Here is a 66,979-nt window from a genome sequence, read left to right on the forward strand (position 1 = left end):
CAAAATATTCCAATGTTTGGTAATGATATTTTGGATCAAGTATTGTACTTTTTCTTTTTTTTTTTTTTTTGCATGTAGAATTTCAGAGTGGGATGTGTGTTGTTAATATACTGCCTGAACTCAACCAGTTCGCCTTCTGAACCAACAAATACCATATGTCGTCAATGTATCGTTTCCAAAAAATCACCTTATTTAGGAGGGAGGAGGCAGTCCTGTTCTGAATGAACTTGGATTCCCAGTGACCCATGCATAAGTTTGCATAATTGGGTGCAAAGGTTGAACCCATGGCCATGCCTTGGGTCTGGATGTAAAACTTGTTATCAAACTTGAAATAATTTGATTTCAAAATGAAATTTGTTATACAATAGAAAGAAAGAAATACTTTTACTGTAGTAAATGTACGGTATGTACCTTGTAACGTTTGCCCCCAGCCAGGGTCCAGCAGCATTGCCTGGCCTTCTCTCCCATCCTCCCCAGCGAGCTGTCTGAGCTGTGCATCCACGGCGTCAGTTAACGTGGCAACAAGATGGACTGTCTACGACGGAGAGACAAGGTCTGTGTCATCCTGAGGGAACCCACGGCAAAACACTGCCCCCTGGAGGTGGTCCTGGAAACTACAGGCACCAGAATCCCTCTCATAGCAGGTAACCAAACTACAGAATCCCTCTCATAGCAGGTAACTAAACTACAGATATAGCTATTTAACACTGAACAAACACTATATAGCAATGATTACTATCACAATATAGAGCTATTTAACACTGTTACTGAACAAACACTCTATAGCAATGATTACTGTCACAATATAGAGCTATTTAACACTGTTACTGAACACTATGATTACTGTCACAATATAGAGATATTTAACACTGTTACTGAACAAACACTATAGCAATGATTTCTGTCACAATATAGAGATGTTTAACACTGTTACTGCACAAATACCAGTAAGACTCCCTAATTGGGAGATAAGCGACCGCCAGGTTGCATACACAAACTTTAGAAGGCAATGGTAGCCAATCAGGAGGGAATATGGGAAATGGGACAGATCCATGTTGATGACATGACTTTAGATATACTGTGTACCACTTTGTGTGATTTTAGGGCAAACTCTGTAGGAGCAGTGTCCAAGAATGTGTTTTGCAGGAATCGAGGGGTGGAGGTTGTGGTTTGGCAGCCAAGGAGTGTGTCTGCGAAGGTTGGCATGAATAAGGGCAACGGTGGCGGAGATATGAGTAGGGGAAAAGTGTGACGTGACGTGTGACGGACAGACAGCTGGTGGAGGTTTTAGATTCTACCTTTTCCTGTTGGCCCTTCTGACACCAGGGAACAGCAAACTGATCATCCATCCATTCGATTAATTAACCACTTATTAATTAAACTCATCTATTATTCATTGCATTCCTCATTTTATTCAGTTCATACTTTCTACACTCAGAATATGGTGCGTCGCTTCAGTACTCTACTCCACCTGAGGGTCTTCTAAACCGGTTTTCAGAAGTCAATGTTCGGAATGGCGGTGTTTCGGAATGGCGGGGTGTAACCCTGAAAAATGTATTTTTCTAGGATGAGTGCTTCTCAAACCATTTCATGTCAAGGACCCCTAAAATTACATGTATTTGACCACACCCATCTCTAAATATTTTGTTCCAGGGACCCCGAGATAGAAAGATTTGAGTTACAAATGTTAAATAAAGAAATATATATTCAAAGATTCGCACTCCCTGCGCTCCCTTTTCCTGCGCTCCCTTTCCAATGCACAAGGCTGAAGTCTGTCCCTCGGTTGCACCAGTAGAGCATAGAAATACAGAAACTAGATCCAGGCATAGAAAACGGCCAAAAAAGTGATCCCACCTCCATTATTGTTTATGTGTGCTCAAGATTTGAGACTAGCGTTACGGGAGCTTCTGCTACGGTACACACCCGCGCCACCCCTCATCTGTCCAGACCAAGCCCCCAGAACCCTGGGGGCGCCCTGAAACCAAAAGGACATGTTGGCCGTTTTGAGGTACTGCAGTTGGGTCTAATCTCATGAACGCGCATTTTGGCTCCACCCCCTCCACTCCAGACAGCTGAATCCTCTGTTCCTCTCCGGAGCGGAGAGCACCGCACCGCAGACCGCATTAAACCAGGAAATAACCATAGCGACTTCTTCTTATTACTTCTTATTCTGTGTTTATTAAATATAGATACCTTCCCGAATCTCTTAGTTACAACAATATTGTTCTTATAAAACTGTTGGTTTACTCATTAGTATTAGTTATTACGATTTTCGCGTTTTGTCATCTTGACAGAGGCTGTCTGCCATTGACTTTGCATTGGGTTCTGAAAAGTCCGATCTTTTTTTTAAATAGAAGCTTTACGTGAAATGTTAATGAAGATTTACTATCAAAATGGGTATTTAAATGCGATACATACATGGTTTGATAACCCACAAGTAGGCGAAAGCCATTTCTGAGTAGGCCTGTCTGTCTCATAGAGTTATAAGTGGGTCTGTCTCATGGCCTGTCTCCATCACTCTGTCTGTGACACTTACAAATGCGTAATTAAATGTATTCATTTTGGACAAAGTGCATCTAATGCATAGAGTATATATATATAATATCTAATGTGGATTTCAAAGAATGTCTCTATATGTCAACACACTGTCATCTAATAAAAATACTCTATTTCAATTCAGACTGTAGCTACTATATGAATTATATTTAAACTTGTTTCTGGAACAGAACACAACTCTAGGCTTGTCTAGAACAGACCAGTAACTTTAACTATGACTCGTTTCACCCAAGGAATCCATGCAAAATGCTAAGATTACCACACTGAATGACAACACAGTTTGATATTGTAAATCAGGGGTCTTCAACGTTTTCAGGCAACGGACCCAGATGAGATAGAGATGAAGCAGGGACCCCCACAACCTTTTCATAGATTCCATATAGTTTAATCGCCTGACCGCACAATCATCAGTGTATTTTGGATTCATGTCAATTTGTGTTTTCAGATATTTAACCACTTGAACCGTCAATACTTAATAAGCTTCACTTTCACTCTGTAATTAGTCTGCTCTTTTTCCCCTCTACACCAAAGCCCTTTGCCAAAAATAGCAGATCTACAAGCTCACAGTGAGCTTGTAGATCGGCTATTTTTGTGAGTGAGATGGGGACATTTGTTAGAGGTTTGGGAGGGAGCATTGTTGCTCATCCTGACATAAAGTTTGACCACCCTGACCACTTTCTGGATGATGGAGTTCATTTTGCCCCTTTGGCAAATGATATATTTTTAAACAGTATTGTTCAGTCCCTTAAAGCTACAATCTAGAGTGGGCGAAGCTGCCTCTTAAGCTTGTGATGCTAGTTGATTTTGACTTCTTTCTCAGGACTCCAAGCATAATTGGCAGCTTTACCTACACTACATTGTAGAATTGGAGACTAGAGCCCATAAAGTGGTCAGGGCACATTTCTTTATGTAAGGATTAAAATGTTAATGTAAACAATCCTATTTGTACCCATCTCACTGTTCACTCATTTTGTGTTGTTCTTCCTCCCTCCCTCCACCTCACCATTTATCCCTACTCCCCCTTCTGGTTCCTTCTCTTCTGCCCCAGCCAAACCAACCCATTGTCTTTGTCCTCTCCAAGCCCACGTCGGATGTGACTGCTTCTAATAAGCATATACACATATGGGGGATTTGCTGGTTTTATCTCCTACCAGGACCTCTAGTACTGATAGGTCTATCTCCCACTAGGACCTCTCTAGTACTGCTGGTTTTCTATCCCACCCATTTCCCTTTTGCGTCTGTTGTATTTTCTTTACTTTTATTTTTTTGTTAATGAAAAAAAGAAAAAAAGTTTGAGTAGTAGGCAGCTTCAGGTTAGAAATATGAGAATCTGATACTGTTGATTCAATTTGAATCTGAAGAAGACTGGTGTGTCTTGCCTCTTTGGTGCTTTTTACAGGGTTCCCACGGTCATGAAATTCCTGGAAATATTTTGAAATTAGAAAAATATTTTTCCAGTACTGTAAAAGTTTTGGAATTTATCAAGGGTCCTGGAAGGTCCTTGAAAAAATAGCTATGTATTGTCTTTGGTTATTGATTTTGCTAATATCTCTGAAATTACAAATTAAACATGGGCCAAATTGTCAAATATTAGAGGCAGAAATTGTAAGGCGAGGCGTTGTGAGCATGTAGATCTGCTATTTTTTACAATAGAACAGTGTTATACAAAATTCCTCAACTAGTGCTCGTCAGGGTGCCGGGTCCCCAGTTAAAATATGATTATTTTTGGGGTCATGGTCTGAAAAGGTTGAGAACCACTGGCTGCAAGAGCGTCTCTCAAATACACTACCTGTCTTTGGGCATTGCGCATAGGAGTAAGCGACTTGTTATTGAGCTGAATTATTGTTATATAGGCCTGGAAATTGGGTTAAATATTCTGGAAAGGTTTTGGAAATTAATTGGTAAAAATGTGTGGGAACCCCGTTTTAAAAAACATGCTGTCATCAAGCAAATGTGATGTCATTTTTGTTTGTCCTTTCACTTTGTACAGTTCTAAAGCCTAGTTTTAGTTCATTTCTGTAACCAATGCCTTGTAAATGGGCCTGATGTACAAGATAAACTACACCACTAAGATACCCATGTACCTGACAAAATACTTTGAAAGCGTTAAGGATGTCCACAATTACAACACCAGAGGCAGCACCACAGATCACGTCCACCCAGAGTCAACTCAAACAAAGGGTCAAACTCGTTCTTCTGCTATACCACCAAAATGTGTAACACCTTACCGAAGGCCTTAAAGGAGTGTAAATCCCAACATCCTTTAAAATCGCCCCGAAAGGCAGCAGGAAGCACTCGTAACTGTTAAAAACAAACCTTGCCCAGCCCCTGACCCTTCTATTGTAAATATCTACTGTATATAATTTTCCTGCACTGTTTTCTTTTTTTTCTGACTATCTACTGCATAGTACTGTGTTCTATCCTTCTGTCATTCAATGTTGTATGAGATTCTTAAGTGGTTTCCTGTGTAAATAAGCCAAGTGCTTTCTAGGATCTCATGTATCAATAAATCATTAACACTTTGAACATCGACCAGAATGAGTTTTTTTTAATGTGTGACCTCTAGTAGGCCTACTTCTGGTTTATACAAAATAAATCCTTTGTGATACATTTGTTGGTTGTCTGATAAATATTGGATCATAATCATTATAATATCTACATTTATAAAGTATTCATAAACTTATCTGTGGTCTCTGAACCAGGTTTGAATGAATTTCACATGTAAAAACGTTAGACCATTGTCAATGGTGTGTATAAACCATAACAGTTAATTTCATAGAGGTATACATTAACTAATTTACCTCAGAAACTTCAAGCAATGGACTTGGTTATTAATATGGATTCCACTTTGGTAATCTATTCCAGTGTTTCTCAAACTTTCACATTTTCTAGGTCTCCCCTTAACTCTTTACAGCATACAAATGGAACCAAATTAACCAAATGTTGGTTCCATTTGTACACTGTCAGTATACACTTGTATAGACCCCACAGAGTCCCTGGAATCCACTTTGAGAACCACTGATCTATTTGAAATGCATTCTGTTTGTTTGTTTACAGTGGTCTTCAACGTTTTCAGGCCAGGGACCCCCAAACTGATGGGGAGATGGAGCAGGGACCCCCTACCTTGGGGGTCCCTGCTCCATCCAACATGCATGTACAAGTGCATGGCTGTACCACTTCCATTTATAAACATACCTTAATAACTGAGAACCAATGTCAATACTATCAATCTATCACTAACAATCTGTCAATTGCACAATAATCATGTATACAAGCTATTCAAAAGAGACAGAATCATGTCTTTTTGTTATATTTAAAGACAAATTATTATTTTTCTTTCTTTTTTTAAATAAAAATAAAAAATATATAACGTTTTTTTTTTTTCCAACAATTTCGCGGACCCCCTGCAGTGTCCCCGCGGACCCCCTAGGTTAAACCATGAAATACACAATGGTTAATTAATTCAACGTGGAGTTACACTTCCAGGCGATGCCTCAGTCCAGCGGGACGTATCGTAAAATCTAATCCGAGCAGAGTGCTTCTCAACCGGGGAGAGGAGCTGTACTGGGCGGCGTTTCCCTTTCTTCCCCACTAGAGAGCGTTTCTCAACCGTCTAAACCAACAGAGCTCGTACTCGCGGCGCTCGTTCATGACTTGAGCTCCAGCGTGTTCACAGTGGCAGTGCTCGTTCATGACTTTGCGCCCAAGCGCGTCCATGAACAAATTCGATGACGCAAAATGCGTCACAGTAGACCCACTACGTCACGTTTTACTACCCGGATGGAGGGGTGAAAACGCCTCATGCGCTGGGTGAGCAACTCAATGCAAGTGGACGGGCGGGGATATTTGTGTCCTCTCTATATTTATTATAACTCTATGGTCCAGACAGACTCTGCCGCAGAAAGAACAAACCGGCGGGAAAAGAGTTAAAATGTAAAGTGACACAGATGTTTTCCAGGTCTTAATTAACAACTTATTATTCATTGCATTCCTCATTGTATTCAGTTCATACTTTACTACACTATGGTACATCACTGTTGGGGTGAAACTGCATTGTATTTCCATTCATGTTTGTGTTGTATCAATGCCCTCATTCAGTGGTACTCAAACCTTTTCTATATCAAGGACCCCCAAATTGACATGTGGACCCCCCTCGGAGGATATTTCCTCCAACAACCAGCTAACTGTGGATGGATGCCCACTTATAATCTCCACTCATGTGGTGCATTTATTTGATTTGTTCTGCCAACTTTTAAAGATGGGTAGTGATGGGGCTCAAATCCCGAGCCATTACAAACTGGATAACACATTTGTTGCAACCTGGTATCAATAAGCATTTGGGCTTGTCGTCGAGCCTGTTATCGAGCATAGCAGCCCTTTATTTCATGTTTAAATCATCCAGACGAGGCAGTGAAGAACTAATCACCCAGGCTGGCACAAACATGTCGGCCTAAAAGTGTATTGATACCTGCCAACAAGGTCTGTTAGAAAAGTACTGTATTTAGAAGGCCCTAAAATGTGATACAAGTGATACTATTTGGTTAAATAAAATATACATTTTCTATTTATAAAGAGCTGAAAATACATGGAGATTCTCTAGTAATTATTACCGTTCACATGCGACCAAACGATATCATTTGCCAGGTGGCAGTACGTGACATTTCTCACCTACCGCTGTGTCATGTGGCTGTTAAGTGACATTCCTCATTTGGCTGTGCATCAATCAGATTAGTTTTTTAATTTAAAAGAACCCCAGCTGTCATGGTAGATTTATGAGGACTAGAGTTAGAGACAGACTTCCTGAATGTAAGAAGTGTGTGTGTTTGTGTGCAGTGGCGAAAACTCAGGTCCCCAGGTACGGGGGTCCTATTTGGACCGGCCCAGCCCACAACGGCCCACTTCGGTCTCATTCGCGGCCGCCATAGGCGGCCGCCGAAAAATCGGATCGGGTCGGGTTGGATCGGCCGAAAATTCGGTTCGGTTTGGGTTTCTGTGTGCATTTCCAGGTCGGTTCTGGTGTGTAATAATGAGTTAGCACACAGCGCAGCATGTACATACGTGCACACTACACACAGACAGTCACACACCCACACACACACACACACACACACACACACACACACACACACACACACACACACACACACACACACACACACACACACTACCAGGACAGTGTTAAACTTAATATCACCACCAGGACAGTGTTAAATTTAATATCACCAACAGTGTGTGTTGGTCAGCCTCACACACCACAGACACATGACACATGTTCAAAACCAGACGGAAATAACTGACCACTGCATGACTCACATCAAGTTCAAATTCACACGCAAAGACCATGCAGCCAAAACTAAAGCACTATCATTGTAACACAACGCACACACCAACACAGTGCTGGCACTGTGCGTAAAGACGCACAGTGGAGAGCTGCTTAGACATGCCCAAGTGGTGCCCAACAAATTGACCAAAGGCACAATGCAATTAGAATAGAATAATAAACTACTTGTTTATATATCCTACCTTATTGAATGAGCATCCGTCGCAGTGCGCGGTGCACAAAACGTGATAAGCGGCCATCGTATGGAATGATATAATCCGAAACGGGTGGCAGCAGTGCGCTATTCTCCGCGAGACCGCGACCAGGTCGATGCAGTCCTTATTCAACAAACACACAAGAGTCTCTTTTTCCATTGCCATAAAGCTCCGTGTTCATCATCATCATCATCACCTATTCCTTCTTGGGCCGCGGCCGTTCCAACGTTGTTTCGGGCGGCCGAGCTTCTAGTAATAATAATGCACTGTCTGATAGCTCCACTTCCCCGACAATAGGTGCTTGGCTGTGGGTAGACCATCCGATGTAGACAGCACTACTGGCCGGTAGCGACGCCTCCTCGTCCTCGCTGACAAAATAATTATTTTCAGTACAGTAGGCTGCTGCTGGGCTGCATCTGCCTCCAGATATTTTCGTTTTTTATCTCTTACTTTCTCCGCAATTTGCACGCACGGTTGAACCATAGAGTATATGGGGTTCAACACTGACTGGTCCCATCTTCTATTAACGTAAATCCTGCCACCATTTTTTGAACGGGTTACGTTGATGTACGGAGCAAACCACTTGAGCAGGGGGAATGGAGTCTCTACCTAACCTCCCTCTACCAGTCACAATCACTTCACCACCCCCCCTTAATAACAATGTATAATGGACCGGGCCGGCCCAGTTGTCTCTATTGCTCTATTAGGGCCGATGGTTGGTGAGACTGGTCACTGGTGACTGCGTGTCGGCCAGACCGGTTGTGCGCACATATCGTCCGCGTGGTCCTAGTGCCGGCCCCATTTGAGGCTTTTTTCCTCTCCTTTTTGGATTTCAGCGTCGCGGCAGCCCAACTGGTGGTCCGCGGCCCACGGGGGACAAAACGTACGTGTCCCCGGCCGTTTTTACGCCGCTGTGTGTGTGTGTGTGTGTGTGATGGCACGGTGAAAGAGGGTGATGGGAAGGTCATTTCATCTTCGGGCGCTTCGCTGGGGGATTCCCTTCCTGCAGGAGCCGTTTCCCTACCCCATCCATGAAATTGTCCACCTCACTGATAAGAGTGAGAAGGAAAATAAGAAATAGGTGAAATGACAATAGAAACTGGTTGTGCAGGCATGACAGTTCCAATAATTGGTAATACTATTTCAATTCAAATACAGATCTTTATAAATACATATACATCCTATGCAAAACAATTAAAAGAAACCTTGCTATACATAGCTAAGCTTTCCTGAAGTATATACCTTTTATGGATTATGCATTTAAGATAAACATGAAGCGTCTCATTGAAAGTCATATGTAGTATTTCTTGTACCTTTGATCCAAGCGTGGGCCTTCCATGAACAGACACTCTGCATCCACCCTATTTATGTGCAATTGCACATATCGTGGCCTGTCAGGTAGAACAAAACAAAGAAAAAAGACATGACCTTAGTGAGGTTGGAGATTTTGACCAGAAGGACATTAATTGTTATCATTCTTGGATGAGAAACTCTTGAACAATGTGGGGTATATCCATTATTGTGTTTGGACAGTGCTGTTGCTGAGAAGGTATTTTTACAGACATTACGGTAAAATGCGCTTTCTGTGATCGACTGCAATCAGATTGTGCTTGGCCTGGCACTAAAATGAGTTTTGGGTGATCAGATTGTAATCCGAATGCTCTCCATGCGTTTGGGTGTGTACAGATGGATGTTGAAGTGGCCAAGCACAATCCGATTGCTTCAGCATAACTTACATAAAATAAAATAAAACTAAGCTACTCACCTCTGGATATAACACATTGAGGAAGAACTCAATGTTGTTTGGGACACAGAGCTTTTTTGGGGTGTTGTCAAAAAGACAAGACATGTATGTCCACGATGTGGCAGACTGCTCATCATCCTGGAAATAAAAAGAAGCATGGAATTTGGGGTCTGCAATAAACCTCTCCAACCACTTGGATGGCTCTTCACCAGTGAGGACAGCCTGTGCACAGACAATGGGTTAGTGTACATAAATGTATTTCAAAGCACTTTGTCCTTGAAACCGTCAACTGGTGGGTAGTAGAAATATATGGATAGTGCATTTTCAAACCTACTTTAAGGCGTTTATCGGTCTTCCCCGTCTTAATGACTTCAACAAGATCATGTGCTGCCCTTTTCCACTTGGGGGATTTTTTGCTCACCCTACTGCTTCTTGGCACACGGAAAATTGGTTCCCGGCTTCCAGCAAGAAGCTCCACTGCCTGGCTTGTCCACAATGTCCAGGGGGCAAACCTTTTGCCTTCCCTTTTCAATTAAGGAGAGGTTAGAAGTTAGTTAAGACACAACATCAAATAATATAGTATTATTTTGCACGTGCCAAAAGTATCCCTTATTAATGTCAAAACACCACTCATACCCCTCGGTATCAAAGCGATCCATGAGCCGGACATACCACCACCTTCGTATCAAAGGCATGTCCCCCTAAAATGAGACAGGTGGAAGCGGTGGGATATTTCACTACAGCGAAAACCATGCTGCATTTGCTACGCATTCGGTTTATGAAAATAAGGTTACCTCACCTCCTTAAATAGAAAGGGTGCAATTATTGCAAGGCAATGTGTGTACTGAAACAAGAGGATTAAAGAAAATGGCATTAATTCAAAGCTGGGCAGAAGCACTCTGTAGATAGTCTGGGATCACTTCACTTTTCGAGGTTTGATCCGGTCGGGAGAGGAAACCACTTTACGTCATGTTGTAGTACTCAAAGGACTACAATTTGCCCGAACTATCAAACCGGATTCAGTTTTAACCCAAAATAATTCCCCTGCGCTCAAGGACATACTTTTAGGGGCTACCTAATAAACTCCTTGATGCGGAGTAGTTTTGCTTTTGAAAAATTTGTTTGGTATATTATGCATCTTTTAGTCCAACTGTTAGCGACTGGCAAGACTACACTAGGCTACTCCAGCATTTTAATAGGGATTGGGGAAACAAACGGAGGGAACCAAATCAGAGCGACGCCGCTTCTTCTAGTGGTTTCCGCGCTTTAGGCGGAAACCAAACGGCCTGTAGTGAACGAACTCTGTAGATATCGCAACACGGTTGACAGCTCAAAGTAGTTAAACAATTAATGTCACATTAAAAAAACCTTTACAGCCACTGGTTCATTGTCAGGTCTAGGTATGCAAACCTAGACTTGCATGCCAAAAACTAACTTTTCTGAACTAAGCATATACAAGCACACCCAAAGACATCTTACCATGAACATGAAAATCCCACAGTCGTTGCCGATGAACTGCTTGGGCAAATCCTAAAAAAACAAGAACCCCACCTGCCCTGTTTAATCTGTCAGATCTAAATCAGATTATAAGATTATAATCAGGGAGGGCTATACAAATTAGTCTTTAATAGTCTTTTTGAGACAAGTTTCACTCAGCACCAAGATATCAGGATGGGTCTGTTGCACCAAAAGTTTAATATAGTTCAACTTGAGACTTCTGATATTAAAATGAATTATTCCAAGAACTTTTCTAGTCTTAAAACCGACTTTAGTGAGTGGAGAGTCAGAGTTTGGGATAGGAAAACTGCTAGAAGACTGAGGAGATATAATGTGATTAGTGACAACAGCAGTGCGATCATTATTATGTAAGTGATGTGAAGGAATTCTATTTGATAACCTGACAGGTATTTGATGTGAGACAGAGACAGAAGGATCAGCAATAAATGTATCTGTCCACAAGGGGGCAGAGATGAGACACCAAGCGGCAGGATCCACAAAATTATAGGATTAGCAGTGGAAGGTGTCTCTCTGTGTCTGATTTGGAACATGCCGCGATACATATCATGGTTTATAACACATGGGTGTTATTACAGTTGATAAAGCTTTTAATTTTGTATTCCTGTCCTGTGTGTGGGTGTTAAAAAAAATAAAAAAAACTTTAGTGGTTGAGGTGTTTGAGCAGTGAGTGAGTGCATCTACCACATGGGTGGATGCCACACAACTCTTCCCTCAGCCAGTTGGAGCTGGTACCTGGTGATCTATAAAGTGATGTAACCACAGAGTCTCTAATGTTCCTTCCCAGGGATGTAGTGGGGGGGGCACACGGGGGTACGCCGTGCCCACACTTCTCACTCACCCCGAAAACAAATTTGGGGGGTAAAAATGTTTTTTTTTTTTTTTTTTTTTTTTTACAATTTTTTTTTTTTTTTTATTTTTTTTAATTATTATTTTGTATTATTATATATATAACTTTAAAAAATCTTGGTCGTGATTACCCGTGAACTCGTGATGTCAACACTGACAACAACCAACCACCTCCAAATAGAACCACAGCATGCATGGGCACGACAAGTACCTACTGTACCGCAGACAGAGTGCAGAAGCCAGGCAAGTACAGAGCAGATCGTCCACCGATTGGTTGTAATATCGCCATGACAACCAACAACCAACCAAGCACCAAGCTGACTGCCCCTTCGGGCTATGGGATAAGACTCATTGTCACTGACCAACCAACCAACCAACTACACTGTCTGTGTTTACTTCTTCAAACTTTAAGCGGTTCGTAGCCTGCAGCAGTTAATTTGTTTGTTGTGAATTTTTGTTACCTTGGATTATCTACCCGAGTATTATTCCAGTCAAACATGCAGACACCTGCTTATTTCTCATCAGCTGCTACACATGAGTAAATAAACATGTGTTATTCTTACTGGAGGGCTGGTTAGGTAAGACATAATGCCTACCGGTATATTAAAACTATTATATTAAGCCTAAAACGGTTCTGTTATGCCGCTGTGCATTAACCGTGTGAATTGTGAAATATCTCTTGTGAAAAGTCTATAGGAAATATTGATATTATATTACAGGTCGTTCTGACCCAGCAATTGGTTGAAATAGGCTCGCCTGCCGTGCTGAAATGAGCATGATTGACACAGCAGATGGTAATAGAATATTTGAGAATGGATTAATGAATTGGAAATATCAGTTGTGCAGCTATTTTGCATGGTTTAGCTGGTGATCTGGTCATCAAATTATTGGTTGAGAATGAGAACCACTGGTCTATATCAAGGCTATTTCTTTTATTTTGTTGCACTAACTAGCTGCACTAACTAGCATTGACTGCTATGGTCACTTTTGTTCTGTACTATGTACTGTACTATTTTGATAGTTGTGCTTAACTCTTTTACTGCCACAGAATTGAACAAAAAGCTCAATCCACTGCCAGCTAAATTGAGAATTGTCGCTCATCTTTGAAGGCCTACTGGAGAAATTTGGTTTCGACTATAAAGACAACAATTATATGGCAACGAATAATAGAATGTCTACTTTGCAACAGAAAAAGATTTCGAGTTTTTATCTTGTTCTGTTCATTAGCTAGAAGCTGCAGAATGTGGCCTAAAAACAGCTCTTTGAGAACATAAAGCTGAGAAAAATGCATTTTTGTGAAGAATACATTTTCAGGCAGAAATCTCTCTTTAGCCTTTTATTGTTGGCTTCAGTAACATCACACCTATGATCAGTGGTTGTTTACAAACAAATTCAAAAAAATAAAAACAAGAAAAAGTGTCTTTTTACACACTTTTAGTGTGTAAGAGAAGTAAGAGCAGTAGTAAGAGCAGTGCAGAACATTGACACAGTGACATGAGCTTCAGCCTGAATCCTGCTTCAGCTTTCAGGGTTCTCTTTATCTCACTGTGACACTACTGTGACACTACATGTCTACAGTACAGAGTGTATATGTGTGTGTGCGTGCGTGCGTGCGTGCGTGTGTGTCATTCAGCCTGCACAGGGCCTGGGGCTCCATTCTGTTTCACTCCAGCCAGGCTCCTCCGGAAGGGCTCCACCGGGTCTGCTGAACTCGTACACGAGCCCATGGTCGATCTGTAAATTATACAAATACATAATTACTATAAAATACATGAAAAATAGTACACCTTCAAGCTCACAACGCGTCACAGCAGAATGCGTGGAGGTTGGGGGCCTACTATTTTCATCAAAAGGCCGTTTTAGAAATGTCAACCCCTGCCTCTCTAACATTCTATGCACTTCCTGCTTACCACACAAATATATATATATATATATATATATATATATATATATATATATATATATATATATATATAGTAATTATGTAAAAACAGCATTCATGGTCTGGAGAGGGCACTTTTTACAGATGGATAAAAGGGCAGGGGCTCAAGCCCCCTTTGATGTCTATGTGAGCATGTGCATGGTGCTAAGTCTGATTTACAGAAAAAAGTTTGTTTTTCCACGATGTGGAAATGAAGAAGTAGGCTCATCATCATCGTCGACTCATCATCTAAAATCATAGCCAGGAAAATATCAAATAGTTTATATCTAAACAAATCAATTTACAATTTTGACATTTAGCAAATGACTTACAATAAGTTCATATATAACATAAAATGCAGTTATAGTAAATAGTTACCATGCATTTACTGTCACAGTGAAATTCCCTTTATACCCTGTATACCTATATAAAATGTCACAATGCAACATAGCTCTGTTTACACAAAGCTGTACTCCCTCCAACTGTATATATGTTCCCCATTTTCAACAGTTTTTGCCAGACCCATGAAATGGGTAGGCCTACATAAGCAAATGTCTGTCCGGGTTTTCTATATAAAGGGTATATATGATGATGACATGATGATGACATGCCTACAAAAGGCATGATGTCATAAATGATGATGACAGACAGGGGGTCTGGCACAACCAGGTTGACCTGGTCTAGTTATTTGTAACACTTGCTTTGGCAATGTAAACGTATGTTTTCTCATGCCAATAAAGCTCCTTTGAATTGAACTGAAAAGCTACATCATCAGCTACTGATGATGATGATGATGATGATGATGACGATAAAAAGAAACCTCTCCCTCTCTCTCACACACACACGCATCGTACGCACGCACACACAAACTAAGCCAATAAATCCTAAATTCCCATCAAACTAGACCAGGTCAACCTGGTTGTGCCAGACCCCCTGTCTGTCATCATCATTTATGACATCATGCCTTTTGTAGGCATGTCATCATCATGTCATCATCATATATACCCTTTATATAGAAAACCCGGACAGACAGACAGACAGACCGACATTTGCTTATGTAGGCCTACCCATTTCATGGGTCTGGCAATAATCCTAGTAGGCTGTGCAGTGCACGTACACTACACGCGGTACGTGCACGCGCGTGATAGGAACTCCACGTGTGTCCTGAGTAGCGACAAAAACAAACCAAGCACGTGGATCCTAACTGCTTGGATCAAGTTACTGATCCGGTCCGGATACGGAAACATTTCTTGCATGTATGTGTACGTGTAAATAGCCGGATGCAGTAGGCGGGCTCTAGACCGGATCCCAATGTCGGAGTGGCAACACGTCGCAATGGAAAACCGTTACCCTATCTCACTGATCACTGACCATCCCCCCATCCCAGGCTTCCAGTTCCACACGGATGCTCTGTTATCACACAGTATACAACTATATACAGTATACAACTATACAATACATACATGCACTGGATTGGAAGTCTTACTTTGGACAGTAGGATCGTGGCCTCTGTTCTCCGAGGGGTCTCTACGCGGAAGCCATTCTTCATTGGCCAAATCGCCCAGTTCGTCTGTCTCTTCGCGGCGGTGGCGGCGGTACATGGGTCTCTGCTGCTGCGGCGATGTGAGCCCCCGGGCGGGGGGATCCATCCTACACGGGGGTCGAGCTCCGTCGGGATCGGTTTCCACAATATCACGAGGCTCTTGATCCACTTCTGGACCCCGGTTCTTCGCGACTGGCACCATCTTCAATCTTTTTATCTTCAATACCAACGGCTACAGTGATCTTTTTCTCTTCTTCATCATCATGATCATCATCACGACCACCACCACCATTCGTGGGCGCTGCTTGGTCCTGAGTCACCAACGCGGGTAGGTTTGTAATCCTAATTCTAACAAAGTTTGTTTCTATCCGTGGATCTGCTCTGCTGCTGGCTGCTGCTCCGGCCAGGGGGGGAGGGTCGCACTTCGGCGGAATGATACCAGCAAGTTGAGGCTGAGTTGGCCTAATACATCTCAATATTCTAGTACTGCTAAATACTACTACCTACTACAATTACTATACTACTAATACTATAAAACAACTGATTTCCGACAAAATGATCGCTTTTACCAACGTTTCTCTCTCTCTTTCTCTACTAACAGCCCGATGCATAAAACAATATAGTCCCTCAAGTCTGCTAGCAGCTAGCAGTGGCGTCAGTTCAGAACAAGCTAAGGTATGGCAACATGACTGGTGTCTGGTGAAGACACCAGTCATGTTGCCATACCTTAGCAACAGGCACGATGAAAAGTACATTTTTATTATTTCCCCCTGTCAAGGTATGGCAGCTGCATACCCCTGCCATACCCAATTGACGCCCCTGGCAGGCGCAGAGTCGCTCTGGGCAGGCGGAGCCAGGACAGTCTGTTTACTTTTTTTTTTTATGAACGGTTTCCGGCTGTCCTCAAAACGACACCACGACCAATTATGCATTCAAAAGTTGCGCAAGGGCGTCTTTTATCATGCCTCCTGCATAATGTGACATTTAGAACCAGGTGGTCACAGGACCGTTGAGCGATTTTCCATGAGCGCTTCCAAACTCCAGGACTTCGAAAAAATTATCACCTGAACCAAATTTTCTTGGATAGAAAGTAGCTCCTAACATGTCTACTGTGGATTTTTCTGAAACAAACACTTTGCAGATAGAAAGAGTAAATTCCAAGCTTTCCATAGAGCCACAATATTGGTGAGTTTGAATTCGTTTAATACAATCAGATAGCAAAAAACTGTTTTGATGCATTGGCTGCCTATGGGAGGTATTGCAACCCTAGATTCATCCGATTATAAAAAATCTAGTGTTGCAATTTGCGTCTAGGCCTATATATTTATATATTATTTGTTCACTTTCTTGATGTAGCCTACCTTGCTCTTTACTGTACTCTGTTCTTGTTTTTCTTTTATCTTTTTCTTACTTCTCTGTAACTTTGTAAATAACCTTATACTGCTTTGCTGCCTCTGGGCAACTGATTTCCCCCCTTGGGATAATTAAGGCATCTATCTGTCTATTTCTGCCGGCGCGCGCAGACCCGTTTTAAAACGTCACGCAATGCGCGTGCACATTGGCGCGCGTCGTCGCGTGCGCGCATGCACGCGCATTGGCGCACGTGCACGTGCGTGCGTCGGTGCGTGCCCACACTTCCAAATTTAGCACAGCAAAACCTTGGTGGTGACATATATTGCTGGCTATATTTTTCAAATGAGGATCACATTTCAAAATATTCCAATGTTTGGTAATGATATTTTTAATAGCTTGGGATCAAGTATTGTACTTGTTTTTTTTTTGTTTTGTTTTTTGCATTGAGAGTTTCAGAGTGGGATGTGTGTTGTTAATATACTGCCTGAACTCAACCAGTTCGCCTTCTGAACCAACAAATACCATATGTCGTCAATGTATCGTTTCCAAAAAATCACCTTATTTAGGAGGGAGGAGGCAGTTCTGTTCTGAATGAACTTGGATTCCCAGTGACCCATGAACAAGTTTGCATAATTGGTGCAAAGGTTGAACCCATGGCCATGCCTTGGGTCTGGATGTAAAACTTGTTATCAAACTTGAAATAATTTGATTTAAAAATGAAATCTGTCATACAATAGAAAGAAAGAAATACTTTACTATACTGTATAGTAAATGTACGGTATGTACCATGTAACGTTTGCCCCCAGCCAGGGTCCAGCAGCATTGCCTGGCCTTCTCTCCCATCCTCCCCAGCGAGCTGTCTGAGCTGTGCATCCACGGCGTCAGTTACCGTGGCAACAAGATGGACTGTCTACGACGGAGAGACGAGGTCTGTGTCATCCTGAGGGAACCCACGGCAAAACACTGCCCCCTGGAGGTGGTCCTGGAAACTACAGGCACCAGAATCCCTCTCATAGCAGGTAACCAAACTACAGAATCCCTCTCATAGCAGGTAACTAAACTACAGATATAGCTATTTAACACTGAACAAACACTATATAGCAATGATTACTATCACAATATAGAGCTATTTAACACTGTTACTGAACAAACACTCTATAGCAATGATTACTGTCACAATATAGAGCTGTTTAACCCTGTTACTGAACAAACACTCTATAGCAATTATTACTATCACAATATAGAGCTATTTAACACTGTTACTGAACACTATGACCAGTAAGACTCCCTAATCGGGAGGTAAGCGACCGTCAGGTCACATGTAAAAGAGGGCTGTAAGTGGCATTGGTTCCTGAGTGTAGGGGGATGTGTGTGGCAAATGTATTGCATTGTTTGGGCCAGAGAATGTGTGGTTTAGCAGTGACATGGTTGTGTTTCTGTCGGCAGAGATATGTCATTATGTAGGTGGTGCAAATGTGTAACATAGGTGTTGTGTTGAAATATGACAAGCACAGATTATGTTGTGGGGAGCACAGTGGCTGAGTGATGAAAAAGCAGACAGGCGTATTCATTTAGATGGCCTTTATTGTAGAAGAGTCAGCTTGACAGTGCAGTGACATGTAGCAAAGAAGACAGCAAAGACATAAGTTAAACACTTGCAAGGTGTGACAGAGTGTCTCACATTAATATGGCTCGCAGTTGTGCAAGTTTGTGAAACCAAAATGAGAGTTAAAGAGAGAGAGAGACAGAGGAGAGCAGGATGTGTCTAATTTGTGGGAGAGTGAAGAGGAGAATTTGTACAGGCGCAGAGTCAGAGCAACAGAATGGCGTAGACTAAGTAATGAAGCAGTGAGATTTAGGGCCTCCACCTCTCACGTCATACGGGCAGCCATAGTTACACCTGGAATTTTGAATCTCCATATATGGAGATAATTACGCATCACACAAAGTCTGACCTCACCAGCCCATACTTGGGCATGGACGACTTATATCTCCATATACGGAGATGGCCATATATGGAGATACGATGACATCACAGAGTCCACAGCTGATGATGTGGCGTGATGTCATACAATACACAAACAAGCCGGTGGCGGAGATATGAGTTGGGGAAAAGTGTGACATGACGGAAAGACTGACTGACTGACAGACAGACAGCCGGTGGAGGTTTTGGTAGTAAATGCGACCTGACGGTCGCAATTACTGTCACAATATAGAGATATTTAACACTGTTCCTGAACAAACACTCTATAGCAATGATTACTGTCACAATATAGAGATGTTTAACACTGTTACTGCACAAACACCAGTAAGACTCCCTAATTGGGAGATAAGCGACCGCCAGGTCGCATACACAAACTTTAGAAGGCAATGGTAGCCTATCAGGAGGGAATATGGGAAATGGGACAGATCCATGTTGATGACATGACTTTAGATATACTGTGTACCACTTTGCGTGATTTTAGGGCAAACTCTGTAGGAGCAGTGTCCAAAAATGTGTTTTGCAGGAATCGAGGGGTGGAGGTTGTGGTTTGGCAGCCAAGGAGTGTGTCTGCGAAGGTTGGCATGAATAAGGGCAACGGTGGCGGAGATATGAGTAGGGGAAAAGTGTGACGTGACGTGTGACGGACAGACAGCCGGTGGAGGTTTTAGATTCTACCTTTTCCTGTTGGCCCTTCTGACACCAGGGAACAGCAAACTGATCATCCATCCATTCGATTAATTAACCACTTATTAATTAAACTCATATATTATTCATTGCATTCCTCATTTTATTCAGTTCATACTTTACTACACTCAGAATATGGTGCGTCGCTTCAGTACTCTACTCCACCTGAGGACGATTCTACGAGTGTCTTCTAAACCGGTTTTTTGAAAAATGTATGTTTCTAGGATGAGTGCTTCTCAAACCATTTCATGTCAAGGACCCCTAAAATTACATGTATTTGACCACAAACACCCATCTCTAAATATTTTGTTCCAGGGACCCCGAGATAGAAAGATTTGAGTTACAATTGTTAAATAAAGAAATATATATTCAAAGATTCACACTCCCTGCGCTCCCTTTTCCTGCGCTCCCTTTCCAATGCACAAGGCTGAAGTTTGTCCCTCGGTTGCACCAGTAGTAGAGCATAGAAATACAGAAACTAGATCCAGGCATAGAAAACGGCCAAAAAAGTGATCCCACCTCCATTATTGTTTATGTGTGCTCAAGATTTGAGACTAGCGTTACGGGAGCTTCTGCTACGGTACACACCCGCGCCACCCCTCATCTGTTCCAGACAGACTCTGCCGCAGAAAGAACAAACCGGCGGGAAAAGAGTTAAAATGTAAAGTGACACAGATGTTTTCCAGGTCTTAATTAACAACTTATTATTCATTGCATTCCTCATTTTATTCAGTTCATACTTTACTACACTATGGTACATCACTGTTGGGGTGAAACTGCATTGTATTTCCATTCATGTTTGTGTTGTATCAATGCCCTCATTCAGTGGTACTCAAACCTTTTCTATATCAAGGACCCCCAAATTGACATGTGGACCCCCTCGGAGGATATTTCCTCCAACAACCAGCTAACTGTGGATGGATGCCCACTTATAATCTCCACTCATGTGGTGCATTGATTTGATTTGTTCTGCCAACTTTTAAAGATGGGTAGTGATGGGGCTCAAATCCCGAGCCATTACAAACTGGATAACACATTTGTTGCAACCTGGTATCAATAAGCATTTGGGCTTGTCGTCGAGCCTGTTATCGAGCATAGCAGCCCTTTATTTCATGTTTAAATCATCAAGACGAGGCGGTGAAGAACTAATCACCCACGCTGGCACAAACATGTCGGCCTAAAAGTGTATTGATACCTGCCAACAAGGTCTGTTAGAAAAGTACTGTATTTAGAAGGCCCTAAAATGTGATACAAGTGATACTATTTGGTTAAATAAAATATGCATTTTCTATTTATAAAGAGCTGAAAATACATGGAGATTCTCTAGTAATTATTACCGTTCACATGCGACCAAACGATATCATTTGCCAGGTGGCAGTACATGACATTTCTCACCTACCGCTTTGTCACGTGACTAAGTGACATTCCTCATTTGGCTGTGCATCAATCAGATTAGTTATTTAATTTAAAAGAACCCCAGCTGTCATGGTAGATTTATGACGACTAGAGTTAGAGACAGACTTCCTGAATGTAAGAAGTGTGTGTGTGTGTGTGTGTGTGTGTGTGTGTGTGTGTGTGTGTGTGTGTGTGTGTGTGTGTGTGTGTGTGTGTGTGTGTGTGTGTGTCCAAGCCAACAGGAGCAAGCAGGATACAACAACAACATTAATTCATCAACCCACGATGACAGCTTGACTTCATAATTATCTGTGGTTTCTTCCTCTTCACATGCCACCAAAGAACACATGGTGTGACTTATTTATCTGTGCCAGCTTCCTTCTATACTATCCCACCAGTTAACAGCATTTATAATCTATTATTTTAAACAGGTAAGAGTTCTAATGTATTATCTTTGTACAGTTAACCGTTATAATGTATTATTTTATACAGGTAAAGGACAACAGCTAAGGCAAAACTGGTCTGTCATTGTGGATTCTTGAAAATCTCTATCTCTCTCTCTCTCTCTCGCTCTCTCTCTCTCTCTCTCTCTCTCTCTCTCTCTCTATCTCTCTCTCTCTCTCACACACACACACACACACACACACACACACACACACACACACACACACACACACACACACACACACACACACACACACACACACACACAGTGATTGCTATTGGTCAGTTGGTTTTGACCAGTGATCCTAAAGGCCACTTTTAACCGCACAGATTCGTCGACGATTCGGCGGCGGAAGGCTGCGGATAGCGTCGGTTGCCGAACGGGAGCTCATCGTCAGGTTTTCGGCAGCGGGTCGGGAGCGTTATCGACCGAGAACTGGGAAACTGGACTTGCCCGGTTTTGTTGAGTCGGTCCCTTTCCCGTCGGCAGTGAAATGAGCCAACGAGAGCGGATAAAAGACAACACACAATCCGCTGGTAGCTATCTGTTTGGCATACATACTGTTTCCACACAGTCACAGAGGACACCGAGACAACACACTACACACAACTGAACTGAATAAAGTGGGCGCGAGTGAACTGCGAGAAAGGTGCTTGATTGTATAATATCCACGTCCACGTTTCAGCTGGGTCCAGTTTGGTTACAGTTGGCATACATACTGTTTCCACACAGTCACAGAGGACACCGAGACAACACACTAAACACAACAGAATAAAGTGGGCTAGTAATAGTGCAGCAGCTGCCCGTGTTGTTGTTTTTTTCTTCTCCTCTGCACGGAGAACAGTCACGTACAGAGTGCCTCCGTGCCTACTAGTGGTTAGATTACCTCCTCTTTCAGCTGTGAAAAGCTGGATGTGTGCTTCAGCGTATGACGGTGCGTGTCGAGCATAGCAGACATACAAGCTCACAACGCTTCAAGTTCCGACATGTTGTGAGCTTGTAGCTCTGATATTTTCAATGCGCGACGTCACACCATCGTATCGTATGACAAAATAATACAACTGCACACAGCACCGGAGGCAGAACGCTGAAGCAGCAACAAGCTGTTGTGAAAGTGTCAGATCATGATACAATTTTAAAGGATTATGATTGGTTTTAAAGGTTGTTCTACTTTATCCAAATAATAATATAAATAATAGGCTTAATAACAGCATTTTCCGACAGCGACGGCATGCAGGGACGATCAACTATGGAGTGAAAATAGCCTTTCAGACTACTGCCACCTCCTGGTTTGGAATGGTATTTCATGCGATCTCCCCGCGCATGCGCACAATTGCGTACAGTAAGTACAGTCGGCAGACGAAGTTCTGTGCAGTTCTTTGCAGTCCTTTGCAAGTTCTTTGCAGTTCTTTGCAGTCCTTTGCAAGTTCTTTGCAGTCCTTTGCAGACTTTTTGGTGTGGAGAGGCCTTAACCCTAACCTCTATGGAAGTGTTGCCACTCAGACAATTAGAAGTCAATGTCTGAATGGAGAGCGGACCCCCGGCCATCCTACCTTGACCCAGAAAAAGCTTGTTGTCTGATGTGTTTCTATTATCTGTGAAGCAAATTTTGGTTGTTGTTTGTGTTGTTATTACGTACTGTAATGGGCTGGGTATGTATGAAGGCGACTGGGTTTTTTGAAGAATAGCCCTGAAACAGCTGGGATTCTGGGAATGTACAGTATGTATGTGGGTGACTTCATTAACGGGTGAAGACATTAGGGACATGAGGCCAGCAGCACACAGCACCTCGTGGCGCGCTCTGCTTGCCTGAGGCGTGAGGAGCTAGTTGGCACCTCGACAGAGTGCAGTTCTAGTTGCGACCGTCAAGTTGCAGTTACTATCAAAACCTCCACCGGCTGTCTGTCTGTCTGTAAGTCTGTCACGTCACACGTCACACTTTTGCCCTACTCATATCTCCACCACCGTTGCCCTGATCCAAGTCAAATTTTGCACACACACTCCTTGGCTGCCAAACCACAACCTCCGCCCACCTCATTTCTCATGTGCCCCCTTCTAGCGCCACCATGAGGCCGATTCTTGCAAAACACATTTTTGGACACTGCTCCCACAGATTTTGGCCTTTAGAAGGCAATCGTAGCCAGGAGGGAATATGGGAAATGGGACAGATCCATGTTGATGACCTGACTGTAGCGATACTGTGTACCACTTTGTGAGATTTTGGGCCAAAATCTGTAGGAGCAGTGTCAAATAATGTGTTTTGCAAAGATCGGCCTCATGGTGGCGCTAAAAGAGGGCCATGTGAGAAGTGGAGGTTGTGATTTGCCATAAAAGGAGTATGGGTTTAAAGTTTGGCATGGATAGGGCCAACGGGCCAACGGTGGCAGAGATATGACTAGGGCAAAAGTGTGACGTGACGTGACGTGACGTGACGTGACGTGACGTTACATTACGTTACGTGACAGACTGACAGCCGGTGGAGCTTTTCATAGTAACTGCGACCTGACGGTCACAATCACGCAATGATTGGCAAATCACAACATCTGCCCCTGATTTCTCACATGACTCTCTTCTAGCGCCACCATCAGGCAGATTTTTGCAAAAAACATTTTTGGACACTGCTCCTACAGATTTTGCCATAAAATCACGCAAAGCGGTACACAGTATCTCTAAAGTCATGTCATCAACATGGATCTGTCCCATTTCCCATATTCCCTCCTGATTGGCTATGATTGCCTTCTAAAGTTTGTGTATGCGACCTGATGGTCGCTTATCTCCCAATTAGGGAGTCTTACTGATTATTATTATTACTAGAGGTTTGCGCCCGCTTCACCTGTTTTATATCACAAGTGAAACCTGACCAATCATGGAAATTGGCCCACTTATAGTCTGGTCAAAGTGTCATGTGAAGCTCATCAATCCACCAATCCTCAAGCTTATCGGACATGTGCCCGTTTATGCCCATCTATGCCCATCTGGCATATGCTCTGCTACGGGCATAGACGGCCCTCTCAATTCCACATATTGTGTCAGTCTAACCAGTGTGGTTGCGCAACATGAGTCACACTTGCAAATTAATTCTGTCCTTGGAACCTTCTCCCCAGAATAGGGATGCAGGGGTTCAAGTGGTTAAATGTCAAATATTACGTTATTTTCAGTCCGTTCTGACGGAAACCGGTATTTCTCTGTGACATTGCCTACTGTAAGATTCAAAAAATGAACAGTGTAATTCAGGGATGCCGTGGATGAAAACCTTTCTTTACAGCTGTGCACTGAGTCAAAATAACGTTTAGAAAGCCCTGGTGTAGACTTTGAGAAATGTTAGAGCATATGCCAGGGTCTTCAACAGGGGGTCCGGGACCCCTAGGGGGTCCTCGGAGTTACTACAGGGGGTCCTCCAAATCTTTGTGTGATTTGGATGATCTTTTTTTCCTCCTTTTTAATATTAACCACTTGAACCCTAGTGTCCATATTGGGAGAACTTTAGCCAAAAATAGCAGATCTGCAAGCTCACAACGCCTCGCGCTGCGAGGCGTTGTGAGCTTGTAGATCGCCTATTTTCGGCTTTGAGCTTTGGTGTAGAGGGGGAAAAGATCAGACTAAGTACAGAGTGAAAGGTCAAGTTTTAGAAGTATTGACAGTGGTTAAATATCTGAAAACACAAATTGACATGAATCCAAAATACACTGATGATTGTGCTGTCAAACGATGAAACTATATGGCATCTATTAACAGGTTGTGGGGGTCCCTGCTTCATCTCTCTCTGAACTAAGGGGTCCTTGGCCTGAAAACGTTGAAGACCCCTGGCATATGCCATTCATGCAGAAGGTTGGGGTCGCGGTCAGCAAGGGCTTGCGGTCGCAGCGGGTTCCTAACGCCAAATCAAATGGATTCAGGTCTCTGAGCCAAGTCTCCTGAGGAGGCGTGTCCCAGACCTCTCCTGGACAGGTGTCACCGGATGTAAAAAACAACAACAGACAGAGCCATATGAATGTTTTTGGAGCATTAAAAATCAAGAAATCCGTTAAGACAAATACATATGACGGCAGACTGCTTATTTTAATTGACAACAATGCAGTGGAGATTGTGCATACTGTATTACAGTTCTGTAGTCAGCATATAATTAACAACTCACCTACAGTGTCGAGGTCAAAAGAGAGCACACTTTCAAAGTGTGTATATTGTGTCGGTCACAAGAGCATGGTTTTCATATTGTATATTACGTTTTGCCTAAATCTTGCCTTTAATCCTTGTCTGTTGTTTTGTTTACTTTCGACCAGTGTCAAGATGGCTTCAATAGAAATCGGATATCCTCTAAAAACTGGCCAGTTTTCAAAGTAAGAGACACTTTTTTTATTTACCTCAGTCTCATAGTGCTGCTCAACACTACTGGACAATTTCCTGTGTGTGTGTGTGTGTGTGTGTGTGTGTGTGTGTGTGTGTGTGTGTGTGTGTGTGTGTGTATGTGTGTGTGTGTGTGTGTGTGTGTGTGTGTGTGTGTGTGTGTGTGTGTGTGTGTGTGTGTGTGTGTGTGTGCGTGCGTGCGTGCGCGTGTGCAGTGGTTTTCTGCACGGTGGAGTGAAGTCTTAAGGTGCACGCACATGCACATGCGTATACCCGCGTGCATCAAACTCACAGTCTATCAATAACAACCCATTCACAGTTCTGGTAAGCGGTTGGCGCCAAGCGTCAGAATGAACAGGAATGAGCGACCTGGCTGGATGGGGGACTGCTCCATGGTTCCAACTCCCGTTGGTCCCAACAGGTTAAAATTCACCAAGCCCAAGCATTTGGGCTTGTCATTGAGCCTGTTATCGAGCATAGCAGCCCTTTATTTCATGTTTAAATCATCAAGACGAGGCGGTGAAGAACTAATCACCCATGCTGGCACAAACATGTCGGCCTAAAAGTGTATTATACCTGACAACCATGTCTTTAGAAAAGTACTATATTTAGAAGGCCCTGAAATGTGATGCAAGTGATATTAATTTTTAGTTAAATAAATATGCATTTTCTATTTATAAAGAACTGAAAATGCATGGAGATTCTCTAGTAATTATTACATTACTATTCATCACTGCCTTAGGGTACCTCGGTCAATGAAGTCTCTCTCTCTCTCTCTCTCTCTCTCTCTCTCTCTCTCTCTCAGTCTTCATGTTCGCTGAGCACGTCTCCTGTGGTAAACAACTTTTATCATTTAAACATTACGTCAAAATGCGATGACAGATTGACAGCTACTGCTAAATGTGTTTTCTTTAGTAGTCTGATTTTGAGTTTACTTCCTCGTGTCTTCACCGTTCACATGCGACCAAACGATATCATTTGCCAGGTGGCAGTACGTGACATTTCTCACCTACCGCTGTGTCACGTGGCTGTAAGTGACATTCCTCATTTGGCTGTGCATCAATCAGATTAGTTTTTTAATTTAAAAAAACCCCAGCTGTCATGGTAGATTTATGACGACTAGAGTTAGAGACAGACTTCCTGAATGTAAGAAGTGTGTGTGTGTGTGTGTGTGTGTGTGTGTGTGTGTGTGTGTGTGTGTGTGTGTGTGTGTGTGTGTGTGTGTGTGTGTGTGTGTGTGTGTGTGTGTGTGTGTGTCCAAGCCAACAGGAGCAAGCAGGATACAACAACAACATTAATTCATCAACCCACGATGACAGCTTGACTTCATAATTATCTGTGGTTTCTTCCTCTTCACATGCCACCAAAGAACACATGGTGTGACTTATTTATCTGTGCCAGCTTCCTTCTATACTATCCCACCAGTTAACAGCATTTATAATCTATTATTTTAAACAGGTAAGAGTTCTAATGTATTATCTTTGTACAGTTAACCGTTATAATGTATTATTTTATACAGGTAAAGGACAACAGCTAAGGCAAAACTGGTCTGTCATTGTGGATTCTTGAAAATCTCTATCTCTCTCTCTCTCTCTCTCTCTCTCGCTCTCTCTCTCTCTCTCTCTCTCTCTCTCTCTATCTCTCTCTCTCACACACACACACACACACACACACACACACACACACACACACACACACACACACACACACACACACACACACACACACACACACACACACACACAGTGATTGCTATTGGTCAGTTGGTTTTGACCAGTGATCCTAACCCTAACCTCTATGGAAGTGTTGCCACTCAGACAATTAGAAGTCAATGTCTGAATGGAGAGCGGACCCCCGGCCATCCTACCTTGACCCAGAAAAAGCTTGTTGTCTGATGTGTTTCTATTATCTGTGAAGCAAATTTTGGTTGTTGTTTGTGTTGTTATTACGTACTGTAATGGGCTGGGTATGTATGAAGGCGACTGGGTTTTTTGAAGAATAGCCCTGAAACAGCTGGGATTCTGGGAATGTACAGTATGTATGTGGGTGACTTCATTAACGGGTGAAGACATTAGGGACATGAGGCCAGCAGCACACAGCACCTCGTGGCGCGCTCTGCTTGCCTGAGGCGTGAGGAGCTAGTTGGCACCTCGACAGAGTGCAGTTCTAGTTGCGACCGTCAAGTTGCAGTTACTATCAAAACCTCCACCGGCTGTCTGTCTGTCTGTAAGTCTGTCACGTCACACGTCACACTTTTGCCCTACTCATATCTCCACCACCGTTGCCCTGATCCAAGTCAAATTTTGCACACACACTCCTTGGCTGCCAAACCACAACCTCCGCCCACCTCATTTCTCATGTGCCCCCTTCTAGCGCCACCATGAGGCCGATTCTAGCAAAACACATTTTTGGACACTGCTCCCACATATTTTGGCCTTTAGAAGGCAATCGTAGCCAGGAGGGAATATGGGAAATGGGACAGATCCATGTTGATGACCTGACTGTAGCGATACTGTGTACCACTTTGTGAGATTTTGGTCCAAAATCTGTAGGAGCAGTGTCAAATAATGTGTTTTGCAAAGATCGGCCTCATGGTGGCGCTAAAAGAGGGCCATGTGAGAAGTGGAGGTTGTGATTTGCCATAAAAGGAGTATGGGTTTAAAGTTTGGCATGGATAGGGCCAACGGGCCAACGGTGGCAGAGATATGACTAGGGCAAAAGTGTGACGTGACGTGACGTGACGTGACGTGACGTTACATTACGTTACGTGACAGACTGACAGCCGGTGGAGCTTTTCATAGTAACTGCGACCTGACGGACACAATCACGCAATGATTGGCAAATCACAACCTCTGCCCCTGATTTCTCACATGACCCTTTTCTAGCGCCACCATCAGGCAGATTTTTGCAAAAAACATTTTTGGACACTGCTCCTACAGATTGTGCCCTAAAATCACGCAAAGCGGTACACAGTATCTCTAAAGTCATGTCATCAACATGGATCTGTCCCATTTCCCATATTCCCTCCTGATTGGCTATGATTGCCTTCTAAAGTTTGTGTATGCGACCTGATGGTCGCTTATCTCCCAATTAGGGAGTCTTACTGGTTATTATTATTACTAGAGGTTTGCGCCCGCTTCGCCCGTTTTATATCACAAGTGAAACCTGACCAATCAAGGAAATTGGCCCACTTATAGTCTGGTCAAAATGTCATGTGAAGCTCATCAATCCACCAATCCTCAAGCTTATCGGACATGTGCCCGTTTATGCCCATCTATGCCCATCTGGCATATGCTCTGCCACGGGCATAGACGGCCCTCTCAATTCCACATATTGTGTCAGTCTAACCAGTGTGGTTGCGCAACATGAGTCACACTTGCAAATTAATTCTGTCCTTGGAACCTTCCCCCCAGAATAGGGATGCAGGGGTTCAAGTGGTTAAATGTCAAATATTACGTTATTTTCAGTCCGTTCTGACGGAAACCGGTATTTCTCTGTGACATTGCCTACTGTAAGATTCAAAAAATGAACAGTGTAATTCAGGGATGCCGTGGATGAAAACCTTTCTTTACAGCTGTGCACTGAGTCAAAATAACGTTTAGAAAGCCCTGGTGTAGACTTTGAGAAATGTTAGAGCATATGCCAGGGGTCTTCAACAGGGGGTCCGGGACCCCTAGGGGGTCCTCAGAGTTACTACAGGGGGTCCTCCAAATCTTTGTGTGATTTGGATGATCTTTTTTTCCTCCTTTTTAATATTAACCACTTGAACCCTAGTGTCCATATTGGGAGAATATGCGCTGCGAGGTGTTGTGAGCTTGTAGATCGCCTATTTTCGGCTTTGAGCTTTGGTGTAGAGGGGGAAAAGATCAGACTAAGTACAGAGTGAAAGGTCAAGTTTTAGAAGTATTGACAGTGGTTAAATATCTGAAAACACAAATTGACATGAATCCAAAATACACTGATGATTGTGCTGTCAAACGATGAAACTATATGGCATCTATTAACAGGTTGTGGGGGCCCCTGCTTCATCTCTTTCTGAACTAAGGGGTCCTTGGCCTAAAACGTTGAAGACCCCTGGCATATGCCATTCATGCAGAAGGTTGGGGTCGTGGTCAGCAAGGGCTTGCGGTCACAGCGGGTTCCTAACGCCAAATCAAATGGATTCAGATCTCTGAGCCAAGTCTCCTGAGGAGGCGTGTCCCAGACCTCTCCTGGACAGGTGTCACCGGACGTAAAAAACAACAACAGACAGAGCCATATGAATGTTTTTGGAGCATTAAAAATCAAGAAATCCGTTAAGACAAATACATATGACGGCAGACTGCTTATTTTAATTGACAACAATGCAGTGGAGATTGTGCATACTGTATTACAGTTCTGTAGTCAGCATATAATTAACAACTCACCTACAGTGTCGAGGTCAAAAGAGAGCACACTTTCAAAGTGTGTATATTGTGTCGGTCACAAGAGCATGGTTTTCATATTGTATATTACGTTTTGCCTAAATCTTGCCTTTAATCCTTGTCTGTTGTTTTGTTTACTTTCGACCAGTGTCAAGATGGCTTCAATAGAAATCGGATATCCTCTACAAACTGGCCAGTTTTCAAAGTAAGAGACACTTGTGCATGTGTGTGTGTGTGTGTGTGTGTGTGTGTGTGTGTGTGTGTGTGTGTGTGTGTGTGTGTGTGTGTGTGTGTGTGTGTGTGTGTGTGTGTGTGTGTGTGTGTGTGTGTGTGTGTGTGTGTGTGCACGCACGCACGTGCAGTGGTTTTCTGCACGGTGGAGTGAAGTCTTAAGGTGCACGCACATGCACATGCGTATACCCGCGTGCATCAAACTCACAGTCTATCAATAACAACCCATTCACAGTTCTGGTAAGCGGTTGGCGCCAAGCGTCAGAATGAACAGGAATGAGCGACCTGGCTGGATGGGGGACTGCCCCATGGTTCCAACTCCCGTTGGTCCCAACAGGTTAAAATTCACCAAGCCCAAGCATTTGGGCTTGTCGTTGAGCCTGTTATCGAGCATAGCAGCCCTTTATTTCATGTTTAAATCATCAAGACGAGGCGGTGAAGAACTAATCACCCACGCTGGCACGAACATGTCGGCCTAAAAGTGTATTGATACCTGACAACAAGGTCTGTTAGAAAAGTACTATATTTAGAAGGCCCTGAAATGTGATGCAAGTGATATAAATTTTTGGTTAAATAAATATGCATTTTCTATTTATAAAGAGCTGAAAATACATGGAGATTCTCTAGTAATTATTACAGTACTATTCATTACTGCCTTAGGGTACCTCGGTCAATGAAGTCTCTCTCTCTCTCTCTCTCTCTTTCTCAGTCTTCATGTTCGCTGAGCACGTCTCCTGTGGTAAACAACTTTTATCATTTAAACATTACGTCAAAATGCGATGACAGATTGACAGCTACTGCTAAATGTGTTTTCTTTAGTAGTCTGATTTTGAGTTTACTTCCTCGTGTCTTCACCGTTCACATGCGACCAAACGATATCATTTGCCAGGTGGCAGTACGTGACATTTATCACCTACCGCTGTGTCACGTGGCTGTAAGTGACATTCCTCATTTGGCTGTGCATCAATCAGATTAGTTCTTTAATTTAAAAGAACCCCAGCTGTCATGGTAGATTTATGACGACTAGAGACAGACTTCCTGAATGTAAGAAGTGTGTGTGTGTGTGTGTGTGTGTGTGTGTGTGTGTGTGTGTGCGCGTGTGTGTGTGCGTGCAGTGGTTTACTGCATGGTGGAGTCTTAAGGTGCACACATATGCACATGCGTACCCGCGTGCATCAAACTCACAGTCAATCAATAACAACCCATTCTGGCGCCAAGCGTCAGAATGAACAGGAATGAGCGACCTGGCTGGATGGGGGACTGCCCCATGGTTCCAACTCCCGTTGGTCCCAACAGCTTAAAATTACCAAGCCCAAGCATTTGGGCTTGTCATTGAGCCTGTTATCGAGCATAGCCGCCCTTTATTTCATGTTTAAATCATCAAGACGAGGCGGTGAAGAACTAATCACCCACGCTGGCGGCCTAAAATACCTGCCAACAAGGTCTGTTAGAACAGTATTGTATTTAGAAGGCCCTAAAATGTGATACAATTGATATTATTTGGTTAAATAAATATGCATTTTCTATTTATAAAGAGCTGAAAATACATGGAGATTCTCTAGTAATTATTACAGTACTATTCATCACTGCCTTAGGGTACCTTGGTCAATGAAGTGACTCTCTCTCTCTCTCTCTCTCTCTCTCTCTCTCTCTCTCTCCTCTCTCTCTCTCTCACACACACACGCACACACACTCTCTCTCTCTCTCTCTCTCCTCTCTCTCTCTCTCTCTCTCTCTCTCTCTCTCTCTCTCTCACACACACACGCACACACACACATTTCATCAAAATGCGATGACAGATTGACAGCTACTGCTAAATGTGTTTTCTTTAGTAGTGTGATTGTGAGTTTACTTCCTCGTGTCTTCACCGTTCACATGCGACCAAAAGATATCATTTGCCAGGTGGCTGTTAATTAGAGACAGACTTCCTGAATGTAAGAAGTGTGTGTGTGTGTGTGTGTGTGTGTGTGTGTGTGTGTGTGTGTGTGTGTGTGTGTGTGTGTGTGTGTGTGTGTGTGTGTGTGTGTGTGTCCAAGACAACAGGGTTAGCAGGGATACAACAAAAACATTAATTCATCAACCCACGATGACAGCTTGACGTCATAAGTATCTGTGGTTTCTTCCTCTGTTTTCAAAGTTCACATGCCACCAAAGAACACATGGTGTGACTTATTTATCTCTGCCAGCTTCCTTCTATACTATCCCACCAGTTAACAGCATTTATAATCTATTATTTTAAACAGGTATTGTATTTTTTTTATACAGTTAACAGTTATAATGTATTATTTTATACAGGTAAAGGACAACAGCTACAGCTAAACTGGTCTGTCATTGTGAAACCTTGAACATCTCTCTCTCTCTCTCTCTCTCTCTCTCTCTCTCTCTCTCTCTCTCTCTCTCTCTCTCTCTCTCACACACACACACACACACACACACACATGCACATGCACACACTCACACTCACGCACACGCACACGCACACACACGCACGCGCACACGCACACACAAACAGTGATTGCTATTGGTCAGTTGGTTTTGACCAGTGCTCCTTACCATGGTTCAACGGGAGACACATTATTTTTGGCATACTTCCAAGTCGGCCATCCGGTTACATGCTGCCATTCAGACATCCCCCCATTCAGACTCAGACACTAACCCTAACCTCTATGGAAGTGTTGCCACTCAGACAATTAGAAGTCAATGTCTGAATGGAGAGCGGCCTCCCGGCCGTCCTACCATGACCCAGAAAAAGCTTGTTGTCTGATGTGTTTCTATACTCTGTGAAGCAAATGTTTGTTGTTGTTTGTGTTTTATTAAGTACTGTAATGGGCTGGGTATGTATGAAGGTGTATGAAGGGATTCTGGGAATGTACAGTATGTATGAGGGGTGACTTCATTAACGGGTGAAGACATTAGGGACATGAGGCCAGCAGCACACAGCACCTCGTGGCGCGCTCTGCTTGTGCACAAGTAGGCCATGTGTGGCCTGCTTGAGCGTGAGGCCCTAGTTGGCACCTCGACAGAGTACAGTTCTAGTTGTGACCGTCAGGTCGCAGTTACTATCAAAATCTCACCGGCTGTCTGTCTGTCACTCTGTCAAGTCACGTCACGTCACGTCACGTCACACTTTTGCCCTACTCATATATCCGCCACCGTTGCCCCGATCCATGCCAATTTTGCTCTCTCACTCCTTGGCTGCCAAACCACAACCTCCACCCCCACCTCATTTCTCATAGCCAATCAGGAGAGAATATGGGAAATGGGACAGATCCATGTTGATGACATGACTGTACTGTGTACCGCTTTGTGAGATTTTGGGCCAAAATCTGTAGGAGCAGTGTCCAAAAATGTGTTTTGCAAAGATCTGCCTCATGGTGGCGCTTAAAGAGGGCTGTGTAAGAAATGAGGGGTGGAGGTTGTGATTTGCCATCCAAGGAGTGTGGTTTAAAGTTTTGCATGGATAGGGCCAACAGTGGCAGAGATATGAATAGGGCAAAAGTGTGACGTGATGTGACGTGACGTGTCACAACCTCCGCCCCTGATTTCTCACATGACCCTCTTCTAGCGCCACCATCAGGTTGATTTTTTTTAAAACACATTTTTGAACACTGCTCCTACAGATTTTGCCCTAAAATCACGCAAAGAGGTACACAGTATCTCTAAAGTCATGTCATCAACATGGATCTGTCCCATTTCCCATATTCCCTCCTGATTGGCTACGATTGCCTTCTAAAGTTTGTGTATGCGACCTGATGGTCGCTTATCTCCCGATTAGGGAGTCTTACTGGTCGTTATTATACTAGAGGTTTGCGCCTGCTTCGCCCGTTTTATATTAAGTGAAACCTGACCAATCATTGGAAATTGGCCCACTTATAGTCTGGTCAACGTGTCATGTGAAGGCTATGTATTCCCAATTTCCCAAGTTCTTTTGCTAATATTGTTTTTTGTTACAACAGAGAAAGGAAGTGTGGAGATAAGAGAACATTTCTTGGAATTCACAGAGGTAAATACCTGTACATGTACATTGGGTCCCTTTCTGTGAAAGATTACAATACTGTTGCTTAAGCAACCTGTGGTTTCAGCACGACGGACAGCACTGTTGCTGTGTGTGTGTGTGTGTGTGTGTGTGTGTGTGTGTGTGTGTGTGTGTGTGTGCGTGTGTGCGTGCGTGCGTGCGTGCGTGCGTGCGTGCGTGCGTGCGTGTGTGGATAACAGACAGACAGTTTGGGTTCTTAGCCTGCTTGTTTTAGTGGTTATATTACAGTATAGTTCTGCTTGCAATGATAGTAGGAATTACAATCTTCTGCAAGTCTTTTTTAATAAATGCCTAACAGTATGCCCTATGTTGTTATTTAACATTTCTGATGCATCTCTCTCTCCCCCCTCCCCCCCCCCCCACCCCCCCCCAACGATGCCTGCGGGGATGTTTCCACATACCAAAATATCTGGCAACTAATAACTTTTGATCATTATTCCTGAAACTAGAGTCACTGATAGAGATGAGGAAGGAGGAGGTCAAATGACCCAGATAGTTTGTCAGGCCTGCCGTAACCATGCAGCTCCAGGAAGAAGACATGAATTAAACATATTAAATATCAAACATAATAATTAATGTAACGATATTAAATAATCATGGATCCAGTCACACACAATTTGAGAGGACCTGTGTTTTCATGCTATACTTTTTGGGTCATTAAATGAGAATTTCAGACTAGATCTTTCTTCTTTCTTTCTTTCTTTCTTTTTCTTCTTTCTTTCTTTCTTTCTTTGTTTGTTTTATTTTTATTTTTATTACCTTTAGTTGGTGTTCTTCTAGGCTTTTCCCAAAAAGTTGTATGTACATTCATTCACAGAACACACATAGCAAACAACAGCTGAATAAGTGAAACAAAGTACCATGCCTGAAAGAGATGAGGTTATATAAAATGCCATGCTTACGGGTAATCTTTGATCTTTACACAGGCAGGCACAGTTTGACAGTTTGACAGACAGACAGACATATTGATTACACGAGAAAGAGATCTCTGTCTTCCTCATACCAGGTAAACATTTTATCTTATCTCCCTTGAGCACCGGTTGTTCTCTGCTTTCCAATTAAATGTCTTGTTCCACTGCCAAATTCAAATATTCAAGATGTTTGCTGTGCGTGTGTGTGAGTGTATAAAACACCATAGTGGATCGTATTCTCTCTCAGTAAACCATGAGTGTCTCTTCAGTAGCAGTGGTGTTGCTGTTGCTCTGCGGAGCCCAGCATGCAGGAGCCTCACAGTTTCAAGGAACTGTCATCACCTATGACCCAAAGGACACGCACGCAGATGGAACTATGACGGTAGGTACAGGTCAAGATTATTATAGTTAATTCTAACTAAATAATGAAAACGAAAAAAAAAAGGTAACAATGTGACTTACAAAGTACAAAGAATGTAACTATATTGATAAAAAAACTAAAATCATTGAGAACACGTCCTTACTTTAAGACTAATTATTTCAAACATAATTTCTTTGCCAATGTTAGGTTTTAGTTTTAGTAGCTTTACCAAACAGAGACATGATGAAAGTCATGTAATGTATAACCTTTATATCCTTATCTTCTAATTCCAGGTGGTTTTGCGCTATAAGACAGCCTTCGCATCATGCTCAAGTTCAGACATATGGGAGTGTTATTCTGGGACCTGTGGCAGTGATACCCTGCGGGGACCCTACACGGTGCAGGCAACCGCAGACTGGTGTCAACGAGAAGGAATCATGACTCGACGGGTTCCCATCAACGCTTTCTTCCATTTGAGGTGAAGAGAGATTCACTATTACACAACAAACAAAAACAATGAGACTTTAAATAGTATTTTCATGTTTCCCCCCCTTTTTTTTCCCTATATATTCTTTTTATAATCACATGTCCAAAATAGGGATAGTAAATTGATTACTTTAATTAAATAACATTATATACTGTATGTATATATATATATATATATATATATATATATATATATATATATATATATGTATATGTATATATATATATATATATATATATATATATATATATATATATATATATATATATATATATATTTATATATATATATTCATAATCAATATAGTTTGATTAATTGTTGCACCCTATGTGTTTTTCCTTTACAATTTATTTATTTATTTTTGTTTCTCAATTGCTTCATCTGACATAATGTGCGAACAATTATGACAGAAATACCAAACCACTTAATAATAATAATAATAATCTCATCTCACACAGGTCACGAGGTAGTGCCTGGGAGAGTAACAGAAATAGCATTGGGAACTGGCATGCTTATAATTTGGTGAACCTCAGGACCAGATCAGACACTGGGAAAGCCAACAGGCCTCCTCAGACCACCATCATACCTTCACTACGGTAACATAACACACTTCTATTTTGTTCTTATACTCATTACTAACATCATCATCAACATCATAGTTCTATAAGTCAGCAAATCTGTCTGTTCTTGGTCAGACTACTGTAGGCTTGACTCAGGCATGCAGAGTAGGGGTGTGTGCACGCACACGCAACACACATGCCAATTTAAATATTTTGTTTATACATAAAGTATAGTTATGTATTTATAATACATTGTACTAGATACTTCTACAAAAAACAAGTGAAAAATAAACTAATTATATAATCTCACTCTGTCTCTTATTTTCGTTCTGTTTCTATCTCTCAGAGTTCCTTCTAACTGTGGGAGAAGCTTCAACCTGTTAGCATTTGACCCAGATGGAGACCGGGTTCAATGTCATCCTGCTGCTACTCTTCCTTCTGTTCTCAGCTTATCAAATGCCGTGAGTTGATAAATAAGAACATAGATCACATCATACTGATGCAAACATGTATGTTCTACTATAATCATCATGATTACTGTCTGTACTGTTTTTCTCTACACCTCTTAAAAATGTGACCCATTATTTCTCCTGGTTTGTTTTTGTACTCTTCCTGTCCTGTGTTCCTTCTCCCTTCTTTCAGAATTGCATTCTGTCATTTGCTGCCACCAGCAGCAGTAATGCAGGAACCTACGTTGTCCAGTTGTGGATGTATGACCTTTCCAACCAGTCCATCACCCTCACTGGCACTGGAGGATCTCAGCACACTTACTCTACCGGCACCTGGCTCTCCTATATACCTCTACAGTTTGCTGTCGACGGTACACAGTTAAACCCTTAGTTCATCTAAAAACGGACCCCTAGTGGTCTATTTTCTTAGGGGTTCCTGGCAACTCAACCAGTTAATGTGCTAATAAAGTGAATGGATAATCAAAGTAAATCAATAATCTAACATTAAAACGTAAACCCCTTTGTGTTCAGTGTATGGATCAGTACCCAGCTGTACAGAGGGACGGTATCTACCCAGGTTCCTGCCTCCCACCCCGGCTAACAGAGCACGGCTCTACACCCATGTTGGACACAGACTGGAAATCACCATCAACACACAGGCAACACAGGCCACGTGAGTAAAAGACAACAAGACTGAGGCCCTCCACTCCAGTACGGTAAAAAGTAGCATTCAGCCTAGAACTACACAGCACAGTGTTTTCCGTAACATAACATTCCTTTAAAGTGATTTTTTTTGCCCTGTGGTGTTAATGTATCAGATGTGTGTTTTGTCCTTGTCCATGTATAAAGGGGTTCTGCACATCTGCCTTACAGAATGAAGTCATTTAGTTGGTGTTTTGTTGTCCTGTGGTGTCCCTTCTAAAGGTCTGAAAAAGTAAATTAAAACGTTTGAACCATGTTCTCTTCTCTGGTGGTGTTGTAGGGTCTCACAGCTGTTGTTCAGTGGACCCCACAACATGATCCTGACTGTACCAGCACAGGGACAGTTCATCCTGAGATGGACAGCATCACAGTCAGAGGTTGGAGAACATCACCCTGTCTGCTTTGTTGCTCAGACCAACAGGTCAGCTTTATTTAAATGATCTTCCTTTCTGTCTGTCTGTCTGTCTGTCTGTCTGTCTGTCTGTCTGTCTGTCTGTCTGTCTGCCCATTTTACTTTTCCTATTGTCTTAGACTTATAGAGTATTATTTTCTGTGTCATTAGATCAGTTACAATATTACAGAGCATGATGATAAAAGCAATGTGTTATTTGTAGTAAGTAGTTCTCCCTGTTTGTGTTAGTGCTATTGGGATCTACAAAATCTGTATAGCAGAGATCCTTCCATATCATTGGCTGGATAAAGAAAAAAAATCACCACTGAGAAAATGTATTGATTGAAGACTTTATTACAAGTTTGCATAGAAAAAAGTACGGTTACGGTACAGTTTCATGACGGTACAGTTCACTGGTACAAAGTCAACTAAAAGGAGATCCTAGGAAAGCACTTGACTTATTTACACTGGAAACCATTGAAGTATCTCATATAACATTGAATGACAGACGGATAGAACACAGTACTATGCAGTACATATGCTCAGGACAAAAATAAATAAATACATAAATAAATAAATAGAAAATGTTAACTGAAATGTTTTGTAAACTCTAATCTTCATAGTGTTGTACCAGTAAACAAAGTATTATGTTTACTATAGTTCATGTTTGTTCTGTTTGCTGTTTGGGGGGGGGTCAAGTTATTGCGTCACTTCTTTTTAACACATCGGATGCCCACGTGATCTCTGACGTCTAATTTGCTGGTGCCCATGGCAACGCGTCATTTTACCTACCGGCGAGAGTACTGGCGAGAAAAGTAATCCGAGTAAATGTAATCCGAGTATGTCCTGTTTATTTCGCGAAAATCTTTTCTTTCAGTCAGGACCGTTTTTTATAATTTCTAAGCCACAGTGTTTGTGTTACGGCATGTAGAAGAGGCTGCCGTTTTGAGAAAAAAATGAAAAAAGGAAGGGAATCCGGAGAAAACAGCACTTTTGTGCAGCCGGTAAACAGGAAGTCAACGAGCCACACAGCACGTCCGGGTGACGTAATTGCGCGCTGCATGTTGGGAAATGGAGTTGTTTCATCAGCGCGGTAGCCAAGTGCAGTAGCTACAGTACAGTATAGTTTACTGTACAACGCGTCAAACGCGTCGTTGGGCACTCGTAAAGATCAAAGAGATTGACGCGTAGACACCACATGGGCACCCGATGTGTTAATAACTAAAATGTGTTTGTTTTCACAGTGCGGACAAATATCAGTCGGAGCTTCGCTGTGTCATCGTCTCTGTCTCAAATGGTGGGTGAAGCGTAACACCTGTTTACTACTGCATCATATTTCAAATTCAGAAATCTGAGGAAGTGGTTTGATGAGTTACATGTGTCATTGTTGTTATCTCCACCTGCAACACCTACAACCATGGCCCCCACTACCACAGAACGACTGTCCCGTAAGTCTAACAAAATTATGATACTAAATCTAAAACAAATTAACAACCTATGTGGGTTATACTATTATCATCATGATCTTCTGGAAACCTTTCATTTCAGTGAAAGCCAATGTAATTTGCGATGAGACCGCCATGACAGTAGAGGTGAACAAATCCTCATTCCGGGGACTTGAAGGACATCTGCGACTCAATGATCCAAGCAACGTAGCCTGCAGCCTGGAAAGCCAGCAAAACAGCACTCACATCATAGCAGTGATCCCCCTCAGTGGCTGTGGTACTGAGATTGAGGTAACAAAGTCATACCTGGATGCTAGTTGGTCACATCTGTTCTACATTACACCTTTGTGCATTTACTAAAGGTTAGTTTTACACATTGTTATGTAATGGGGCTGTGGTACTAGAGAATTGTGTTATATGTATTGTTCTGTTGCACTGCCTCTTTAAGGAATGTGATCTGTCTGTCTGTCTGTCTGTCTGTCTGTCTGTCTGTCTGTCTTCCTGCATGCCAGCATGCCAACCTGTCAGACACGCACACGCACACGCGCGCGCGCGTACACACACACACACACACACACACACACACACACACACACACACACACACACACACACACACACACACACACACACACACACACACACACACACACAGAGACAAAGAGAGAGAGAGAGAGAGAGAGAGAGAGAGAAAACTAGAGAAACTACAATGCTTATGCAATCAGGCTGCAAACAGACTCCAGTGTTCAACGTTGGTATCACTTTAATCCAAGTTGTTAGTTCATAACTACTGGATCAGACTAAACTCTTATAACTACTGGGTTTAGACTGAAGTATTATCTTCATAACTACTGGATCAGACTAAACTCTTATAACTACTGGGTTAGACTGAAGTCTTATCTTCAGAACTACTGGGTCAGACTAAACTCTTATCTTCACTGGGTCAGAATAAACTCTTACCTTCAGAACTACTGGGTTAGACTAAACTCTTACCTTCAGAACGACTGGGTCAGACTAAACTCCTATCTTCATAACCACTGGGTTAGACTAAACTAAAATCTCCTGCGTACAGGAGGATGACGAGAACCTCATCTTCAAAAATGCCATCACCACCGTTGACAACACCAGTGACGTCATCACCCGCACGCACCTGTTGGAGGTGGAGGTCTACTGCCAGTACCCCAAGACTGGCAACGTGACCCTGAGTTACAGCGTCCACAGAAACAACGTCACAGTCCAGGAGAAGGGCTTCGGTACGTTCACCTACCAGTTTGAGTTCTTTCACAGCCGGCGTTTCGCCTCCATGATGGACCCCCGCTCCTATCCACTGGAGTACGACGTAGGGGACAAGATCTACATGGAGATAGAGGCCTCGTCTTCACTCATTAACACCGAACTGTTTGTGGTGTCCTGCAGAGCTGCGCCGTACGACAATCCCAGCTACCAACCAGCCTACTCCATCATAGAACATGGGTGAGTGCAGTTTACAACACAGCACACACGCATGCACACGCTTTAGTCTTTTTTTTAAGCCATATTTAGGCCGTTTCCCAATAGGGGGGAGTGGAGATCACAGCCTGGTTATTTCTGGGTCCTTGGCATTGAACAGCCTAGGAACCTCTGATTTAGGTTATTGTTATTATAGTATTAATGATATTTGAGCTTCCAGTTGAGTAAGTTACTAGCCAGGGGGAATACCACGTAACAGAATACAGCAACATTGTCACACAATGAATTCATTACTGCTTTAAATAATTTCTCTCACATAAATGCCTGCTTTTGTGTGTTCTAAACTGCACAAAAAATGTTATGTTTATGTAATTAATTATACAATTATACTATTTGTTTTTTGTGAGAATATACACCACACTCTCTTAGCATCAATAGGTGTTTTGTTCTTGTTTCCAACCAGGTGTACCGTGGACCACACTGTTGAAGTTCTTTCACCACGCCATGAGAGACATTTCCAGTTTTCAATGGAGGCCTTCAAATTCATAGGATCACATGATCAGGTAAACAGGGTTTTTTGTATTTTTTTTATTTTTTTATGTTTCGGGGCTTTTGCCTTTAGTAGACTGACAGGAAATGGGGAGAGATGGGGAGTGACGCACAGCGACATCTGGTCGGGCTCGGGAATCGAACCAGCGACCCGCTGCAGGCTACACAGAGCCTATGTGGTATGCGGCTGTAACAGTGGACAGGGAACTGTTTAGCTCCAGTGATGGTACAATTATTTCCACAAAGAAACAAGGTTTTAAACTGTGTTTGTCTCAGGTGTACATCAGCTGTTCTGTTATGCTGTGTGAAGCCGGGAACCCCAACGCCAGATGTTCCAAGGGATGCATCAACTCCACTCAGTCTGGAGCCAACCATCGACGGAAGAGAGAGGCTGTCATTCAAACTGCAAGGCACTACATTTCCCAGGGTCCCCTGCGCTTGAGAAGGTCGTCTGAGATCACAGGTGACTCTGAAACCTTTTTCAAGTCTGTGAAAAAAAGTCAAAACGATGTCTCCCCGGGACTCAAACTAGTGAAGATCTACAAGCTCACAACACGTCGCCATGTAACATGTTGTGAGCTTGTAGATCGGCTATTTTCACTACTTCTTAAAAGTATTTTAAATAGGATTATTTATAAAATAAAAATACAAAACATAATATGACGAATTTTGATTTTTGGGGGGGACTTTTTTGAAAATCTTTTGAAATAAACAAAATGTAGGAACGAAAGGGGTATTTACTCACAACCAATACATATTGGTCTGCGACCCACATGGGTCCTGACCCACTGTTGTTCTATTATGCATGATCTCACAGTGTTGTTGTTGTTGTTGTTGTTGTTGTGGTTTTCCCTCAGCTACCAGCCTGAACCTGAACCTGAACCTGGTCTTCGTGGCTGGATGTCTTCTCACAGTGGTCGCCATGATCTGTGCAGTGGCCATCTACAAGGTCCAGAAGACGACAAGGGTGAAATATGAGCTGCTGCCATCTACTGAAGGTTAAGGCAGCAATGTGTGTGGTGTCTGACAAGCATAACGACTTCAGCTACACCGCCCCCTTCTGGTGGACCTCTAGTGTTGCCTCCGCACTATAGGGCCGCTGGGCAATTAACCCAACATAATATGTTTGGTTAATGTTCAATATATTATGTCGAAACAGATATATTGAACCAATTTATAACCACTTATAACCCATTAATCAAGGTGATGGGAAGATTGCAGATGCAAAAGTTTCTTTTTTTTTCTTTTTTTTTTGGTTAGACTGTGTGTTCTTCTGTATACTATAGACCAGTCGTTCCCAAACTGTTTTTATGATGTGGGTGGAACCATGAGATAAAGTGGTACTAAAATTGGCTTGAATGGATTGACTCTACATGGTTCTCATCGTGGTACCATGCTAATCTTCTCTGTATCGTTAACATTTTAGCCCAAAGACAGTGCCCCGTCGCCAACAAAGAGCATTTTGGTATTGCATCTGAAATGGCTTGGAATTAGAGACAGACAGATCATGAAATTTAAATATCCGAGTGGTTGTTTAGACTAAAACCTTATAAAACCGTCCCACTGAGCACGCCGTCTAAAAGTGGTCTAATAGACGTATAGATTTGGAAATTTATTAGTGGTCTAAACTTAGACTAGACGACTAATAGACTTCTAATAGTCGTCTAAATGTAGACGGTCTACATTTAGACGACTATTAGAAGTCTATTAGTCGTCTAGTCTAAGTTTAGACCACTAATAAATTTCCAAATCTATACGTCTATTAGACCACTTTTAGACGGCGTGCTCAGTGGGGTATTATGGACCAATATTTATACAAAATATATATTTTTGAAAAGCATGGTGGGGGGGGGGGAATCATCTGAAACATCATTTTATACAATGTGTAGTGGGAGTCCCTGCTTCATCTCTATAGGCTCTATAGGAGATGATGCAAGAAGAAGGAAAAAGAAACCCAAAAAAAAACAAGAAGGCCCCTGATATAGAGGGTCTTACTCAAGATGTGAACCCTATTCGACTGGGCAATGAACCTGAGTGACATTTGACATAACGCATACATTATATTTGAGCAATGATCTGTAATAATGTAGAAACCTATAACTACTAATATATACTGTCTCTTTTTTACTAACTCTGATGATTTAATAAAAAAAAAGTGCTGAGCCCTCGTGGCAGGGCTCAGGTGAATGTTCAAATAAATTACCAAAGCATGCTTCTCTGTTTGTGACACTTTATTGGTACATTTTACTTATGTGTGACTGGGAATTCATGTTATAAGCATAACCATACATTTCAATATGCATGTATACTGCTGAACATAGAGAAAATGCATCCGTAGGAGACATTGCAACGCATTGCGAACTTGTAGATTGGCTATTTTTAAATGGCTGGCATATAGGGTTGAAGTGGTTAATGTATGTTTTGTAATAATTATCAACATCTACAGTAAAGTAGCCTAACTCAAGTTTTAAAATAATTGTAGTGGAGTAAAAGTACAATATTAGCCTCTAAGATGCAATGGAGTTGAAGTAAACATATTGAAAATTGGAAATAGTAAAGTAAATAATAATAATACTAATATTCAAAGAGCTTTATTGGCATGAGAAAACATAATTTAACTCATCCTTGCCATGAGTGTGCAGACACAATCATAATAAATCATAATATGTAAAATTCACAAACAATCAGGCTTCCAATTCAAGTAAGAAAGATCATTCTATCTAGACAGAGCATCCTGAATCACTTTTTGACAACATATAGTGTTGCATGGCTTCTTTTACTCGACAGGTCCTTGCTGGTAGCATGACTTTGTGATGACATGGGAAACCAGCCCTGTCCACTACTTTAGTACATTGAATGAATGAATGAATGAATGAATGAATGAATGAATAGTTTTATTTCGATAATCAGTGAGACATTACAAGTCATTTTTGTTTTCGTTTCTTTTTTTTTTAACCTTAACATTAAATGCACACTGTGGGGCAGCAGTGTTTTAAAAAACAGTTTGGTATGTTTGGTACCATGTTTGATGTTTACCTGGAATTTGTAGCCCACAGAAGCACCAAATAGTTTCTGATTAGACGTTGCTAAGCCAGGAAAGGCAAGAAGCGCACCACCTTGTAGTGTACATGCACTGCGGCGCAGTAGCTCAGCTAACAACACTGTAGTGTAGAGCTCAAGACCCTGGTGTTAGGTAGGAGAGTGTGGAGGGTTCCAGGAGTCCCGAGCTGGTGTTGGCTAGAGTCTAGACCACACTCTCGCAACGCATCGCAGACGTTGATACCAGGCCTGGAATTTGGACATTTTAGAGGCAAGGCCACTTGGCCTCCTTTGGCCAAATACCAGGGCAGGAAGGCCATCAAATAGAACAAGATTTTAGTCCATTGAAAGAATGTGTTGAATTTAAGGTTTAGGGATGATAATCTGCGGTGAAATAGATAAATGATGGTATTTTCAATCTGATCCATGCTCACCATCAAAGATACTGGATTGGTTTAAGATGGGGACTCGGGGGTGTTAAGACTTCAGAATCTCAACAAAAGACACTGGTGTCTACATGACAAGAAAGAGACACTGATGTCTACTGTCTATATTGACAAGAAAGAGACAGAGGATTAAATGATACAGTCAGCTTTAGGGCATTGTGGCCTCAGGTCATTGGTTTGGGGGGCACAAGGCCAAACTAAGGGGCAACGGCGGCCATGGCCTTCATGGCCTCCATGAAATTCCTGCCCTGGTTGATACATTACTGATCGTGCACTTTTTAGTTGCTCTTGGTGGATGAGGGTCAGAGAACTGTAACCTATAATCATAACATTATAGGTTATAGGCTCTCTCTCTCTCTCTCTCTCTCTCTCTCTCTCTCTCTCTCTCTTTGCATTCTGAATAGTGAATGAGCCTCAAGACCTTATTGAAAACATATATAGTGAATTGAGAAATTGTCCACCAAGGTGTCATCAATTGATAGGCAAAAGTGTTATGAATATATTCCAAACTATGTAAACTCTACAGATGTTTTAGTGAGAGTAGTGCTGTAATATTAGTAGTGTAGACGTTGAGTGAGTAATGATAAAAACAAGTAACAATATAGCTGCAAGCAGCGATAAAGTGTCCAAGGCATAAAAAGCAGGAAAGCAAAAAGGCATCAAGGGAAAGCAAAGAAGAATATCAAAGAAAAACTAGAAGCAGTGTTCTTCCGAACAGGACTCCGGCAGGTCAGGTAGGTTTCTTTTGGCCTAGTGGTGACTCTCTAATAGGCCAAAGTGAAAAGGGTGAGGGAAAACGTCTACGCAGTCTCAAAGCTACCAGCAACAGACTGCAAAAGAGCTTCTTTCCACGAACAGTCAGGCACATGAACGAACTGTCAAAAACAAGAAAGATCCAGGGAAAAAGGAATCGCTAGCACCCCCCCCCCCCCCCCCCAGCCCCCAACCCCTTACATTCCCTCCTTGTGAAGTTGAACTGCACCTACTGTACATACCCCTTACGTTCCCTCCTTGTGAAGTTGAATTGCACCTACTGTACATAAATGCATACTGTGAAGTTGAATATATTAATCTGTTGCACATAGAACACTCTGTGAAGATGTCTACAAAAGTTAAGTAAGTACAGTAAGCAACTACTGGAAAAATATGCTGTTGGCGTATAGAATATGCCAAACCTTTTGCACATGTACATCTGAGGTTGCTCTTTTCTTTGCCTGTTGCTCTTTTTGCCTTTAGCACTCCTTTTTAGATTATTATTATTATTATTTTTAGATGTGATCCTCATTTGAAAAATATAGCTATGTCATCACCAAGGTTTTGCTTTACGAGAGGAAGGAACATTAGAGACTCTGTGGTTACATCACTTTATAGATCACCAGGTACCAGCTCCAACTGGCTGAGGGAAGAGTTGTGTGGCATCCACCCATGTGGTAGATGCACTCACTCACTGCTCAAACCTCAACCACTAAAGTTTTTTTTTTTTTTTTTTTTTTTTATCACCCACACACAGGACAGGAATACAAAATTAAAAGCTTTATCAACTGTAATAACACCCATGTGTTATAAACCATGATATGTATCGCGGCATGTTCCAAATCAGACAACGAGACACCTTCCACTGCTAATCCTATAATTTTGTGGATCCTGCCGCTTCGTGTCTCATCTCTGCCCCCTTGTGGACAGATACATTTATTGCTGATCCTTCTGTCTCTGTCTCACATCAAATACCTGTCATTATCAAATAGAATTCCTTCACATCACTTACATAATAATGATCGCACTGCTGTTGTCACTAATCACATTATATCTCCTCAGTCTTCTAGCAGTTTTCCTATCCCAAACTCTGACTCTCCACTCACTAAAGTCGGTTTTAAGACTAGAAAAGTTCTTGGAATAATTCATTTTAATATCAGAAGTCTCAAGTTGAACTATATTAAACTTTTGGTGCAACAGAGTCTGTTGGGTCTGTTGAACAAACACATTCTCACCCCTAACTAGTCATTATCTGCAGGTCTGTCAGTAGCCCTAAACGTCTGACTTTGTAGACCATAGACTGTAGTTGCAGACCCAAAACGCCAGATATTGCCTTTTCTGGTCCTTTCCTCCTCCAAACAGGACGCATGCGCAAAGGAACGAGACGAGACCAAATGACTCTCGTAATTAAACATAATATATAAAAAGTGTTTTGTCTCAGATCCAATTTAAAAATGTAACTTCTGTTAAATGTTGGTCACAGTTAAGACAAATGTGAAAGGATGACTTGGCAAAAAGCATTTATTTATCCACAGCAATGGATTACCCAGCATGCACCGCGCATATGCTGGCCAATAGAGTGGCTGGCTTGATGTTGATATTTTATCAAATGTCCTACAGTTGTGTTTTATGAAACCCTCATCTCTTGACTCTGTGTAAAAATAAGGCGATTTTATGCTTTCCAAGGATGTGCAATGCAAGGACCAACGTTATATTTTGAGTGAATAAAGTAAGCAAAACGATAATATGTTATTTATTATTTTGAAGACTGACGTCACAGGGCCAGCGTCACGCAGTGGGAGAGTATTTTTTGCAGGTCTTTCAGTCCGAGTGTATAAAAAAAGCAACTGGGTTAAGGTGGAGAGAGCCAATCACAATCTTCCACGGCCTTAACCCAGTTGCATTTGTCCTACAGTTGACTGAATGACCTGCTGTTTCGTCTTCCGCTCTGTGTGTGGACTGTGGAGGATTGTTTACATCAGGAACAAGAAGCGTGGTGGATTTATGAACGATTCCTGGGTATAAGTCCATTCAGGTAAGATACAATTACGGGGGTTTATGTTGTTACATGTCAGGATGTGTAGTCTGTAATCTGTATGCTTATCTTTGCGACTCACTTAAAGGGACATTCCACCATGATAGATTCATTAAAAACACCCATTATTATTTTTCTGTTGACTCATATTACCCTCCTATGTGAGCAGGCCATTTTTCCTCATTTATTTTTAATAATTATTTGGGAAAAAAGAAAAAAAAAAGAAACAATAATTATTAAACATCTCCCCCAGCCAGGGAGCTGAGAGAGATGAAGCAGGGACCCCTTAACTGAGAGAGATGAAGCAGGGACCCCTTAACTGAGAGAGAGATGAAGCAGGGACCCCTTAGCTGAGAGAGATGGAGCAGGGACCCCTTAACTGAGAGAGAGATGAAGCAGGGACCCCTTAGCTGAGAGAGAGATGAAGCAGGGACCCCTTAACTGAGAGAGATGAAGCAGGGACCCCTTAGCTGAGAGAGAGATGAAGCAGGGACCCCTTAACTGAGAGAGATGAAGCAGGGACCCCTTAACTGAGAGAGAGATGAAGCAGGGACCCCTTAGCTGAGAGAGAGATGAAGCAGGGACCCCTTAGCTGAGAGAGAGATGAAGCAGGGACCCCTTAACTGAGAGAGATGAAGCAGGGACCCCTTAGCTGAGAGAGAGATGAAGCAGGGACCCCCTAGCTGAGAGAGAGATGAAGCAGGGACCCCTTAACTGAGAGAGATGAAGCAGGGACCCCCTAGCTGAAAGACAGATGAAGCAGGGACCCCTTAACTGAGAGAGATGAATCAGGGACCCCTTAGCTGAGAGAGATGAAGCAGGGACCCCTTAGCTGAGAGAGTGAGATGAAGCAGGGACCCCTTAGCTGAGAGAGAGATGAAGCAGGGACCCCTTAACTGAGAGAGAGATGAAGCAGGGACCCCTTAGCTGAGAGAGAGATGAAGCAGGGACCCCTTAACTGAGAGAGATGAAGCAGGGACCCCTTAACTGAGAGAGAGATGAAGCAGGGACCCCTTAGCTGAGAGAGAGATGAAGCAGGGACCCCTTAACTGAGAGAGATGAAGCAGGGACCCCTTAACTGAGAGAGAGATGAAGCAGGGACCCCTTAGCTGAGAGAGAGATGAAGCAGGGACCCCTTAGCTGAGAGAGAGATGAAGCAGGGACCCCTTAACTGAGAGAGATGAAGCAGGGACCCCTTAGTTGAGAGAGAGATGAAGCAGGGACCCCTTAACTGAGAGAGATGAAGCATGGACCACTTAGCTGAGAGAGAGATGAAGCAGGGACCCCCTAGCTGAAAGACAGATGAAGCAGGGACCCCTTAGCTGAGAGAGAGATGAAGCAGGGACCCCTTAACTGAGAGAGATGAAGCAGGGACCCCTTAGCTGAGAGAGAGATGAAGCAGGGACCCCCTAGCTGAGAGAGAGATGAAGCAGGGACCCCTTAACTGAGAGAGATGAAGCAGGGAACCCCTAGCTGAAAGACAGATGAAGCAGGGACCCCTTAGCTGAGAGAGAGATGAAGCAGGGACCCCTTAACTGAGAGAGATGAAGCAGGGACCCCTTAGTTGAGAGAGAGATGAAGCAGGGACCCCTTAACTGAGAGAGATGAAGCATGGACCACTTAGCTGAGAGAGAGATGAAGCAGGGACCCCCTAGCTGAAAGACAGATGAAGCAGGGACCCCTTAGCTGAGAGAGAGATGAAGCAGGGACCCCTTAACTGAGAGAGATGAAGCAGGGACCCCTTAGCTGAGAGAGAGATGAAGCAGGGACCCCCTAGCTGAGAGAGAGATGAAGCAGGGACCCCTTAACTGAGAGAGATGAAGCAGGGAACCCCTAGCTGAAAGACAGATGAAGCAGGGACCCCTTAACTGAGAGAGATGAATCAGGGACCCCTTAGTTGAGAGAGATGAAGCAGGGACCCCTTAGCTGAGAGAGTGAGATGAAGCAGGGACCCCTTAGCTGAGAGAGAGATGAAGCAGGGACCCCTTAGCTGAGAGAGAGATGAAGCAGGGACCCCTTAACTGAGAGAGATGAAGCAGGGACCCCTTAGCTGAGAGAGAGATGAAGCAGGGACCCCTTAGCTGAGAGAGAGATGAAGCAGGGACCCCTTAGCTGAGACAGATGAAGCAGGGACACCTTAGCTGACAGAGAGGGACCCTTAGCTGAGAGATTAAGCAGCTTTGTCTCTCTCTCTCTCTCAGCTAAGGGGTCCCCCTATTAAAGCTAAGGGGTCCCTGTTGAAGCAGGGACCCCTTAGCTGAGAGAGGGATGAAGCAAGCAGGGACCCCCTTAGCATGCCTTGAATGCTTTGTGGTCAGTATTAAAGTGATAGGTAAAGCCGCTGTTCTTTACTTCAACAGGGGGTCCGGGGGTCCCCAGAGTTACAACAGAGGGGTCTTCCAAATCTTTGAGTGATAGAAACTTTTGTTTATTAACCACTTGAACCCTAGCGTCCATATTCTGAGGAATCTAGCCAAAAATAGCAGATCTCCTATTTTAGGCAGAGAGATGAATAGGGGAAAAGAGCAGACTAAGTACAGAGTGAAAGGTCAAGTTTATTAATATTGACAGTTCAAGTGGTTAAATATCTGAAAACACAAATTGACATGAAAATACACTGATGATTGTGCTGTCAAACAATGAAACTATATGGAATCTAATCAATCTATGAACAGGTTGTGGGGGTCCCTGCTTCAATCTCTCTCAACTAATGGGTCCTTGGCCTGAAAACGTTGTTTAATCTGTCAATTATTTAAGCAATTAATCAGATTGTGGCATTTGTTTAGCTATTACCTTATACATTCTGATTAAAGAATAGCTACACATTTGTCAGGCTAAATGGTAACCGCGTTCTTTTCAAATAGGTAATTTAAAAATAAATATTCAAGTCATATTTTTAGCAGTCCTGGAAGGTCCAGGAGAAATAGCTATGCATTCTTTGAATATTAGAGGCAGAAATTGTGAAAATAGCCGATCTTCATGCTCACAACGTTGCGAGGCGTTGTGAGCATGTAGATCTGCTATTTTCACAATAGAACAGTGTTATACAAAATTTCTCAACTCTTTAGTGCTCGTCAGGGTGCCGGGTCCCCAGTAAAAACATGATTATTTCGGGGGTCACGGCCTGAAAAGGTTGAGAACCACTGGCATACACTACCTGTCTTTGGGCATCGTGCATAGGAGTAAGCAACATGTTATTGAGCTGAATTATTGTTAGTCCTGTATATTGGGTTAAATATTCTGGAAAAGTTTTGGAAATTAATTGGAAAACATTTGTGGGAACCCTGAGTAATGTGTGTGTGTGTGTGTGTGTGTGTGTGTGTGTGTGTGTGTGTGTGTGTGTGTGCGTGCGTGCGTGCGTGCGTGCGTGCGTGTGTGTGTGTGTGTGTGTGTGTGTGTGTGTGTGTGTGTGTGTGTGTGTGTGTGTGTGTGTACTGTCTTACTACCAGCGGGGCATCCTGGCCTACCAGTTCAAAGAAAGGCCCAAGAACATTCGCTTCATCGACGAGGAAGATGCAGGCTGCCACGGTGCCCCAGCCCCACAGACCAGCTACGTCACCATCATCCCAGCCAACCCCATAAGCACCAGGTAGGCCCGTCACAATTATTACCAGGGTTCCCACGGTCATGAAATTCCTGGAAATATTTTGAGATTAGAATCATATTTTTCCAGTACTGGAAAAGTTTTGGAATTGATCAAGGCTCCTGGAAGGCCCTGGAAAAAATAGCTATGCATTGTCTTTGGTTATTGATTTGGTTAATACCTCTGAAATGACAAATTAAACATGGGCCAAATTGTCAAATATTAGAGGCAGAAATTGTGAAAATAGCCGATCTACATGCTCACAACGTCTCGCAACGCAGTTTTGGAAATTAATTGATAAAAAGCTGTGGGAACCCTGTTTTAGTTCTTTAGCACGGTATTAATAGAAATTCCAGCGATTATGTGCCGATTTGATTACGATTACTAAACTAGTAAGACGCCTCAGGGCGACAATTCTTGGCCATCTGGCCAGTGATGTATATCGGACCAGTTACCCATATACTATATGGAGATCCATATACTGTATATAGTACGTCCCTTTTATGCCCATAATGGAGATCCCTGTCTGAACCAGCCGCACATAATATGGGCTGTCTTCCTCCACATATGGGCAATTCCATTATGCAGTTCTGTTAGATATGGGCTTAATCAGGAATCTCCATATATGGGCATAAAAGATTCTGGGGAATACCCATATATGGACTTTTACATAGGTGATGTCACCGGATGTATCAAGGGAACCAACCCATATGTAAAAATGTGTACACACACACGTCTACACGGAGATAAGCTGTGACATTTCTCATGGCAACCTTAAGTCGCAATTAGTTGGGGCACTCCAAATTTACACAAACTCTGTTTTTCTCCACAGATGAAGCCCAAACATGCCAGGAAGGTCAACGTTGCGGCTGACTCTGAAGCCTTGTGGATTGCCACAGTGACCTCCGAGAGCAGCATGGATCTGTCTACAGCAGGAGCAGCATGTGCGACCACTGGCCACATCATCACCGCCTGTCCCCCGTTGAGACACCTGTCCCCCGTTGAGACACAATGTGCTATTCGCCACATTGGAGCACTTTTGGACTGAACTCTTTACATTTGGATTTGGTGGACAGATTTGTGGAGTATTTATCTGCAACTGCCTGAGGACAATGAAACAAAATGGACTTCCAGGAGCTGCTCACCAGCTTCTACCGGAATGGAGAGCACCTCCCACGGTCACCAGCCCATTCGCCTATAACTTATTCGCCTTAACAGATTTGATCCTTTCGCCTGGCTCTTTCGCCGTGCATGGAGGAGAGTCTTTTCACGGCCGTTGAAGAGCCATTTCGCCTAAATGTTCAAGGGTCCGTTTTTTTTATCCATTTTGCCTGGCTGCCACGCTGTGGGCAGACAGACAGACAGGTAGACAGACAGACAGACAGACAGACAGACAGACAGAATTTGGCACAGAGCAGAGGAGCGCGAACCAGACACAGAACGTTTGTGCTTGCACCCACCAGAACAATTTTGCTGCATATCCTATCCTATATATCTTACAAACCTTCTTCACCATAATAAAGCAGCAGTAGTAGGCTATCTTCCAAATCAAATTGTATGATGTATATATCAGGAGGACATCATGTCATGACTCATGACCTTGCGCAGCAGTGCACGTATCAATTAATTAATTATTTAGACACTGATTCCAAAGCTCTAATCTGTATGTCTGCTCAATTCTGCTGTAAACATAATGTTGACCTTCGTTCCATTTTGGGGGCTGGGCGGCCAACAAAGTAAATCGTCACTGTCGGGCAGAAACCTTGTATCTCCAAGTTTCAAATGTGTACATTTTTTCGCAAAGCCCTGCTTCATCAAACAAGGCTGTCGCACAAAAGTAGTGAAAACAGCCGATCTACAAGCACACAACGCCTCTTTAATTACTTTATTAAATGATAAATACAAAACAAACGGTTTTCCACCCGACAACGACAAATTATAACTCAAGTAATTGGCCCACTGGCTTGTCACTTGTCATGATCTGAAATGGCAAATCTTTGAGTAGCAGCAGCGCTATGGAGAGAGATCTCTCTCTATAGCGCGCAATTAGGGCCTCTCCAACTATTTTTCCCGGGCTGAATCAGGGGCCCAGCACGTCCCTGGTTCTCAACCTGTGGGTCAGTACTCTGTTAACTGTTACTCTTGTTGCATCGAGGGCAGACGTTTTGAAAATGGTGCATTATCTTGTGGAAGAATACATGGAAAATATATGGAAAGATACAATAACACGTTATATTTCCAAGCTGTATCACAATACACAATCTTATCACGATTCTTTCTCATGTTGGTTTTTATGTTTATCTTTCAAGTTACTTAACAGTCAACCTCCTACAAGATAACAAAAAATAAAAGGGAAAAAGGATGAGGTTTGACAACTACTGATTTAGACGAAATTGCTAATTCTCTGTATTAACAATTCAACATGCATTGTATCACGATATATACTGTATCTAATATATCTGAAGAGGCGTATCAACGATATGTATCACCAAACCGCCCACCCCTACTGTTAAAGCCAAATTGACATTATTGTTTATTTATATTTGATTGAAATGCATGGTCTGGCCTTGCCAATTGTCTTTGTAAGCTTCAGGTGGTTGTTATGGTAACGCTTGCTGTCAATCAAATTGTTGCCGTCATCTGTCAATCACTGTTGGTTTTCGACCGTGTTTACCGTGTTATGCTGTGCTGGTGCTTTTGTTTTAAGATCTTTTGCATGTTACTGTTTTTGTATCAATAAATGATTTTTCATATCCAACTTAATATCTACTCTCTGGACTTACTAACCACACACTACATGCGTGTATGTTTTATGCTTGTTGCCCGCAGTAGGGCTTATTGGTAAGCCGTGAGTCAGATGATAAACCTTTGTGCTGTATACAGTATGTCTGCTTTACAGTAACAATTAGTGTGCTATTACATAGTAATAATGCAGTGATACAACTAAGCAGTTAAAATTAGCCAAAAATAGCAGATCTACAAGCTCACAACGCCTCGCGCTGCGAGGCCGTGTGAGTTTGTAGATCGGCTATATTCGGCAAAGATTTTCGTGTCGTGGAGAAAAAGAGCAGACCAAGTACAGAGTGAAAGGTCAAGTTTATTAAGTATTGACGGTTCAAGTGGTTACAGTAAATACTCTGATGATTTTGCTGTCAAACAATGGAACTATGGAATCACTGAAAAGGTTATAGGGGTCCCTGCTTCATTTCTCTCTCAACTAAAGGGTCCTTGGCCTGAACACATTGAAGACCCCTGCTGTAGAGCTCTGTAGACCCTGGTATTAGATAGGTGATAGTGGAGGGTTTAGCTAACAACACTGTAGAGCTCTGTAGACCCTGATGTTAGATAGGAGGGTGTGGAGTCTATGGTTATCATTCACTAGGTTATCATTCACCATCGTCGGCAGGTTAATATTCACCAGTGTCAGCAGTTAATCATTCACCAGCGTCGGCAGGTTAGCATTCACCAGCCTCGGACTAATGGGACATCGGACTAATAACATTAAAAAACGCTGCACGCCCCATCTACTGTATCTGTTAATAGACTGAATGTCTGTCTGTCCGCCGTCTGTCTGCAATGATACTAAACAGTGTCACCACCATGGTAATAGCCGCATAGTACTGGAAAAATATGATTCTAATCTCAAAATATTTCCAGGAATTTCATGACCGTGGGAACCCTGGTAATAATTGTGACAGGCCTACCTGGTGCTTATGGGGTTGGCTGGGATGATGGTGACGTAGCTGGTCTGTGGGGCTGGGGCACCGTGGCAGCCTGCATCTTCCTCGTCGATGAAGCGAATGTTCTTGGGCCTTTCTTTGAACTGGTAGGCCAGGATGCCCCGCTGGTAGTAATACACACACACACACACACACACACACACACACACACACACACACACACACACACACACACACACACACACACACACACACACACACACACACACACACACACACACACACACACACAGGGTTACTCAGGGTTCCCACAAATGTTTTCCAATTAATTTCCAAAACTTTTCCAGAATATTTAACCCAATATACAGGACTATATAACAATAATTCAGCTCAATAACATGTTGCTTACTCCTATGCACAATGCCCAAAGACATGTAGTGTATGCCAGTGGTTCTCAACCTTTTCAGGCCGTGACCCCCGAAATAATCATGTTTTTACTGGGGACCCGGCACCCTGACGAGCACTTAAGAGTTGAGGAATTTTGTATAACACTGTTCTATTGTGAAAATAGCAGATCTACATGCTCACAACGCCTCGCAACGTTGTGAGCATGAAGATCGTCTATTTTCACAATTTCTGCCTCTAATATTCAAAGAATGCATAGCTATTTCTCCTGGACCTCCCAGGACTGTTTCAAAATATTTCCAGTAATTTCATGACCGTGGGAACCCTGCTAAAAATATGACTTGAATATTTATTTTTAAATTACCTATTTGAAAAGAACACGGTTACCATTTAGCCTGACAAATGTGTAGCTATTCTTTAAAGGTGATACACCATGAAATTTCACTTTTCCTATTTTAAAACCTTTTTTTGGGGTCCCACTAGCACCTTCTTTCCTCACAAAGTCCCATTTCTGACCGATGTGTCTTTCTCTGGTTTTGAGAAGGCGAAGGTTAAAAGTATCCCACGGGTTCTCAAAACAGGCTGTTCAGATTTGCTGCCGATTGTGACGTCATCTGCCGATTGTGACGTCATCACAAAAAAAAAAAAATCAAAAAAATGTTTTTTTCAAAAAAATATTTTTTGGTAAATTTAGCCTCAATTTAGGTAAATTGGTAATTTTGCCTCAAACCTTTTGAAAAACGTTTTTGGGACATAAACAATATGACATAAATACTTTTTAAATGCATGGTGTATCACCTTTAATCAGAATGTATAAGGTAATAGCTAAACAAATGCCACAATCTGATTAATTGCTTAAATAATTGACAGATTAAAACAACGTTTTCAGGCCAAGGACCCATTAGTTGAGAGAGATTGAAGCAGGGACCCCCACAACCTGTTCATAGATTGATTAGATTCCATAATATAGTTTCATTGTTTGACAGCACAATCATCAGTGTATTTTCATGTCAATTTGTGTTTTCAGATATTTAACCACTTGAACTGTCAATATTAATAAACTTGACCTTTCACTCTGTACTTAGTCTGCTCTTTTCCCCTATTCACCAAAGCTCTCTGCCTAAAATAGGAGATCTGCTATTTTTGGCTAGATTTCTCAGAATATGGACGCTAGGGTTCAAGTGGTTAATAAACAAAAGTTTCTATCACTCAAAGATTTGGAAGACCCCTCTGTAGTAACTCTGAGGACCCCCGGACCCCCTGTTGAAGTAAAGAACAGCGGCTTTACCTATCACTTTAATACTGACAACAAAGCATTCAAGGCATGCTAAGGGGGTCCCTGCTTGCTTCATCCCTCTCTCAGCTAAGGGGTCCCTGCTTCAGCAGGGACCCCTTATTAGCTTTAATAGGGGGACCCCTTAGCTGAGAGAGAGAGAGAGACAAAGCTGCTTAATCTCTCAGCTAAGGGTCCCTCTCTGTCAGCTAAGGGGTCCCTGCTTCATCTGTCTCAGCTAAGGGGTCCTTGCTTCATCTGTCTTTCAGCTAGGGGGTCCCTGCTTCATCTCTCTCTCAGCTAAGGGGTCCCTGCTTCATCTCTCTCTCAGCTAAGGGGTCCCTGCTTCATCTCTCTCAGTTAAGGGGTCCCTGCTTCATCTCTCTCTCAGCTAAGGGGTCCCTGCTTCATCTCTCTCTCAGCTAAGGGGTCCCTGCTTCATCTCAATCTCTCAGCTAAGGGGTCCCTGCTTCATCTCTCTCAGCTAAGGGGTCCCTGATTCATCTCTCTCAGTTAAGGGGTCCCTGCTTCATCTGTCTTTCAGCTAGGGGGTCCCTGCTTCATCTCTCTCAGTTAAGGGGTCCCTGCTTCATCTCTCTCTCAGCTAGGGGGTCCCTGCTTCATCTCTCTCTCAGCTAAGGGGTCCCTGCTTCATCTCTCTCAGTTAAGGGGTCCCTGCTTCATCTCTCTCTCAGCTAAGGGGTCCCTGCTTCATCTGTCTTTCAGCTAGGGGGTCCCTGCTTCATCTCTCTCTCTCAGCTAAGTGGTCCATGCTTCATCTCTCTCAGTTAAGGGGTCCCTGCTTCATCTCTCTCTCAGCTAAGGGGTCCCTGCTTCATCTCTCTCAGTTAAGGGGTCCCTGCTTCATCTCTCTCTCAGCTAAGGGGTCCCTTTTTCATCTCTCTCTCAGCTAAGGGGTCCCTGCTTCATCTCTCTCTCAGTTAAGGGGTCCCTGCTTCATCTCTCTCAGTTAAGGGGTCCCTGCTTCATCTCTCTCTCAGCTAAGGGGTCCCTGCTTCATCTCTCTCTCAGTTAAGGGGTCCCTGCTTCATCTCTCTCAGTTAAGGGGTCCCTGCTTCATCTCTCTCTCAGCTAAGGGGTCCCTGCTTCATCTCTCTCTCAGTTAAGGGGTCCCTGCTTCATCTCTCTCAGCTAAGGGGTCCCTGCTTCATCTCTCTCTCAGTTAAGGGGTCCCTGCTTCATCTCTCTCAGTTAAGGGGTCCCTGCTTCATCTCTCTCAGCTCCCTGGCTGGGGGAGATGTTTAATAATTATTGTTTCTTTTTTTTTTCTATTTTCCCAAATAATTATTAAAAATAAATGAGGAAAAAAAACGGCCTGCTCACATAGGAGGGTAATATGAGTCAACAGAAAAATAATAATGGGTGTTTTTAATGAATCTATCATGGTGGAATGTCCCTTTAAGTGAGTCGCAAAGATAAGCATACAGATTACAGACTACACATCCTGACATGTAACAACATAAACCCCCGTAATTGTATCTTACCTGAATGGACTTATACCCAGGAATCGTTCATAAATCCACCACGCTTCTTGTTCCTGATGTAAACAATCCTCCACAGTCCACACACAGAGCGGAAGACGAAACAGCAGGTCATTCAGTCAACTGTAGGACAAATGCAACTGGGTTAAGGCCGTGGAAGATTGTGATTGGCTCTCTCCACCTTAACCCAGTTGCTTTTTTTATACACTCGGACTGAAAGACCTGCAAAAAATACTCTCCCACTGCGTGACGCTGGCCCTGTGACGTCAGTCTTCAAAATAATAAATAACATATTATCGTTTTGCTTACTTTATTCACTCAAAATATAACGTTGGTCCTTGCATTGCACATCCTTGGAAAGCATAAAATCGCCTTATTTTTACACAGAGTCAAGAGATGAGGGTTTCATAAAACACAACTGTAGGACATTTGATAAAATATCAACATCAAGCCAGCCACTCTATTGGCCAGCATATGCGCGGTGCATGCTGGGTAATCCATTGCTGTGGATAAATAAATGCTTTTTGCCAAGTCATCCTTTCACATTTGTCTTAACTGTGACCAACATTTAACAGAAGTTACATTTTTAAATTGGATCTGAGACAAAACACTTTTTATATATTATGTTTAATTACGAGAGTCATTTGGTCTCGTCTCGTTCCTTTGCGCATGCGTCCTTTTTGGACGAGGAAAGGACCAGAAAAGGCAATATCTGGCGTTTTGGGTCTGCAACTACAGTCTATGGTCTGCAAAGTCAGACGTCTAGGGCTACTGACAGACCTGCAGATAATGACTAGTTAGGGGTGAGAATGTTTTCAACAGACCCAACAGACTCTGTTGCACCAAAAGTTTAATATAGTTCAACTTGAGACTTCTGATATTAAAATGAATTATTCCAAGAACTTTTCTAGTCTTAAAACCGACTTTAGTGAGTGGAGAGTCAGAGTTTGGGATAGGAAAACTGCTAGAAGACTGAGGAGATATAATGTGATTAGTGACAACAGCAGTGCGATCATTATTATGTAAGTGATGTGAAGGAATTCTATTTGATAATGACAGGTATTTGATGTGAGACAGAGACAGAAGGATCAGCAATAAATGTATCTGTCCACAAGGGGGCAGAGATGAGACACGAAGCGGCAGGATCCACAAAATTATAGGATTAGCAGTGGAAGGTGTCTCGTTGTCTGATTTGGAACATGCCGCGATACATATCATGGTTTATAACACATGGGTGTTATTACAGTTGATAAAGCTTTTAATTTTGTATTCCTGTCCTGTGTGTGGGTGATAAAAAAAAAAAAAAAAAAAAAAAAAAAACTTTAGTGGTTGAGGTGTTTGAGCAGTGAGTGCATCTACCACACATGGGTGGATGCCACACAACTCTTCCCTCAGCCAGTTGGAGCTGGTACCTGGTGATCTATAAAGTGATGTAACCACAGAGTCTCTAATGTTCCTTCCTCTCGTAAAGCAAAACCTTGGTGGTGACATAGCTATATTTTTCAAATGAGGATCACATTTCAAAATATTTCAATGTTTGGTAATGATATTTTTTATAGCTTGGGATCAAGTATTGTACTTTTTTTTTTTTTTTTTGCATTGAGAGTTTCAGAGTAGGATGTGTGTTGTTAATATACTGCCTGAACTCAACCAGTTCGCCTTCTGAACCAACAAATACCATATGTCGTCAATGTATCGTTTCCAAAAAAATCACCTTATTTAGGAGGGAGGAGGCAGTTCTGTTCTGAATGAACTTGGATTCCCAGTGACCCATGAATAAGTTTGCATAATTGGGTGCAAAGGTTGAACCCATGGCCATGCCTTGGGTCTGGATGTAAAACTTGTTATCAAACTTGAAATAATTTGATTTCAAAATGAAATTTGTTATACAATAGAAAGAAAGAAATACTTTACTATACTGTAGTAAATGTACGGTATGTACCTTGTAACGTTTGCCCCCAGCCAGGGTCCAGCAGCATTGCCTGGCCTTCTCTCCCATCCTCCCCAGCGAGCTGTCTGTGTCTGAGCTGTGCATCCACGGCGTCAGTTACCGTGGCAACAAGATGGACCGGAGAGACGAGGTCTGTGCATGGGTCTGTGTCATCCTGAGGGAACCCACGGCAAAACACTGCCCCCTGGAGGTGGTCCTGGAAACTACAGGCACCAGAATCCCTCTCATAGCAGGTAACCAAACTACAGAATCCCTCTCATAGCAGGTAACTAAACTACAGATATAGCTATTTAACACTGAACAAACACTATATAGCAATGATTACTATCACAATATAGAGCTATTTAACACTGTTACTGAACAAACACTCTATAGCAATGATTACTGTCACAATATAGAGCTGTTTAACCCTGTTACTGAACAAACACTCTATTGCAATTATTACTATCACAATATAGAGCTATTTAACACTGTTACTGAACACTATGATTACTGTCACAATATAGAGATATTTAACACTGTTACTGAACAAACACTATAGCAATCATAGGCGATTCTAGCCTCTTCCAGCAGGGGGTGCACGACCTCTATTACCTCATGCACGCGCGCGCAGCGCGCGTGCACGACGCTCGCGCGCGCGCTTAGCGGTTTTGTAATGTTGTTTTAGCGGATTTCTGCAGTTAATTTTGTACCCAAATGTAACACAATATAAACAAAAAAAGTGTAAAACAGGTGCTTCTTTTTCTAGACACCATGAGCATATGTCTATAGGATTTATTTACTTATTTTGCAGACAGAGGCAGCACAGCCAGGACATATAAAGCCAAACATCAAGTTAATCATCATTCATCAAGCAATCAAGCAGTCATTTACATTGGTGGTGTGGCACAACCACACCACCAAAGATCCATAACCAGCAGCTACCAATATTTACAAGCAAGTGAAGCAAGCATGCGCGCTCGCTCGCGCGCGCACACGCACACACACACACACACACACACACACACACACACACACACACACACACACACACACACACACACACACACACACACACACACGGAGGAGAAGAAAACAGGCTGGCTAACTCCACAGTGAACAGATAGTTAAATAAAGCCATGTCTTACCTTAAGAAAATGACAAGAAAATATCCAATGTTATATTGAGGTGCCCAGAAGAAAGTGTTATTCCTTTGAGGCACAGAACACATCGTGTAATCCAGCCTCTCTGAGCAGCGCCGAAAACTTTAGTTCACGTATGGTAAATGTAAAAGCTATCCACATGTCCTATGGATGTCTGTAGTTAACCCCAGGTAGCATATTCCACTGTGAAACAACTGTTTAATTCTGTTATTTAGATAAATCTGCAGGTGTCATCATCTGCCGTTTGTTTTTCAGCGGTGCTGTCAGAGACGTTCAGACAGTCACTGTGATTGGTTGAGAAACCAGTAGTCCTATTACCTCCCGCCCCCCATTTGCTGTGATTGGTTTAGAAGTCATGCTATGGGTGCTTCAAAGGGTCAAAAAAGGCGAATTTGAGATGTTCTTCTTCTTAATCATATTGCGTGTTTATTATGATCAAAAAAAATCAAAATGGCCGCCTGGCGGCCAGGGGGTGCACGTGCACCCTAGGACACCCCTTAAAATCGCCTATGATAGCAATGATTACTGTCACAATATAGAGATGTTTAACACTGTTACTGCACAAACACCAGTAAGACTCCCTAATTGGGAGATAAGCGACCGCCAGGTCGCATACACAAACTTTGGCAATGTTAGCCAATCAGGAGGGAATATGGGAAATGGGACAGATCCATGTTGATGACATGACTTTAGATATACTGTGTACCACTTTGCGTGATTTTAGGGCAAACTCTGTAGGAGCAGTGTCCAAAAATGTGTTTTGCAGGAATCGAGGGGTGGAGGTTGTGGTTTGGCAGCCAAGGAGTGTGTCTGCGAAGGTTGGCATGAATAAGGGCAACGGTGGCGGAGATATGAGTAGGGGAAAAGTGTGACGTGACGTGTGACGGACAGACAGCCGGTGGAGGTTTTAGATTCTACCTTTTCCTGTTGGCCCTTCTGACACCAGGGAACAGCAAACTGATCATCCATCCATTCGATTAATTAACCACTTATTAATTAAACTCATCTATTATTCATTGCATTCCTCATTTTATTCAGTTCATACTTTACTACACTCAGAATATGGTGCGTCGCTTCAGTACTCTACTCCACCTGAGGACGATTCTACGAGTGTCTTCTAAACCGGTTTTCTGAAAAATGTATGTTTCTAGGATGAGTGCTTCTCAAACCATTTCATGTCAAGGACCCCTAAAATTACATGTATTTGACCACAAACACCCATCTCTAAATATTTTGTTCCAGGGACCCCGAGATAGAAAGATTTGAGTTACAAATGTTAAATAAAGAAATGTATATAATTCAAAGATTCGCACTCCCTGCGCTCCCTTTTCCTGCGCTCCCTTTCCAATGCACAAGGCTGAAGTTTGTCCCTCGGTTGCACCAGTAGTAGAGCATAGAAATACAGAAACTAGATCCAGGCATAGAAAACGGCCAAAAAAGTGATCCCACCTCCATTATTGTTTATGTGTGCTCAAGATTTGAGACTAGCGTTACGGGAGCTTCTGCTACGGTACACACCCGCGCCACCCCTCATCTGTCCAGACAGACTCTGCCGCAGAAAGAACAAACCGGCGGGAAAAGAGTTAAAATGTAAAGTGACACAGATGTTTTCCAGGTCTTAATTAACAACTTATTATTCATTGCATTCCTCATTGTATTCAGTTCATACTTTACTACACTATGGTACATCACTGTTGGGGTGAAACTGCATTGTATTTCCATTCATGTTTGTGTTGTATCAATGCCCTCATTCAGTGGTACTCAAACCTTTTCTATATCAAGGACCCCCAAATTGACATGTGGACCCCCCTCGGAGGATATTTCCTCCAACAACCAGCTAACTGTGGATGGATGCCCACTTATTATCTCCACTCATGCGGTGCATTTATTTGATTTGTTCTGCCAACTTTTAAAGATGGGTAGTGATGGGGCTCAAATCCCGAGCCATTACAAACTGGATAACACATTTGTTGCAACCTGGTATCAATAAGCATTTGGGCTTGTCGTCGAGCCTGTTATCGAGCATAGCAGCCCTTTATTTCATGTTTAAATCATCAAGACGAGGCAGTGAAGAACTAATCACCCACGCTGGCACAAACATGATGTCGGCCTAAAAGTGTATTGATACCTGCCAACAAGGTCTGTTAGAAAAGTACTGTATTTAGAAGGCCCTAAAATGTGATACAAGTGATACTATTTGGTTAAATAAAATATGCATTTTCTATTTATAAAGAGCTGAAAATACATGGAGATTTTCTAGTAATTATTACCATTCACATGCGACCAAACGATATCATTTGCCAGGTGGCAGTACGTGACATTTCTCACCTACCGCTGTGTCATGTGGCTGTAAGTGACATTCCTCATTTGGCTGTGCATCAATCAGATTAGTTTTTTAATTTAAAAGAACCCCAGCTGTCATGGTAGATTTATGACGACTAGAGTTAGAGACAGACTTCCTGAATGTAAGAAGTGTGTGTGTGTGTGTGTGTGTGTGTGTGTGTGTGTGTGTGTGTGTGTGTGTGTGTGTGTGTGTGTGTGTGTGTGTGTGTGTGTGTGTGTGTGTGTGTGTGTGTGTGTGTGTGTGTGTCCAAGCCAACAGGAGCAAGCAGGATACAACAACAACATTAATTCATCAACCCATGATGACAGCTTGACTTCATAATTATCTGTGGTTTCTTCCTCTTCACATGCCACCAAAGAACACATGGTGTGACTTATTTATCTGTGCCAGCTTCCTTCTATACTATCCCACCAGTTAACAGCATTTATAATCTATTATTTTAAACAGGTAAGAGTTCCCTAACCTCTATGGAAGTGTTGCCACTCAGACAATTAGAAGTCAATGTCTGAATGGAGAGCGGACCCCCGGCCATCCTACCTTGACCCAGAAAAAGCTTGTTGTCTGATGTGTTTCTATTATCTGTGAAGCAAATTTTGGTTGTTGTTTGTGTTGTTATTACGTACTGTAATGGGCTGGGTATGTATGAAGGCGACTGGGTTTTTTGAAGAATAGCCCTGAAACAGCTGGGATTCTGGGAATGTACAGTATGTATGTAGGTGACTTCATTAACGGGTGAAGACATTAGGGACATGAGGCCAACAGCACACAGCACCTCGTGGCGCGCTCTGCTTGCCTGAGGCGTGAGGAGCTAGTTGGCACCTCGACAGAGTGCAGTTCTAGTTGCGACTGTCAGGTTGCAGTTACTATCAAAACCTCGACCGGCTGTCTGTCTGTCACGTCACACGTCACACTTTTGACCTACTCATATCTCCACCACCGTTGCCCTGATCCAAGTCAAATTTTGCACACACACTCCTTGGCTGCCAAACCACAACCTCCGCCCACCTCATTTCTCATGTGCCCCCTTCTAGCGCCACCATGAGGCCGATTCTTGCAAAACACATTTTTGGACACTGCTCCCACAGATTTTGGCCTTTAGAAGGCAATCGTAGCCAGGAGGGAATATGGGAAATGGGACAGATCCATGTTGATGACCTGACTGTAGCGATACTGTGTACCACTTTGTGAGATTTTGGGCCAAAATCTGTAGGAGCAGTGTCCAATAATGTGTTTTGCAAAGATCGGCCTCATGGTGGCGCTAAAAGAGGGCCATGTGAGAAGTGGAGGTTGTGAATTGCCATAAAAGGAGTATGGGTTTAAAGTTTGGCATGGATAGGGCCAACGGTGGCAGAGATATGACTAGGGCAAAAGTGTGACGTGACGTGACGTGACGTGACGTGACGTGACGTGACGTGACGTGACGTTACGTTACGTTACGTGACAGACTGACAGCCGGTGGAGCTTTTCATAGTAACTGCGACCTGACGGTCACAATCACGCAATGATTGGCAAATCACAACCTCTGCCCCTGATTTCTCACATGACCCTCTTCTAGCGCCACCATCAGGCAGATTTTTGCAAAAAACATTTTTGGACACTGCTCCTACAGATTTTGCCCTAAAATCACGCAAAGCGGTACACAGTATCTCTAAAGTCATGTCATCAACATGGATCTGTCCCATATTCCCTCCTGATTGGCTATGATTGCCTTCTAAAGTTTGTGTATGCGACCTGATGGTTGCTTATCTCCCAATTAGGGAGTCTTACTGGTTATTATTATTACTAGAGGTTTGCGCCTGAGTGAAACCTGACCAATCAAGGAAATTGGCCCACTTATAGTCTGGTCAAAGTGTCATGTGAAGCTCATCAATCCACCAATCCTCAAGCTTATCGGACATGTGCCCGTTTATGCCCATCTATGCCCATCTGGCATATGCTCTGCCACGGGCATAGGCGGCCCTCTCAATTCCACATATTGTGTCAGTCTAACCAGTGTGGTTGCGCAACATGAGTCACACTTGAAAATGAATTCTGTCCTTGGAACCTTGCCCATTTCAGTCCGTTCTGACGGAAACCGGTATTTCTCTGTGACATTGCCTAATGTAAGATTCCAAAAATGAACAGTGTAATTCAGGGATACCGTGGATGAAAACCTTTCTTTACAGCTGTGCACTGAGTCAAAATAACGTTTATAAAGCCCTGGTGTAGACTTTGAGAAATGTTAGAGCATATGCCAGGGGTCTTCAACAGGGGGTCCGGGACCCCTAGGGGGTCCTCAGAGTTACTACAGGGGGTCCTCCAAATCTTTGTGTGATTTGGATGATCTTTTTTTCCTCCTTTTTAATATTAACCACTTGAACCCTAGTGTCCATATTGGGAGAACTTTAGCCAAAAATAGCAGATCTACAAGCTGCGAGGCGTTGTGAGCTTGTAGATCGCCTATTTTCGGCTTTGAGCTTTGGTGTAGAGGGGGAAAAGATCAGACTAAGTACAGAGTGAAAGGTCAAGTTTTAGAAGTATTGACAGTGGTTAAATATCTGAAAACACAAATTGACATGAATCCAAAATACACTGATGATTGTGCTGTCAAACGATGAAACTATATGGCATCTATTAACAGGTTGTGGGGGTTCCTGCTTCATCTCTCTCTGAACTAAGGGGTCCTTGGCCTGAAAACGTTGAAGACACCTGGCATATGCCATTCATGCAGAAGGTTGGGGTCGTGGTCAGCAAGGGCTTGCGGTCGCAGCGGGTTCCTAACGCCAAATCAAATGGATTCAGATCTCTGAGCCAAGTCTCCTGAGGAGGCGTGTCCCAGACCTCTCCTGGACAGGTGTCACCGGACGTAAAAAACAACAACAGACAGAGCCATATGAATGTTTTTGGAGCATTAAAAATCAAGAAATCCGTTAAGACAAATACATATGACGGCAGACTGCTTATTTTAATTGACAACAATGCAGTGGAGATTGTGCATACTGTATT

The 66,979-nt window shown here is 42.8% G+C and overlaps 1 protein-coding gene and 1 long non-coding RNA gene across 2 annotated transcripts; both read left to right on the top strand.

The window, feature by feature from the left end:
• Positions 1-39,979: 39,979 nt before the first annotated feature.
• Positions 39,980-42,844, top strand: LOC308288061 (ZP domain-containing protein-like; the record flags this gene model as incomplete). Its single annotated transcript, XM_080729404.1, has 4 exons — positions 39,980-40,135; positions 40,916-41,316; positions 42,129-42,304; positions 42,756-42,844. The coding sequence occupies 4 exons, from the start codon at positions 39,980-39,982 to the stop codon at positions 42,842-42,844; spliced, it is 822 nt and encodes a 273-aa protein (XP_080585530.1).
• Positions 42,845-48,042: 5,198 nt separating this feature from the next.
• On the top strand, positions 48,043-52,567 carry LOC308287927. Its single transcript, XR_013962167.1, has 3 exons — positions 48,043-48,114; positions 51,564-51,703; positions 52,530-52,567. It is a non-coding gene; the product is annotated as an uncharacterized lncRNA (long non-coding RNA).
• The last annotated feature ends 14,412 nt before the right edge of the window (positions 52,568-66,979 follow it).

Source organism: Nannobrachium achirus (assembly GCF_963921795.1).
Source record: "Nannobrachium achirus genome assembly, chromosome: 7".
NCBI lineage: Eukaryota > Metazoa > Chordata > Actinopteri > Myctophiformes > Myctophidae > Nannobrachium > Nannobrachium achirus.